At 36.4% G+C, this 72089-nt stretch overlaps 1 protein-coding gene and 3 long non-coding RNA genes across 5 annotated transcripts; 1 reads left to right on the top strand and 3 right to left on the bottom strand.

Annotated features, from left to right (window-relative positions):
• Positions 1-7968: 7968 nt before the first annotated feature.
• LOC116423710 lies at positions 7969-10068 on the bottom strand. The gene is made up of 3 exons (XR_004234215.1): positions 9953-10068; positions 8974-9120; positions 7969-7999 (listed from the first exon to the last, which is right to left on the bottom strand). It is a non-coding gene; the product is annotated as an uncharacterized LOC116423710 (long non-coding RNA).
• A 20612-nt stretch (positions 10069-30680) lies between these two features.
• On the bottom strand, positions 30681-31109 carry LOC116419012 (cornifin alpha-like). Its single transcript, XM_031968673.1, has one exon. The coding sequence runs from the start codon at positions 31107-31109 to the stop codon at positions 30681-30683; it is 429 nt and encodes a 142-aa protein (XP_031824533.1).
• An 8-nt stretch (positions 31110-31117) lies between these two features.
• LOC105750367 lies at positions 31118-54447 on the bottom strand. 2 transcript variants are annotated; one of them, XR_004233901.1, is made up of 6 exons: positions 53441-54447; positions 48264-49362; positions 46462-46599; positions 34330-34500; positions 34143-34227; positions 31118-31130 (listed from the first exon to the last, which is right to left on the bottom strand). It is a non-coding gene; the product is annotated as an uncharacterized LOC105750367 (long non-coding RNA). The 2 variants fall into 2 exon arrangements; XR_004233900.1 differs by having other exon boundaries at positions 34143-34500.
• A 1652-nt stretch (positions 54448-56099) lies between these two features.
• On the top strand, positions 56100-58597 carry LOC116423332. The gene is made up of 2 exons (XR_004233902.1): positions 56100-56249; positions 58361-58597. It is a non-coding gene; the product is annotated as an uncharacterized LOC116423332 (long non-coding RNA).
• The last annotated feature ends 13492 nt before the right edge of the window (positions 58598-72089 follow it).

Below are 72089 nucleotides of genomic sequence, written 5' to 3' on the forward strand. Positions count from 1 at the left end.
CTGAATATTAGGCCTCCTGAAAGCTTGGAGAAGAGGCAACCCTGAGAGATCCTTCCAGGAGACTAGGGATCTCCTATTTCTACATTAGCTTTCTTCTGGGGTCTGTTTTGTCTGGTAATTTCTATCCCTTGCATCCTTGTAACTCCCCTTCCATTGTCCCAAATAAAGGATATGTTGCATGGTGAGACTGGAACTGTTGTTTTTCTCCTACTTCCCCAACAGCAAGGCTTATTTTTCAGGTGGTGCCAGCTTTTCATATATCAGTATTTTTCTTCCATGTATAATTATTTTCCAGAAGTGGATGAAACTTTTTTCACTGTGATGGGAAGTTTGGATCTGTTTATCTCTGACTAGCTGTGAAGAATAGATAGACAGATTGACAGGTGTATATATATGTGTGTGTGCATGTATACACATGTAAGCACATATACATATATACATATAAAGAGAAAGAGAGAGAGAAAGAAGAGACAGAGAAAGAGAGATAGAGAAGAGAGAGAGAGAAAGAGAGAAAAGAAGAAGAAGGAGGAGGAGGAGGAAGAGGAGGAGGGGAGGAGGAGGGGAAGGGAGGGGAAGAGAGGGGAGAGGAGAGGGAGAGAAAGGGAGCAGAGAGGGAGGAAGATCTATATTTCTATATAGATATATAGGCCCTTTTCTCTACTTAAAAGGTGGTAGAGAGCTATCATTCCACAAAGTGCCTGTGTGCTAGATTCACATCTCCTTTCTGGTATGGGACCTTTCTTATCTATAGGGGACCTAGAGATGACTACTAATCAATCCTACTCCATATTTCTATCTACTGACCAGATCTATCTACAGTACAGGGAGAGAAATCTCATTCTATTATCTCTCCCCTACTTGTTCTTTCATCTAAACTATGAAACAGTCTGAAAAGACTTGACCCTGATACTGAACCCCTTGTGATGTTAATAATACAAAACATTTCCACATTATCCATGTTATAAAAGAAGAAACAGAACAAAAGAAAACACACAAACATGTAAACACATACACAAAACAAAGAAACTGAAAATATACGCTTTGTTCTGAATTTAGACTCTACTAGTTCTTTCTCTGAATTTTTTTCAATTTTAATAGTTCGTTATTTTTCCAGTTACACGTTAAGATGGTTTTCGACATTCATTTTTTTAAGATTTTTTCACATTCTGGGTGATCTCACTCTCTGGTAAAGTATATTGCTTTGATTAGCACCAGGGTTCACTGAGAGACCTCCCCATATTTCCCAGATAGTCAGAAGTAGGTGATCTATCACATCTCTTGAAATGCTCACAATCCCTGTTTCTTGTAACAAATAAGTGAACTATGCTAACTCTGGTTCTGCATCCTGCTGTGAAACAATCAACTTGAAAATTGTTCCCATAGAATCCAGGAATGTCTGCATTATCCATGCATGAGCCTGCTATGGGAAATGCTACTCAAAAGTTTAGAAAGATTATATCATAGTCCAGCCCACTTATGCTTATAAAGCACTGCCTTTCCCAACATGTTAAGGCTTCCTTTGTAGGAGAGGTGGCTTCTGCTTGCAAACGCTTTTCTCATTTTTAAATTAATTAAACTTCTGTATGGACCCTGATTTTCCTGTCTCTACCCTGCACTGTTAGGTTCTGGCCACTCACAGTTTAGAGGGCAGTCTGGTTGACATATTGTTGGACAACTTTATGCACAATTTGATTACTCTTTGGGCATAGTTTAAAATTGCTCTTCAAATTGGTTGGATCAGTTCACAAACCCACCAACAATCCATTAATGTTCCAGTTTCCCCATATCTTCTCCAACATTCATCATTTTCTTTTTCTATCATATTAGCTAATTTTAAAAATTGTTTTAATTTGCATTTCTAATTAAAAGTGACTTAAAGCATTTTGTCCCATATGAATATAGATAGCTTTAATTTTTCTTTGTCTAAAAAATGCCTTACATATCTCTTGACTATCAATTGGGGAATTACTTATATTTTTACAACTTTAACTCCATTCTCTATATATTCCAGAAATGAGTCTTTTTTTATTATAATAATTTTTTATTGACAGAACTCATGCCAGGGTAATTTTTTTACAACATTATCCCTTGCACTCACTTCTGTTCCGATTTTTCCCTCCCATCCTCCATCCCCTCCCCTAGATGGCAAGCAGTCCTATATATGTTGAATATGTCATAGTATATCCTAGATATAATATATGTGTGCAGAACCAAACAGTTTTCTTGTTGCACAGGGAGAATTGGATTCAGAAGGTAAAAATAACCCGGGAAGAAAAACAAAAAGGCAAACAGTTTACATTCATTTCCCAGGGTTTTTTTTTCTTTGGGTGTAGCTGTTTCTGTCCATCACTGATCAACTGAAACTGAATTAGGTCTCTTTGTCAAAGAAATCCACTTCCATCAGAGTACATCTTCATACACTATCGTTGTTGACATATATAATGATCTCTTGGTTCTGCTCATTTCACTTAGCATCAGTTCATGTAAGTCTCTCCAAGCTTCTCTGTATTCATCCTGCTGGTAAGAAATGAGTCTTTCATCAGAGACAATTCTTGTAAAATTTGTTTCTTAGCTTTCTGCTTTCCTTCTAATCTTGGCCGCATTAATTTTGACTGTGCAAAATGTTCTTAATTCAATATAACCAGACTGATCCATTTTACATTTTGTAATGTTCTATCTCTTATTTGGTCACAAATTCTTCCCTTCTCCATGGATCTTATAAGTAAATTATTTCTAGTTCTCCTAATTTGCTTATGATATCACCATTTATGTATACAATATGTGCCCATTTTGACCTTATTTTGACATATGGTATGTAGGTCTATACTTACTTTCTAACATACATACTTTGCAATTTTTTTCAATAGCTTTTGTTAAATAATGAGTTTTTTATCTCAAAAGTTGTTTACTCAAAAATACTTAATGTGTTTATTTCAATGGATTTATTATTCATATTGAGTACAAGCATGGTTCTTTGCTAGGTATGAAAAATATAAAGACAAAAAAGGAATTATTTTTATTTTACAATCAGTTGCATCAGTTGCTAAGTCCTTCCCACTCTTCCTCTTCAAGGGTAGTTTTTGCTATTGGAGAGTTCTCCAAACCAACTCACTAGAGACCCAACTTGAAGGGAGCCAAGTCTCCTGGCTAAGTACTCCTTGAAATCAAATACCATTCCTGACACTGCCCAATTATTCCCCACTCCCTGATTTCTATGTTATCCTGAGAATTAAAATCAAGTCAACACTACTTCTGCTTCTGTAAAGGGAATGCAAAGAACTGTTCTTTACTTCATTTTTGTGGTTTTTCACATCTCTTTTCTCTGACTACCACTCCTCTAAATGTCTTGAGTCCCTTGACAGAATGCAAACTTCTGGAGGGTATGGAATGCTTTGGTTTTGTAATGATATCTCTAAGTCTTAACATATTACTTGACATTTAGAAAATTTCTTCGATCTCCTTCATTCTTTTGTTACTGTCACTATCCTAGTTCATGGTTTCACCCTCTTTTTTTTGGATCATAGCATCACTTCTAAATGGCATTCCTATTCTTCAGCTTCACTATATAAAAAGCTTTAATCCAAACTTAGGTCACCTCAGGTAGGGGTACATGATGAGAGATTTCTGATCCTGGGAGAAAACATTATATGTTCCCTTACCTTGAGAATGGGAATGGCCATTTTCTATTGTGTCCTAAGCTGGAACTAGGATGCTTTCAGGATTACCAGATGAGATTAGTCTTGCTCTCTTTCTGGCAGTGTCCAGGGGATGAAATTCCCATTCATCCTTGTAATCAGTGAGGTGTGAGGGACAGGACACCCCCTTTTATGAGGTGTGGATCTTTCATTCATTTATCCTAGGTCATTGAGACATAAAACCAATTTTCTATATGAAACCATTCACAGATTAAAAGTCAGGTGTTATGCTCTTCCTCTCTATTCCAGGATAAATACTCTCAAATTTTTAAACCATTCCTCATGATCCCCAAGTCAAATCTTCATAGGACAGGATTTGAAGTCTTGTATCATTTCATTTGAATGTGTTTCAACTTCACAATGCCCTACCCTGTTGTTTGTCCTTTGTTCTTAAAGAGGACTGTGACATCAGAGAGGTGATACCATGACATGCAAGCAAATTGGATTTAAGTAAGGGAGAGTTGTGCAAGGTCATATAGATAATAACTTTGTTATTTTAAAAAATGATAATTTTTGTTTTTGAAAAGTGGAGGAAATAACCGGGATATTCCTGTCTTATTGACAGGGAGAATCCAGTTGTTGAAGTCGAAATGAAGGCCACCATGGAAGTGACTTCTCCATTCCTGAGTCCTTTTAAAAGAAAGGATCTATGTATAACAAGCATCCTTGATTTTGGAAAAGAACATTTTAACAATTTTCATTTGATTGATATGTCCTAGCGGAAAATCCTGTTAGATGTGGATTGGTCTAAAAGGTCTGTGAAGTCCTTTTTCCTCCAAATCCTCCAAATCAGGACTGTTTCCATGTCAAAGTCAAATTTTTCTTACCACTTCTTATTATCTTTAATAAAAACTTGGATAAACTATGTACTTACTTCAAAACATTAGGTACTCCAATGCCTCCAGATAGGAGGGAAAATGGATTAGATTTAATCAATTCTGCTAACAGGGACTGTGACTTTATGTCATAGCAGAGATTTCTGGATGATTGAATCACTCACAGACAAGAAGCTGCCCCAATGAGGTTTTCAAAACAGGGGCATTATGATCATGAGGCTGAGTGTGGCAAGTCATTTTCAGAATTATAGGTGAATTGCACTTTGTGGAGGAGATAATTGGGATGGCAGGGTTTGGGAATGTCCCTGTTTTTTCTGAGCTAGGCTAACTAGCCCTAAAAAGGGGCTTATGCTGAACTCTTAGGTATCCACTGGCCACCTGGTTCCCAATTGGTGCTGGAGCAACTATTAGGTTTAGGATTCTTCAGGTCTAATACTGGGGCTGAGATTTCTCTTGGAAGCTGGAAGACAGAGGAGGTAGTTTGGAAGAGTGGACAGAGCCCTAGCCTGAGAATTAGAAGTCCTATTTTTGGGTTCCACTCCCTCCACTGTCTCTAAGTAGTTGAATTTTAAAGATGCCATTTCCACTCATTTGATATCGGTTTTCTCTTCTATAAAAGGTCATTCTGGGCCTATTGGTGATCTTCAGGAGAACTCTGTCTTTACATTGTATGAAATATTATATATTGATTATTTCTTGTTATATATCTGAGATATCCTTATGGTCACTTTGACCTTTCCTAATTTTCACCTTGAAGAGCAACATTGATTCTCTTAAAGTTAAGTTAAATCTGTTACTAAACAGCTATGTGGTATGGTAAAGTCATTTTTTTCTCTGAGCCTCAACTTTTCATGAGTAAAAGGAAGACAGCACTAGATGATTTCTAAAGTCTTTTCTAACTTTGACTTTATATTTCATGTTTCCCAAACACTTCATTTTCTTAAAACCCAAAGATGTATTCTAAAACTAAAATTCTCTGATGGATGTTATGATAGCAGCAAATGTGGAATGGTACAACTAAACCAAAAATGAGAAGACCTGGATTTTACATCCTGGTTCTGTCAATTCCATCTACCTGTATGATCTTTGGCAACTTATTGGGCTTTAGTTTCCTCATTCATTGAAAGAGGGAATTAGATTAAATGATCTCTAAGATGCCTTTTCTCTCTCAATCCAAATCTTATGATCAAGCGATTTTAATGCGTTTGATTAACTTTTGGGGAGGAATTGGGGCACAATTCTTGAAGGATGTTGGTCAAAGAATTTTGTTGACTTTCCTCTGTGTGGGGTTGAGCTTTACTTTGTACGGGAAAATAAAAAGACTCAGGAGAATTCTAGAAAGGCTATAAACCGTGGAAGATGTTAGAGTCTTCCCTTACTTACCTTCCTTTAAAGGACTCTGATGATCAAAGTAGAATCTCCTCCCTGGTCTATCAGAGATCTGGGATGTTGAGCTCCTGGGGAAGAATTGGGCCATCTCTCACTTTTTCTATCCATCTCTTGACATAGCTCACTCTAAGATTTAATCAGGGTATCATGCTTGTGATATTCAAAGGGATGTGGATTTAGTGGGATTAGCCAGAATTTCACTGACTTTGGTCTTTTTTTCCTTAAACTTTTATTTATTCACACTGACTATTTGTAGAACTATAGAACCATGGGACATTCATTCAGCAATGATTTATTTGTAATATCAGAGTTGAGAGGGACTTTCCAAATCATGCTGTAAAAAGCCCTCATTTTTCAGATGAGCATAATGAGACACTGAAATACCTTCCCATTGAAAATTAAATTTCACTGACAAAATTTTTTTCACATGTTCTCTGAATGTGAACTCCTTGATATCACAGATACTTATTTTGCCTTTCTTTCTATCCCTATAGCTTAGAGAAGTGATTGGTACTTACTAAGTGCTTCCTGAAGGATATTGATTGATTAACTCAGGTTTATATGTTCTACCAATCAGATCAGTGTTTCCTTCTTTATACCAAAACTCTCATTTAATATATGGTGAAACAGAAATTCCAAGAAATAACAGGCGTTGTTGAAGGGTCTCATAACATGTCTGTGGTGATTGTTTCCATTATGGACTGAGGCTTTTTTTTTAAAGAACTGAAAACAGAAATTTTAACTGGGGGAACCAATGAATAGATGAGTACTAAAGGTAGAAGATAGAGTGAACTCAATTGAATCAATGCAATAATAATAAAAATTCATCAAAGATCCATAGTTTCATTGGTCTAAGATATCTGTTTAATCTGTCCATGCCTTAGTCCATGGTCTTTATGAGTTCTTCTCTCTTCCACAATTTATCCCTTGATAATAAAGTAGAGATGATAAAAACATTATCTATTGATTATTCTGTATTAGAAGTCATTCCAACTAGCAAGGATTTGGTAGTGCTTATATTTCTCATTCTTGGGCTTTGAGGCCTAAGGAACTCTTTTCTGCTTTGATGAGATATTTGAGGAGGATGCAAATAGAGGAATTGTAGCCATCGGTTCACATTGATATAGCACTTGACAGATTGTATAAGGCTTTCCTCATACATTAGAACTATGAATTCAATAGATAAACAGGATGATCTTATTTTGCCTGTTTTAGGAATGGCAAAATCAAGTCTCGGATATATTAAGTGATTTACTCTAAGTAATATAGCTAGTCCCTATCATACTCATTTTTTAAAGACAGAACTTCAACTTTCCATCCATTGTACATTTTACTATCCCCAAAGGAAGCCAAATGAAATTATGTCAAAAATTACTTAATAGTTTGTGTAGCTTAACCCAAAGCAAAGCACTGGCTTAGATGGGCTTTAATCAGTGTCCACAGGCACAAAAGTTTGGTTCTAGCCTTACTCTTAATTTTTATTAGAATGTTCTAAGCTCATGACCTATTTCAATATGAGGGCTTAGATTTTCTTACCCATGGAAGTACCTGCCTAACTGTCAACACTGTCTTTCTTTCTTTCAGATTTGCAGAGATCTAGGAAAGATGTCTTGCCAGTATAATCAGCAATGCAAATTGCCTCATCAACCAATTCCCAAGTGCCCACAAACCTGGCAACCTAAGTGCCCTGAACCATGTATTCCTAAATTCCCAGAACCATGCCCTCCCAACTGCCCACAGCCCTTTCAAACCAAGTGCCCAGAGTCATGTCTTCCCCAATGCATAAGGCCACACCCTCCAAAGTGCCACAAACCATGTCTACCACCAGAGTATCAGCTGAAATACTCCCAGCATTTTGCCATAACTACAAAACAGGAAGTTTAAGCATCTTTGTGAGAACCTACCCTGGATGAAAATCTTGGGAGAAGAGCTTTTATTCTTGAAGCACGCTGACAACATGTCCCTCATTTGTGGCAGCCCTCTTTGTAGTGGCCAGAAATTGGAAACTGAGTAGATGCTCATCAATTGGAGAATGGCTGAATAAGTTATGGTATATGAATATTATGGAATATTATTGTTCTGTAAGAAATGACCAACAGGATGATTTCAGAAAGGCCTGGAGAGACTTACATGAACTGATGGTGAGTGAAATGAGCAGGACCAGGAGATCATTATACACTTCCACAACAATACTATAGGATGATCAATTCTGATGGACGTGGCCCTCTTCAGCAATGAGATGAACCAAATCAGTTCCATTTGTTCAATAATGAATAAAACCAGCTACACCCAGAGAAAGAACTCTGGGAAATGAGTGTGAACTACTACATAGCATTTCCAATCCCTCTATTTTTGTCCGCCTGCATTTTTTATTTCCTTCACAGGTTAAGTATACATTATTTCAAAGCCCAATTCTTTTTGTACAGCAAAATAACTGTATGGACATGTATACATTTAATGTATTTAACATATACTTTAACATATTTAATATATATTGGTCAACTTGCCATCGGGGGGAGGGGGTGAGGAAAAGGAGGGGAAAAACTAGAACAAAAGGTTTTACAATTGTCAATGCTGAAAAATTACTCATGCATATAACTTGTAAGTACAAAGCTATAATAATAATAAAAAAGAAAATGTCATCTGTACCCAGAAAAAGAACTAAGGAAACTGAATGTAAATCAACACGTGCTATGTTTGCTTCTTTTTTCTGTGTTTTTTTTTAACTCTTTCCCATGGTTTTTCCCTTTTGTTCTGATTTTTCTTTCTCAACAAAATTCATAAACCAAAGTATATTAAAAATAAATAAATTTACTAGGAAAAAAACTCAAAACTCAAAATAATAATGATGAAAATTATGCTTCTATAGATATTTTGGCATCTATGTGACTGATCTTTAACTTTCAGAAATTCTGATTACCATTATTTCAAAATCTAATGGAAAAAGTGGTTACCTTCAAGGCTGTCTATAAGAGTCAATGATTATAAAGTGGATAAACTGCCACTAGGAGGACGATGGGCCCCCTAATCTGGGATTTCCTCTTAATCATTACCTTTCAATGCCTTCTCATCCTGTGTAATTCTTGCTCAGAAGGTTATATTGCCAAGCACAGACCATAAGAACAATTCATTTCAGGTTTTCCTTTCTTCCTTCCCTTTTACATGCCCTTTCACATCTTAAAATAACATTCTATTTCATTCTAATTAAAGAATAAAAGTTCAAAATAGACAGAAAAGGAAGAGAATTAGTCAAAAGAATGAGGCAAAGAAATACTTATTTTTAAAAGGCAGAAAAAAGGAAAGTATTTCATAAACTTTCAATTTCAGTTATCCAGTCTTGAGAAAGCCTAGCTAGTTAAAACACATGATCATAATCAACACAAGCAAAAATAAAAATAAATATTTGTTGAATCAATAAATCAAATTCTAGAATTTCCCTCAGATTATCTCTCAAAACTCTCTGGATAGAAGTGTTTAAACACTTTCCTACCCAAATATCCATCCCAACCTAGTTGCCAGATTTTGTCCTTATCCCAATATTCAGTTTCCAAGACAAATCATCTTAAACAGGTAAATCTCTGAAACCTGATAAAGCTCTTTCTTTGATTTCATGCAATTTCTAAATGAAAAGAGGTTAGATTTTCACCGCCAAGTCTTCTAGTGTCAGGGAAAATAATATATTCCAGAAATAGCCCAAACAAAAATAAGTAGAATATGAACACTTACCAATTAGGTCAGGGTTTCTTAAACTTTTTCCACTTATGACTCCGTTTTGCCCAGGGAATGTTTACTATAACTCCAAATATTTAGATATATATAAAATAGGTATACAAATCAAACATTTATGATAATAAATCATCATCTTGTGACCCCTACATTAAGTTATGAGAGCCCATATGGGGTTGTGACCCACAGTTTAAGAAACTTTGAATTAGGAAATAGATAGACAAACTACAGTACATGAATGTAGTGTATCAGTGTACTATAGGAAATAACAAATATGAGGATTTCAGATAAGATGGGAAAACTCACATGAGTAGATGTGTAGTCTTGGATCATTTCCTTGATCAGAGTAGCCAGGTCTTCCACAGTCAGTCATCATTACAGTATTGCTATTACTATGTACAATGATCTCCTGGTATGCTCAGTTCACTCTGCATAAATTCATATAGATCTTGTCAGTTTTTTTCTGAAACCCTCTCTCTCACCATTTCTACAGCACAAAATAGTATTCCATCACAATTATATGCCATATTTGGACATGTATACTTATTTTGTATTTAATTTATACTCTAATATATTTAACATGTATTGGTCATCCTGCCATCTAGGGGAGGGGTTGGGGGAAGGAGGGAAAAAATTGGAACAAAAAGTTTGGCAAATGTCAATGCTGTAAAATTACCCATACATATAACTTGCGAATAAAAAAATAAAGTATATCAACATTAAAAAAAAATTATATGCCATACATTTTTCAAACTTCCCAATTGGTGGGCATCCCTTCAATTTCCAATTCTTTGTTACAACAAAAAGCTGCTATAAATGTTTTATACATATATTTTCTTTTCCTTTGATCTCTTTGAGATACAGACTCAGAAATGGTATTGAAGAGGTAAAGGGTATGCCGAGTTTTATGGTCCATTATTTACATATCCTTAATATCCAAAACATTTTTTAAGAGCTGAATATATGCAAAGTTCTTTGCTAGATATGAGAAATACAAAGACAACAAAGGATGATAATTTTCCTCATTGAGTTAGCATTTTATAATCACTTCAGTCAGTTGTCAAGTCCTGTCCATTAAGTTTCTTTAACAGCATTAAGTTTCTTCCAACAGCTGTTGGAAAAGCTTCCAAATTAGATCACTAGAGCAAGGTTGGGAGGAATCAAGGCTCTTGATTGAGCACTCCTTGGGACCATGTACTATTTCTGCCACTGACTAAGTATTTCTCCTCTTCTTGATTTGTCTTATTCTGACAACCAAAACCAAGTCAAAATAACTACTTTCTATAAAAGTTATATTGTGTATTGATTGGATAACTGAGGAAATAAAGGTTTGAACTCCTGAGCATATTAATTTATTGGCAGGGCATGTGATTATACAACAAATCAAGACCAAGTCCCTTCAGCTAGACACTGAATCCTGAATACAGAAGGAGGCAGATTTTTAATGCATTAAAAGAAAACAAGAGAATATAAACAGGACACAAGATTAGGTAATTTGATTTCTAATTGGAGGAAAGATAAAAGAGATTTTCCAAGTTGGGAGAGGAAGAGCAAAGGAGTGCAATTCCCTGAAATAAGAAAAAGAGGTGTACCACACTCTCTCAAGTGTCTATCTGTATTCAATCAAAGGAACAAAGAAATATACCTTATTGACCACATGAGACTAATTTTCAGATAAGACTTAGGTGTTGCTTAAGTGATATAATTGTGAGAAAATTCCTTGCTTCCATCTTTGGATCTGACTGGATTTCTGGTTAGTATAACCTAGGTCCTGAGTCAAATATTAAACAAATATGGTCTTTAAAGAACAAGTAGAAGTGGTCCAGCTTCAAGACCATGCAGGGTTAAGTTCAAGCAGATCAATGTAATTTTTTTTCACAATTCTTATAATTGAATAAAGTTTTCTCATATGACAAAAACTAGTTAAGACCCATTATTGAATAGAAAGGGAACTGAGCTAGATTCAGAATTAAGTCATAAGATGGAGTCTATGTGGTTTACTCAATTCCCACAAATGGATTATATTTTGTTTTTCCTCTTTATAACTTACTGTACCATAACTCTTCTTTCTGATCATTAATAAATATCTTGTTTCAGCCATTAGAAAGCAAGCTCCTTGAAGGTGGACATTTTTGTTTTTATTTGTTTCTTTAGAGCTTAGTATATTACTTGGAATTTAGTAAGAGGTTAATAAATGTTATATATTTATTCTTTTTATTCTTACTGCTCAAGCCTTAACCATGTCTTTTCTAGATCATGGCAATACTTTATAAGTGATATTTCCATTTCTATTTCCTAAACTCATTTATGTAACTGAGCTTGGACCCATACTCAGATTATCTAAGATGAAGATGCACATGTAGGAAATTATTGCTTTTGAGAGCAACATTCTCTATTCCTCATATGCTTGGGGTAGCCTCTTTCTATTGGCTGTTTACCTGGAACAGAGGTGACTTTCTTGATCCCTGGCAGAATCCAGGGGATAAAATTCTTGATTACCTCAAATTTGGACACTGAGCAGAGTGTGGTGTAAGAGTCACTCCTTTTATGAGCTGTGGCCCTGGGGGGAAAAAAAGGTTCAGTTTTGGTCTATTTTGTTTGTCACCTTTAAGTTCTAAATGCATTTCCAAATAGCCTGAGGTAGTATAAAAGAGGGAAAAGGTTATGTCCCCTTCCTGATGTTGAGAAATTTTATTTTTTGCTTTATCTTTGAGATACACACACATATATTAAAGTGCTAATCTGGCTATTAAATGATTAAGTGGAACTGGGATTCAGGTGTCATTTAGTCTAAGCACTTAATGTAGCACTTTTCTACGGTCTCCAAACGCTCAAAGAATCTTTATTTGAACAACTCTCGTGAAAAAAACATAATATATCACCCTGAATGTCAGTGTTATCTTTTTCTTGATTATCTCTAATTTATTTTGTATATATCTTGTTTTACATAGTGTTCTTATATTGTTTTCCCAATTAGATTGTAAACTCCTTAAGAACTGTCTTTTATCTTTATCTTTATCTGAATCCCCAGGACTTATCACACAGTGCCTAGTGTATAATCAGCACTTAATAAATGCTTGATGACTGACATATGGACTGCTCTATCGGAATTTTGTATGTATGTGCATGCATGTGTGTGTGTGAGCATTGAGTCAAAATCTGTCTTTCTATATTTCACTCAGTGGCGTAGTCTAGTCCTCTGGAAATCCAATGGCTCATAGAATAACTTTTCTATGTTATTTCCCCTCAGATCAGAAATCAAGTTATTCTGCCCTCTCTTTTCTTTTACAAGGTAAACGATTTAATTTTAAAATGATTCCTCTTGATTCGTGAGTCATATCTTCATAGGATATGATTTAGAGTCTTATTTTTCTTCACATGAATAATTTTCAATTAACAATAGTTTCCCTAAAATATGGGGCCAAGAACTGGACAAAATACTTCAGATATTGTCTGAACAAGGTGGTGTAGAGAGGGGTTATTTTCTTCTTCACCATGGACAATATATTCCTATTAAAGGGGTCCAGGACTCAATTACAATCAAGTCAGAAAACAGCAAACATTCATTAAGCATGTCCTCTGTACCATGTGTCCAATATTTGGGATACAATGACAAAAGCCAATTTGTTTCAGCAAGCCTAGCGCATCCAGATGGAATCAAGGAAATTCTAGGATAGGATCACATAGAATGGTTTCCCACCCAAAGGATAAAATGAGTTGTCCTTATATACAGAGAACTTTAATGAATCCTGAAGAAGAAGGTGGAGGGAAAGGAGAGACCCCTGGGAAGTAGATTACTCATAGAATACTTAAGGAACCTAATTGGCTAGGTAGAACTCATACATACAGGATTAACCACAAGGAAGAAAATTAGTATTAAAGACAACATGTTTGTTTTAATACTACAACAATGAGACTGAAGTATAGTGGGAAGACCTTAGATTTGAAAGGAGATGATCTATTCCAATTCTGACTGTATCAGAATTCTAACTTAACTTTGTGCAATTTTGAATGAGCTATTTAATTTTTGGTGGCCTTCATTATTTAATCTATACAATTCTGGTGCTGAACTATATAATCTCTTCAATCCTTTCTAGTTCCAAAGCTATGACCCTTTGTTCATAGAATCACAGCTTTTAAGAGTTGAAGGGGATCTCAGTCTCCATCAAGGTCAACTTATTATAAATGAGTAACTCCCACAATAAAAAATCTGACAAATGATTATCCTTCTCTTCTTGAAATTGTCCAGTGAGGGAGAGCAAATACAGCCTGAGGCAATACATTTGACTCTTAGGGATAGTACTAATTGTTAGAAATTTTTTCTTAACACTCCATTTCAATTTGCCTCCACGCCCCTTCCCTACATTCTTCATTTTTCTTTCCTTCTGAGCTAAACTAAACAAATATGATTCTTTTTTCATGTGATATTCTAGCATATCCTTGAAGACCGCGGTTAAAAAAGACGCCTGTTTTCTCCAGAATAAGCACCTACAGAGCTTTTCCCTGATTATCATATATCATGATCGCAATGCCTTGAAGAACCTTGATGGACTTCCTTTGGATGCTCTCTGTATTACCAACATCTTTCCCTAATTGTAGAACTCTACATTGAACTCACTTGTTCTGTTCTAATTTGAGCAGGATTGATTATCTTATTCCTTGATGTTTTCCTTTCTTAATGACATCATTAGTCTTTGGGGCCACCAAATCCCACTATAGATATAACTGGAACTCTATAGAAGACCAGCAAAACTTCAGATCCCTTTCAAATAGTTATTCAGACTGCCCTCCTTAATCCCATGGCTCAGGTCCTAGAAATCATAGTGAAACTTTTTTGAGGTATGATATAAAACTGTGGTGGTCTATGTTCGTTGCTCTAATGAGCATATTTTATTTCTCTTTCATAAGACCCTATCACCTGATCTCCTAGAGAGGTGACATGTCTTTTTTTTCTCAATGGTATTTTATTTTCTAAATACATGTAAAGATAGTTTTCAACATTCATTTTTGTAATATTTTGGGTTCCAAATTTTTTCTCCTTCCCTCTGCTAAGTCTTTCATTCCCAAGACAGCAAGCAATGAGATATAGGCTAAACATGTATAATGCTTTTAAACATATTTCCATATTTGTCATGTTGTGCAAGAAAAAGAAAACCAAATGGAGAATACACAAGAAAGGACAAACAAACAACAGCAACAAAAAAGGTGAAAATACTATACTTTGTTCCACATTCAGGCTCCATAACTCTCTCTGTGGATGTGGATGGCATTTTGTATCCCAAGTCTATTGGAATTGTCCTTCACTCAGGAACTTTCTCTCATTCACAAAGGATTATCACATCCAAATGTCTATAAGTTTTCACCTAACTCCTAAAGATGAGAAATTTATAAGGCTCTGAGGGAATCAGAAAAGATTTTAATAATCCTAGGCTTAGGATCATTGGGGCAGTAAGGTGGTACAGAGGATAAAGTGCTGGATCTAGAAGATTTGAGTTCATATTTGTCTTTAGATACTAGCTGTGTGAATCTGGACAACTCACTAAACTGTTTGCCTCAGTTTCCTTATCAGTAAAATGAACTGGAGAAGGAAATGGCAAACTGCTCCAATATTTTTGCCAAAAAAACCCCCAAAAACCCAAATGGAATCATGAAGAGTTGGAATTATTGTCCATGCTGACTTGTCCTTTACAACTCTCAGATTATGATTCTGTAAATACCAAGTTTTGATAAAGCATTGCTTTTCTTCACATTTTTAAATATCTTTTTATTCTATGTTTTCCATTGCAAAACCTTAGGTACCCCAATTCCTTAAGCAATGATAAAGAATGGGTATATATTCAATCAATTCTTTTATCAGGGGCTTTGCCTTCAACCATGACAGGGACCCTAGGATGAAACATTCATAGGCAGACAACAAAAGAGGGGGGTTCTATGAGTAGAATATGTTTTATTTGGGAGATAATTGGGATGGCAGAATCTAGAGCAGTCCCTGCTTCCTCTGAGTAGGACTCTCCAGGCCTATAAATTGGCTCTTGCTAAAACTATAACCATCCCCTCATTGGCCATCTGGTTCTTCATCTGTGCTGGAGCATCTGGTGAGTCTGAGATTCTTTAGGGATAATCTTGTAGCTGGGATTTCTCCTGGAGGCTGAAAAGCGGAGGAGGCAGTTTGATGGAGTGGACAGAGCACTAGCCTGAGAATCAGAAATCCTGTGTTTTGGCTTCTAGTCCTTGCGCTGCCTTTAACAAATTCTGGGATCTTAAAGAGATCATTTAACTTCCTTTAGAACAATTTTCTCTCCTATAAAAGGTCATTAATGATGATTTTGAAGGTCCCTTTCTGCTTATATACTGTATGATTCTATGATATATTATAAATGGATAATTTTATATTAAATATTTGAAGTGTCACTGTAGTCACTTTTGATCTGTCCTAATTGAAGGCTATCATATAAAGAGTTGTGGTCAGAAATGAGGATACCTGAAAATAAGTTTCAGAACTTTTACTAATAGCTATATCAGTTTGTAAATAAATATGCATGTACATATACATATATATATATATATATATATATATATTAGAGCATCTATTGAATGCCATATTCTATGCAAAAATTATGATCTTTCCCAGGGCTCATTTTTTCAACTGTAAAATGAAATGTTTTTACTAGATAATCTCTACACTCCCTTCTAGAGTTCATGCTGGACAAACCTTTTCATTTTCTTTTATTTCCAAAGTAAGTAATCAAACTGAAATTCTATAAGTGACATGGAAACAATTGGGTTGCAAGGGATTAAGTGGATATGGAGTTAGAAGACCTGTCACAACTGTAATCGCATGTGTGATCTTTGACAATTTATTGAACCTCAGTTTCCTCATTTGTAAAAATAGATAAGATTAGATGATCTCCAAAACTGTAATCGCATGTGTGATCTTTGACAATTTATTGAACCTCAGTTTCCTCATTTGTAAAAATAGATAAGATTAGATGATCTCCAAAATCACTTTCCTTTCTGAATCTTCAACTTATGCTCAAGTTTCATGAGTTTAGTTATCTAGTTGGGATAATTAGAGCAAGGATGTTGAAAGGAGCTGTTGAAAAGATTGTTTTTGCTGGTTTGCTTGTGAGTGGTCCTGAAGCACCCTTTTAATGAGAAGTAAGGAGGTCCAGAAGAAATCTAGGAAGTCTTGAATTCAGGAATGTCGTGGAAAAGTCCAATGGTGAGAACAGAATCTGCCTTCAGAGTCATCTGCCTGAGAGTGAGCTCCTAGGGTATTATGGAAATCTCTGGTATTATCTCTGTACAGTGCCTGATATATCTATCTTCCCCCAGCCTTTAATCAAGGTCCTGTGGTTTGAGTGATGATGTTGTTTATAGATTTTTTGAACATTCATTCAGCAAGCATTTTTTTGGTAATATTAGAGGTAGAAGGGATCTTTCAGATAACTTATTCCAGCCCACTCCCTTTTTTTCAGATGGGAATACTAAGACCAAATTAAACTTTCCCCTCAAAGATTTTTTCCTTATAACATATATATATATATATATATATATATATATATATATATACATCCTGTAGATAACATTTTATGTACATAATTTCTGCCACATTGTAATATGAACTCTTTGGGGGCAAGTGAGATGTTTCTGTCTTTCTTTGTATTTCCAGTGCTTAGCAAAGTGCCTGGTACCCAAGAAAAACTTCGATGACTCTTGATTGATAGATTCCGACATGTTTTCTGTCTTCCAGACCACTGTTTCTTCCTCTTTCCTTACTTGTCTAACTTTCTCGTTAGGGAAGGGAAAACAGATCCCAAAAAAAAAAAAGAAAGAAAAAAGAAATCGCTGTTTCCACAGGATATTTCAGGTATTTGTTACCATCATGAGTTCCTTCTTTATATCTTCTCCCCTAAAACTTAAATCTATACATACTATTTAAAAGTCCCTTTTCCACCCTCTCCCCCATTTTCTCATCTTTCTACAGGTTCAGAAGATTTCTACACCTTTCCAGATTTACATGTTAGGGCCTTTTCAACCCAGATTATGTTTTGGTTATGGTTGTAGAGGGCTGAAGCTATTGGGTTGATGCATTAAGGTTGAGAGTGCTGAGCGCTTGAGGCTAACTTCTGATTGGATAATACTCTATGGGTATATGCTTGGAAAATTGTTCTTTCCACTATCCTCACTGACTCAATGATTGGTGTATAGAGGATTGTAGGAGGGACTAGGGGGTGGAGTAAGACTAGCCAGGGACACATGCTTAGCAGGAGATGAGGGAGAAGGGCTTCCATCTCCTTCACTTCTACCCCTAAAGACCAAGAATAAAGACGGACTTTTGCTTATCTTGACTCCAGCTGATTCTGGGGTGTCCTGGGTGCTAGTGGGGTCATTACATATGGTTAATTTGGAGATTGAATGTAATACTGTATTATAAGAAATGAAGGCTGAAAAATGTAGAGAGAAGAATTTAAAGACTTCAATGAATTGATGCAAAGTTAGCTGTCCCAGAAAAAATAAAAACAATGATTGTGTCACTGTAGATGGGAATAAGAACAAGCCATATAATCGCATGAAGTCTTAGTTTTCTCATCACACAAGTCAAGATGACAATCCTAGCTTGTTCAGCTCTGAAAGTGGTTGCCAGAAATAAATGAGATAAGAAGAACTATAAAGTACTTGGGAAACCAAGAAGTACTATGCAAAAGAAAATCAATTCAGTAATTTCTGTTGATCGGGGAAACCTAAAAGTCCCCACTAAACATGGATGGAAAACATTAATATGAAAAGAATTGACACGATTTGATAAATGAGGTGTGGGGTTAGAAAGAGAAAACATGCCCAGTCACACCATGAAACAGATGGTTTTTCAGGAGAAGATGTACAAAGACCCAAACCACTTTCCAAGTTGTAGCACTCAGTACAGAGGAGAGTCAGTATAGTATCAGGGGACCATAAAATTTGATTTTTAAAAGATGCCTTTCCTCCAAAGTTTCAGGAAGCTTGATAGTGAGTTGTGAGTTGTCTCTTTCTCTGCTTTCTCTATGTTGAATCCCTGTTGGATATTTTCCCCATTTCTCTTCATATTTCTCCCCTCTCCCTTCTTCCTTCTTTTTCTCTCCCTTTTTTACTTCTTCCCTACCTCCATCTCCCTTCCTTCCTCCCTCCCTCTCTCTGTCTCTGTCTTTCTGTCTCTCTGTTTCTCCTTTCCTCCCTCCTCTCTTCTCCTCTCCTCTCCTCTGCTCCCTTCTCTTCTCCTGTCCTCTGCTCCCCTCTCCTCTCCTCCCCTCTCCTCTCCTTTCCTCTGCTCTCCTCTCCTCTTCTCCCTTCTCTTCTCCTCTCCTTTGCTCTCCTCTCCTCCTTCTTATCCTCTCTCTCTCTCTCTCTTTCTCTCTCTCTCTCACACACACACAAACCATTGATAGTGTCCTTAATTCTTCAGTGTATCACCTAGCACCCTATGCTGCTCTCTAGTTTTGACATCACCTACATATTCAACCCAGAAAGCTGTTTTATCTTTCTCCTCAAGGTGCCAATTCTGAGCAAAGTTCCACAATTAGCATGGGATTTCTCAATTAGCTCTAAGTTCTGTCCTAAAATCAAATTAGTATTTTAGTTTGTGCCAATGCTGTTTGTAAAGGTCATTCACTGCAAAATGAACTTTCTCTTCAAGGACCAGTTGGGCCACATCCACCATCATTACATTCAGTTTTTTCTTACTGCCTCCCTGTGGTAGGGCCTTGCAAGTGCATTTTGGTCTAATCAGCCACCTTCAGACATACTGTACCTTGACCCCGATTTAATGAAGTCATTTGCATTCACTTTGAGAATGAAGAACAGCAGTGGTCTCCTTAAATCACAGGCAAATTAACTTCCAAAGTTCTTATCCAATTGGGTCTTGGTTTTTCTCCAATTGTTCCCTCTATAAGAGATCTGATCTTCTAGAATTCTGTACCTTTACCATAGGATGTAAAGACTATGGGGACCTTAAAAATCATCCAGTGAAATCTCCATTTTTTTTTTTTAAACAGACCCAAAGAGTTTAAGCAGTTTGTCCACAAAAATTCTGGTAGCAAATATTAGCACAGAAATTCACAACTAGGTGGCCCAATCCTTGTTAAGAACTTATTTTGACATTATTTATTGAATTGAATTAAAAGAAGATGACCCTCAAATGAAATAAATTGAAGAAGGTGTAAGTTAAATAAAGAATTACATTACATTTAGACCTGAGATCTAATCTAATTTGCCATTTATTGTCTATATTTGTTCAGTCATTTTTTCTGTTGTGTCTGACTATTTGAGACTCTGGGATTTTCTTGGCAAACACACTAAAGTGGTTTCCTAATTCCTTTTTTATTTTATAGATGAAGAAACTGAGACAAACAGGATTAAACTATTTGCCCAGGGTCATAAAGCTTCTAAGTGTCTGAGGCCAGATTTGAACTCAGGAAGAGGAATCTTCCTGACTCCAGGTGCAGCATTCTAGCTATTTTATCATCTTGCTACCCATAGCAATTTTCTATATGATTTTGATAGAAATAATTTCCTCTCTCATGTTCTCAATTTCTTAATTTCTCAGGACAATTTTCACTAGAAAACTCCTAAGTCAAATGGAGAGATAGTAAAAGGACAAATAGCTAGCCTTGATGAATACAAATCACCTGATTCAATTGACTTACATCTTCAGATACAGAAAGACCTGTGTGTGTGTGTGTGTGTGTGTGTGTGTGTATATATATATATATATGCATGTATGTATAATTTTCAGATACAGAAAGACCTGTGTGTGTATATATCTATATATATATATATATATATATATATGTATATAGAGACATATATATACACACACACACACACACACACATATATATATGTAAAGACCTGTATATATATATATATATATACAGAAAGACCTGCAATATATTTAAAAGATCATGGAAAACTGTGATTTCTGGGCATTCCTAATGAAGCATGTTACTTATAACTTCAGAACAGAGAAGTAAAAAGATGAACATTAAAAATCCAGGAAAAAGAAATGTCAATGAGTCAAAAGTCAGAAAACTTTGGTCAGTTGGTAAGTCATGACAACCTTATAGATAAAACTCAAATCGATTTGACAGAGTTTGATAAAGTATTTCATGCTACCCTTATGGATCAAATAAGACTTGAGGGTTAGATAATAATACATTTAGGTGAATTCAGAACTAGTGGAGTGGAAAACAAATTATTTGAATTCAAAAAACAATTGCCAGTGGTTCAATGTCATCTTGGAAAGATGAGTCCAATGGAGAACCCTAAAGATTTATGCTATTTAATATTTTTATCATTAATTCAATTAAATACTAGATCCCATATTTTATCAAATATACAAATGATACAAAGCTGGTAGAGAGAAATGCAATAATGGAAAGAAATCAAAATTGAGAAATAACTTGTCACACTAGGAAATTGGGTTGAATATAACACACATGAAATATAATAGGTATCAATGTAGAGTCTTGGTCTTAGGATCAAAAAACTACTTTGCAAATAAATAATGTATGAGACTTGATTCCAGAGAAATTTGTTTGAAAGAAATTTGCAGGATGTTGGGGGATTTAGGGCTTTATGTAATCCATAGTGTGATAGAGAAGTCCCAAATTGTTGCAATATTGTTACTGAAAGAAAAGCTTCAGAAAAAAACTTGGAAAGACTTAAATAAACTGATGCTAAATGAAGTGAGTAGAACCAAGAAAACATTGTACACAGTAATAACAATATTATGTGATACTCAACTGTGGTGGACTTGGATCCTTTCAACAATGAGGTGATTCAAGACAATTCCAATAGATCTGTGATGGAGAGAGCCATCTTCATCCAGAGAGAGAACTATGGAGACTGAGTGTGGACCAAAGCATATTATTTTCAATTTTTGTTTGTTTGCTTGGATTTTTTTTTCCTTTCTCATGTTTTTTTTCTCTTTTGATGTGATTTTTTTTGTGCAGAATGACAAATATATTTAGAAGAACTGCATATGTTTAACCTATTTCAGATTGCTTGCTATCTTAGGGAGGGAGAGGGTTTGAGAAAGGGAGAAAAATTTGGAACACAAGATTTTGCAAAGGTGAATGTTGAAAACTTTCTTTGCATGTGTTTGTAAAAATAAGATATTATTTTTAAAAAGAGAGACAGGAAATCTTTTAAGGTTGAGATGCTCATTCCATTGTATAGTGATCTAATTGAACTAAATCTGGAATATTGGGTTTAGTACAGCACTCTACAATTTTAGGAAAGATATCAACAATGTAAATATCATCCAGATAAAGGGCACCATGGTGGTAAAGGGTTTTGAGACTATGGGAAATGAATTAGGAAATTTGGTCTATAGAAAAGGAGTGTCCGAAGGTTTAGCTTATCTGTCTTCAAGGGGAACTATATGGAAAGGAACCAGATTTATTATTTGGACCAGAAGAAAAGAACAAAGAGGAATGGGTGCAGCAATCAAAGAAACAAATTAAAGTGGGATACAAGAAAAGTTTCCTAATAATTAGAGTGGAATGGATTGCCTCAGGAAGTCTTGGATTCCTCCTCATTCAAGATCTTCGAGACTGGATTACTACTTGTCAGCTATGATGTTTATGGTGGGGATTCCTTTTCACTTGTGGATTAAATTTTATGGTATTTGAGGTCCCTTTTGTAAGAAATGCTGAAAAGTTGGGTTTCCACAGAGTTGCAAGCTTTGAGATAATGTGGGATAATGGGTACCATTGACCAAGAGGTTTTCAGAATGTGGGAGGTTAAGAAAGGTTAAGATTCACAGAATTAAGTGATCAATAGAAGCCTCGAGCAAACAAGGAATCTGGGAGAGGGGGTAGGAAAGCACAGGTGGATTTAACCAACCAGAAAGAATCTTGTGGTTTTGAGAAAACCACAAACAAGATAATAGCCCATCCAGCCCAAACTAGTTGGGTTCTATGACAGAACTTGACTAAATCACTACTGGGCCTGCTTAATAGGTTAATTGAATAATATACCTGTAGGAGGAGTTTTCCTACCATTTTTGAACATGGTATGTATGATGAGGGAGCTGGGACATGTTTTGTACATATTAAGGGAAAACAGTAGTGAGTATATCAGAAAGATTGAGTGTCAGAAGAAATGGACCAATCTGTTCTCTGAAGGGAGGAATTACACCACACCAGCAAGTATAAAGCTTCTCCTGCTTTTATGGTCAGTGTTCCCTATGAATCAGTCGTTTTCCAGAGGGTAAGACAAAGAAAGATGGATAAAGATATAAAAAGACAGATTTCAACTTCATTGCAGAAATAACCCAATAATGATAACAATTCAACAATACTATTGGTTGCCCTCTTTGAGTCTATCAAAAGAGTTTGCAACTTGTCTAGCACTGTGATCAATTTAAGAATTTAAAGAAAAATTTAAAAATAGCTCCCCACCCTGCTTAGGGAGCTTACAATCTAATGAGAAAACTTGCAAACAACATACAAAAACAAGATATTTAGAAAGCAACCTGGAAATGATCAATAGAAGGAAGGCACAAGCATTAAGAAAACTTAATGAGTTTCCTCTCACTGGAAGTGTTTAAGTACATATTGTATGGCCATTAATTGGTGGATTCTTTAGAAAAGATTCTGCATTGGGTATTTTGACTATATGACCTCTAAAAGCCCTTCCAACTCCAATGTGGTAAGTTTTAGTTAAAGCTATAAATATCTTCTGTATGCAGTATATGCTGATCATCAGCTTTGCAGATAGGTAATGAATACTTCTGCCATGTCAGCTCTTAAAGTCTATCAACTAAGGTACAAATGGGTTACAATCTGTATGAAATAAAGGAGTGTTCAAAATAACAAAATTAAATATTGTTGAAGTCGAATATTGAAGCTTATGTCAGTAACTGTATTAGACAATGTTACAAAGAAACACTCTATCCTCATGCATCTGACAGCATATAGGAAACAAGATGTGTATACCAATAAGACTGATGAAAAACATAACATATCAAAGGACAATAGGAAAGTGGTTAAGAACAAATTGCTCTGAGAAATCTGAGGCAAGGAATGCCACTATCAACTAGGGGATCAGTGAAGAAAGGAGGAGGGGAAGTGGAGGTACCATCTGAGCTTGGTCCTGAAGCAGAATAAGATTTTAATAATAGTATGGAACCATTCCATGCATTATAGATGATGTGAGCAAATATGTAAAGATGAAAAATGACAAATACGGGGAAACATATTTAGTCTAGTTTGGCAATTCGATGAAGTACTTAGAGTGAAGATTAAGAGATAAGATTTAAAAAAGTGATGAGGTTAGTGGCAGTCAGAGAAATGCCCTTTTGGTTGACGCACAGGTTCAACGTGAAAGAATTCATGAATCCAGAGTTTTAAGTGGCAAAAATGGACATTTATTGTTGGATAGGAAGCCAGTTTTGCTAAAAGACTGACTTCTTTAGTGGCAAAGTCCTATTAGGGAAATGGAGGCTGTCACTGAGAAGAGAACGCCTTCTCAGCAGGCAGGGTCCTAGTAGCTATACCAAAGAAGCAGAGCAAGCTGCTTTGGACCTTCTGCAAAGAGTGATTTCAGAAATTGCCCTTTAAAAAGGAATCTTGAGGCTCAGATTTCAGGTTGAAAAGAAAGCCATTAGATGCTTATCAATATCTGGCCCAGATCTCCATTTGGAATTTAAAAGGGTCTGGTATCCCTAAAAGATCAATGGAGTGCTTTTTGACCAAGATTTCTAATTGAATAACAATTGAATATCTAGGGAGATATGCTTTCCCAGGAGGACCTGAGAGTCCATGATCAAAAGGGAATACAGTTTTTGAGTGATAATTTTAAAGGGAACACAGTTTCACTGCCCCTTCAGAAGGAGGTTAAAGCCTGATGATACTTTGAGTGGTAGGCTAATAAACTTTTACTGAATTTAGTAGGAAATAGAACATTATATTCTGAAGAGCAAAGAAACTGGGCTTGCAACCAAAAATAATTCAACCAGAAAAGCTGTATATAATTCTGAAAGGGAAAAATGGATATTTAATAAGTTAAAGGGCTTTTAGGTATTACTGAAGGAAAAATGAGAACTAAATGGAAATTTTGATCAACTAGATTTGAGAAAAATATGAAAAGACAAATGGTGAAGCATAATTAAAAAAAGAATAATTATAAAGAATTTAACAAAGTCAAAATGTTTACTTCTTACATAATAAAACATCTATAACTTTTAAGAATATTTGAAAGGTATTTTAAACATTGAAATGTTTAAAGCAGTTTTAAAAAGCATTCATAGATAGCAGGCTTAGGATTGAGTTAAGTGTAATGGGATGATCATAGAAAATAAAATTGGCCATGAAAAGGTAAAGTAATTTTCTCTCACAAAAGATGTGTGAATGTAATTTCTACAGTGAAAGCAGAAAAGGATGAAGAGTTGGTAGTACTAGAACATTATTCCCATCAAAATGGGATTAAAGAGAGAATAACATACATCTATAAGAGTATAAAAGTTTTCTTAAAGTACACAGAAACAGGAAGGTGAGAATAGAATAAGAGAGAGAATTCTAAAAAGATGTATAGATCAAAAAATAGGAGGGTAAGGGGAAAAGATTAGGGAGAGATTCTTAAAAAGAGATGATAAGAAATGGACTATTAAAAGGGTAGGTGGATTAAGGAATAGCAGAGTAAGAGAAGAGGAGATAAGGGAGTCTTAGAAGGGGTGCAGATTAGGGAGGCAATGGTTAGAAGTTAATTAGACATTTGAGAAAGGATAACATAAAAAGAAAGGGAGAAAGATAAACAGTAATAAAATAGATTGAAGGGAAATACATAACTTGTAATTATAATTTTGAATTTGAATGAATGAACTCAATCATACATTGGAAATCACTGATTAATAGGAGAAAAGAGAGGAGCAAAAGGAAGAAGAGGAGGAGAAAAAGGAGGAGGAGATCAAATTAGTAGAATCAAAATGAAAAGACAAATATATCACCAATAATGATGAAATCAAAACGATTATTAGGAATTATTTTGCCCAATCATGTGTGAATAAATTTAACAGTTTAAGTGAAATGAAAGAATATTTACAAAAATATTATCTGCCTAAACAGAAGAGGAAATAGTATATCTAAATAAACTTATTTTAGAAAAAGAAATTATTTGTCAAGCAAAGGAGTTCTATCAAACTCCTTTTATGAAACAAATATGATGCTGATATTTAAATCAGGAAGAGCAAAAAACAGAGAAAGAGAATTATAGACCAACTTATTAATGAATATAGATGAAAAAAGTCTAAATAAAATATGAGCAGGAATTTACAATAATACATCACAAAGATTATACATGATGACTAAGTGAGATTTATATCATGAATGCAGGAATGGTTTAACATAAGGAGAACTATCAACATAATTGATTATATTAATAATAAGAATAACAAAAATGATACAATTATGTCAATAGATGCAGAAAAGGTTTTGACAAAATACACCATTCCTTCCTATAAAAATAATCAAAAGCATAGGCATACATAGTTTTGTCCTTAAAATGATAAGAAATACCTACCCCAAACAATCAGCAAGTATTATTTGTAATGAAGATAAGTTAAAAGCCTTCCCAATAAAATCAGGAATGAAACAATGAATATACATAGATCATTGGCATTTCTACATATCGTCAACAAAATCCTGCTCCCCCAAAAGATATTAAAAGATACCCCATTTAAAATAACTTATAGGTTACATAAAATGCCTGTGAGTATATGACTGCAATATGATGACAAATCTGGGAACTGCATGAGTAAAATTAACACTTTTTATACAAATTAAGTTAGATTTAAATAACTCAAAAAATAAATATTAATTGTTCATGGGTGAGCAGAGCCAATATAATAAAAATGAAAATTCTACTTAATCTACTTATTCAATATCATCCCAATTACCAAAAAATCATTTTATTGAGCTAGAAGAAAAATAATAAAATTCATTTGAAAGAACAAAAGATCAAGAATATCAGAGTAATTATTGAAAAAAGAAAGGAAGGAGATTTAGCACTATCAGATCTTAAACAATGTTATAAGGCAGTAATTATAAAAACTAGAACTGCTCTGTCATTATTGATTAAAGAAATATAAGTTAAAATAACTTTGAGATATCATCTTACACATTTCAAATTGGCAAAAATGATAGGTTATCAAAGAAAAAAAAGAGCATATATTCTAAAATACAGAAGCTTTCTTTGTGGCAGAAAAGAATTGGAAATTGACAGGATATGGGATATCCATGAATTTGGGAATAGCTATACAAATTGTAGCATATGATTATTATAGAATACTACTGTGCTGTAAGAAATAGTAAGCCGGTTGGTTTAGAAAAACATAGAAAGACTTGCATGCAATAATGAAGAGTAAAATAAGCAGACCAAAGAGAGAACATGATATACAGCAACAGTAATATTGTTTGAAAAATAATTATGAACAATCAAGTTACTCTGAATATTAAAAATATTCAAATCAACCAAGAAGGATCTATGAAGGAAGATGCTATCCATTTTCACAGAAAGAACTGATAAACAGAAGTATTCATAGTATTGTTTTAAATATATTTATAAATCTGTTTTAAATGATGACTAACACAATGGGAAGAGGGAAGGAGTAAGGGAGATTTATTTTTTAAATAAGCATAATACATAAGAAGACTCATGTGGCCATAAAGTCAACAAGGAGATTGGATTGGAACAAGACCAGAAATTTATTGAGTATTGAATATTAAGACCAGTAAATAAGTACTGTTATGACCCAAAAATGAAGAGGTCAATGACAAAATTTGGGTGATTGAGACAGGAATGGATAGAAAAGAGGGGATTCAGGAATTATGAATGTGTAAATAGAATTTTATAACTCTTAATAAATGTCAAGTATTACACTTGGCTCTAAAAGTGCACATATAAAATAATACAGTCTCTGCTTTCAAGGAATTTACTTTCCAACAGGAGAAACAATACATTGTGGGGAATGGTCATGGGTAGGGGCTTTGTGATCTGAGAAATCACAAAATTGAAAAATGGAACAAGCCTTTTACATGTTTTTTTCCAGAAATGTTGATAGTATCCATTTGATTTTGGTTCTCAAATCAAAATAGAAATGGGATAGGGGGAGCACTTAGGAAGTGGATTTAGGGGTATTCTATCAAATTCTTTAACATGCATGATCTGTAGAGGTCTAGTTTGGAAGAGCTCACCATGGTAACAGTCACTGGTGCTATTAGAAAGGTATAATGAACAAGATTTGGCAATCAATCTAACTGATTATACCATGCAATCTCTTTGAGGACCATTTTATTTTTGTCTTTTTTTTTCCCATATAGTTTTGTGAATACTTAGATCTTGAGAAAAGAATATTGAAAATTAGGAATATGAGAGAAAAAGTAGTTTGGGGGCTTGGGTGATAGTATCTCATGACAGAGAAATTCAATTTTCCTAGGAAAGCACTTTACACAGACCATTCCAGCTTTATATCATTCCCTAAACATGATTCCATAAAGCCATTCCCTCTGATTTCTGGATCCTGTGATGCAGAAATAAGGATTCCAGACAGGATGTCCACATCACCCACCAATGTTGGTTGCAAAGAGTATTGTTTTTGGTAATGTCTCTTTTCAACAGAGATTCTTTTCTATGTCACTCCTTTACTCAAATAGCAATGTCACTGCTAAGATTACATTGTCCAGTTACATACTATGAAAGAGTTCACTCCAGGTTTTTCTTACCCATCTGCTTTATATCATGTTGTTTCACATGCTTAAAGTTTCCCTATTTCCCCCTCTTTACTCCAATATCTGACCTTTAAAATGCTTCTCATAAGTCAAAGCCCAGGAAAAAAATGGTACCATAATGCCTTCTTTGGTGACCTTTCCCAAACCAAAGAAAGGTGATTTCTATATTGTTGGACTCAGTATTCCCTCCTGTTCTTGTAAAGTTTGGAGGCAGGGGGGTGAGACAGGAGAGACCATTGTCATGGCTGCAGTAATGAAGGGCTAGAGTCTTCAGTTCTAGTCTCTCTCCCCAAAACAGTGTGGCAAAATCTTCTTGAAACTTATCAAAAGTTCTGTAAAGAACTGCTTGCCATCTGGGGGAGGGGGTAGAGGGAGGGAAGGGAAAAGTCGGAACAGAAGTGAGTGCAAGGGATAATGTTGTAAAAAATTACCCAGGCATGGATTCTGTCAATAAAAAGTTATAAAAAAAAAAAAAGAAAAGAAACTTATCAAATGTTCAAGATAATTTAACTGGCACCACTGAAGGTAAAACCCATAAAAAGGAACATGTGTTTATTTCTAGATTCAAGAAGATTCAGCAAAAGATTTTGACCATAACCCTGAAGAAAGAAAGAGTTCAATGAATTGACTAGCCATAAGTGAGGGCTAGGGAACTTTTTCTGATGGGAGAGAGTAATATTGAGAGCTTCCTGAGTGACACCTTTTATGTAATGTTTTCTCTAATAAATGAATATGGTTCAAATCTGTCTGATAAGAGAATTGAAAATGTGTTAATATATCACCAGCTTGTTTCACAATCAAATGAACTCAAATAATCTCCTTTAGGACAGGGACTATGTTTTATTTTTCATCGTACTTCTTCTCAACTCCTGGCATATTCTCCCTTGCTACTATAGATTATCCGGAGAATTTTCTAGTAAACCATTCCATAGGAACTGCTTTCTCTGACAGAGTGTCCTTTTACCACATTTTTGTGTTGCCTTTGTTTCTGCCAGATGGGACCAAAGAGATTCTTCATACTGAGCACACTCATATCCTTAATTCAATCTTCATAGATCATAAACTCAAGGATCTTCACCCTCTTGGTGGTCCTCTTCAAGAGCAATTAGGTGCTTCTCAAATTACTTCCTTCTTTACCTTAAGCATCAACTTCCTATTAGCCACAACATGCTTTGTCATTTCTGTGGAAAAGGCCATTTTCTTTAGCAGGAATAAAGAAATGAAATAAGAATTGAGTGATTCAATTGTCAGTTATCATTATTCCATCTATCCCCTATTTTTTTTCTTCCAGTGTCACCAAAACAAAAACTCTTTTTTTGTTGCCCTTACATTTCCTTCACCATCTTCAATTCCATTATTCTTAGAGGATTGTGCCTCCTTCAGATATAGATAGATAGAATGTGTATGTATATATGTATGTGTATATGAAACTAAGAAAGGTGGGAGGAAAACAAAGTCAATTTGTAGTAGGGAAGAATAGTGTCATAAAAGACCACTGGACAACAATAAAAAAGACTGAGATTTGCATTCGATATAAAATCTTTGCATGCTATATGATTTTGAGCAAGTTGTGCAAGCTCATAGCACCTCAGTTTTATCAGTAAGAAAATGAAGATAATATTTTTGCCAGCCATACTCTGCTCAGTCTTTGCCAGAAATAAATGATCATAAGGAATATAAACCAAGAAGCTCTACACACAAAAAATAGATCCTGTTATTCCCAGCTGAAAGAGCCTACATCAAGTCATGAAACAAGAATGGAAAACACCCTCAGGACAGATCTGACACCACTTGAAAAATTGGGAGTGAGGACTGGGAAGACAGGAGAAAAGCAATTCATGTCACCATGAAACATATTATTTTATTTGAGTCAATAGAAGAGTTACACAAGGGCTCAAGAAATGAAAATCACCATCCACATTACAACACAAAGAGCTCATGCAGTGGCAAGAGGCCAGTGAGTCTGTTCTTTTAAGGTCATCCTTCCACTGAGGTTCCAGGAAGGAAGTCCAGTGTAAAGTAGGTTAGTCCTTTTTCTGAAGCCTCTCGTCTCAGGAGGTATGGAGATGGGAGTGAGTCAGGAGTGTTATTTCTGAACAGACTGCAGTTTTAAGAACAAGCACTCTTCTCTTTGACTTTTCTTTCAAGGAAGAACAAAGGCAGAGAAACTTGGGAGATTCATAGATGGGGAAGGGGGAGTAGGAGCCCAGATATGCACAGGATTATTCATGTTCCCTATTTCATGGTGTTGCCAGCATTAGGCACTGTTACTTCCTCTTAGGTGGGCACTGCTGTGGACAAGGTGGAGGGCATGCGGGGCATTTCTGCTGGCACTGCTGTGGTGGACCTGGCTGAGGGCACTTAGGAAGACATGGCTCTGGGCATTTAGGAGGACAAGGCTCAGGGCACTTGGGAGCACATGGCTCTGGGCACTTAGGCTGGCAAGGCGGTGGGCACTTGGGCTGGCAAGGCTCTGGGCACTTGGGAGCACATGGCTCTGGGCACTTGGGCTGGCAAGGCTCTGGGCACTTGGGCTGGCAAGGCTCTGGGCACTTGGGAGCACATGGCTCTGGGCACTTGGGCTGGCAAGGCTCTGGGCACTTGGGCTGGCAAGGCGGTGGGCACTTGGGCTGGCAAGGCTGTGGGCACTTGGGAGGAGGTTGGCAAGGCTGTTTGCATTGATACTGGTAAGACATCTTTCCTGTATCTCAGTGAATCTGAAAGAAATAGAAGGCAGTGTTCAGTCAGGAACTTTTAAGGGTAGGATGGTTTGAACCCTTTTATTGAACTAAGTATTAGCTCAGAAATCTCAAACTGTATGTTAGGGTTTTAAATGCCATTTGAGTGGGAGTCAGAAATCTTAAATATAAATCCTGGATCTGATACTCTCTAGCTATATGATTTGTGAAAGTCACTTAATTTTTCTTAGACTTAGTTTTTCAATCTTCAAAGTAGGCATAATAATATCACCTTATTTATTTACTTACTTCATGGTCCTGTCATATGAAGAAATGTCCATATAAACTAAAGTGCTTTAAAGTTAGCTAATGTCATAATTTCTCCCCTCACATCCTTCCCCCAACATATGTCATCACAGAAAATTTGCCCTGGGGTCACAATATCTAAAATGTGTAGTACATGCTCTAACAGGTCCTTCTTAGTTAGAAGGAATTCTTATTCTAATTCAGGACAAGCAATTCATGATTTGTATATGACCTATAAGATTAAGTTCAATCTTATCAGTGGAAACCCATAAAGATCATGGATCTTTAAGGCATGAAGAGGTAGGAGAAAAATCTCTTCTAACTGATGAAATTGAAGTGTTAATTATTAGCCCAATTTCAATGGAGTTCCTCTGTCTTGCCCTTTCAATACTCCTTGCACTCTCTAGCCAATTTCTCTCTATTCTATGTTGATTTTCTAAATATTTTAGGAACCCCAGCTAATGATGGTAACAAACACCACAAGTATCCTTTGGAAACAGTGAGCAATTTCTTCCACTTCTCTGGATCTGTTTTCCCTTCTTTAAAATTATAAGGTTTGACATGTAGGACAGAGGAAGAAACATTGATCTAGAAGATTGAACACACCTGTTTGAGTCTATCAATCAAGAGGCATTGAGGATGTTTTTATTGTGCACCAGGCACTTTGCTAACTAAGCACTGGAAATCCAAAGACAGACAAATATTTTTCATACTCTCAAAGAGCTTATAATGGAGAGAAAACAGATGTATAAATGGGCATATACAGGATACAAACATAGTCTAAGAAAAGTAACCACAAAGGGAAAAGATTTTCTGAGCTTATCATTTGAAAAATGAAGGAGTTGGTAGTGAACCAGATGATATGGAAGGTCCTTAATACGTTTAAAAGAATTACAAAAAATACTTCCCAAATGAATATTTAATGACTCTATGATTTTATAAATGGTTTGTGGGTATCAATAAAATCTTAAGGACAAAAGACCAAAGTCACTGAAATTTTGGTGAATTCAGGATGAATCCACAACATCATTATAACCATAACCACAGTTTATTAAAGCCTGGGGAAAGATAGGCACAAAAACAGTGCCAGAGGCTCTCAGGCTGTTCCAGGAACTGGCGCTCAGTTAGGGGTGACTCTGAAGGTCCAAAGGGAGCTTCTGCTCAAATCACTGGACAGGAGTCAGACTTCAAAACCTTCCAAGGTATCCTTTAGTCCAAGGCCCTTCTTAAATTTCCCCTGGGCCTCGTTACTTCTTATGTGATGCATGTTTCAAAACTTCCCATGGGGAAGTCTATAAAGACTCATCAGCAACCCTTTCCTGAATACCCCAAACCATACAACCGACTGCATGAGCCTCATTGAACAGAGGTTGAAGATTCAGAATAAAAAAAGAATCTTAGTTTAGATGTGGTCTATTCCACCTCCCTCTTTTTACAAATAAGGGAAATGAGACCCAGTAAATTGTCAAAGGTCACACAGATAGTCGTAAATGACAGATTCAGGATCTGAACCTAGGTTTCCTGGCTCTAAATTTAACCATATCCTTCCAAGCATGCTGCCTTCATAACACATATTATAAAATTGCAATTTAGACATGATCTTGGATTGCTTATTGTTTGGGGAGGGGTAGAGGGAGGAAGAGGGAGAAAAGTTTGGGGTACAAGGTTTTGCAAAGATTAACATTGAAAACTCTCTTTGCATGAATTTGGAAAAATAAAAATCTCAAAAAAATTTTAAAGAGTGAAGGACCACCAACAACAAATAAATGATCTTAGAATTAAAAAAAGAGGAGTTTGAAAAAGAGAATCTCTTATGTTAGAGCTAAGAGTGTTTAGAGATTATCTACTGCAAAACCTTAATTTTAAAAATGAAAAGGCTTTTTCACCTTTTGTTGCCATCATGCAGTTGTTTCAGTTGCATGCAACTCTTTGTGACCTCATTTGGGATTTTCTTGGAAAAGATACTGGAGTCGTTTGCCATTTCTTTCTCCAGCTTATTTTACAAATAAAGAAACTGAGCCAACCAGCAGTAAATAGCTTGCCCAGCATCACACAGTTAGTATCTGAGGCCAGATTTGAATTCATAAATTCATATAAGTCTTCCTGACTCTGAGTTCAGTACTATCTATTACACTCCCTAGCTGCCCTTTTCAATTTTAATCTTTTAAAAGATGCTAAGATCCAGAACAAAAACTAAGGTCACATCAGCTGATTTGTAACAATTTTAAGATTTAAATTCTTGTCTCCTCCTTTTTGATCAGGACTTTTTAATTAGTTTCACAAATTTCAGTGTCAGCTAGGACAAATCAAAAAGTGTTCCACAAGGACATCTTAAATATTTAATATGAAATTATCCAGTTGTGACATTTCACAGAAATATATAATGGACAGTCAATTGATAAGCATTTAAGTGCCTACTATGTGCCAGGTGATATGCTAAGCATTGTAGATATCCAAAGAGAAAAGCAATTTCCTGACCTCCCAGGACACAAAGCCACTTTTCAAGATTATCAGTAGGCCATAAAGACCATTGGCAGAGGAGGAAACACACACTAAAAGAGATTAAGTGACTTCCTTAAAGTTCCATAGCTTGTTAGCTGCAGAGTAGGGACTGGAAGCCATCAGCTCCCAGGATTTCTAATGTGTAAGCCAGGGCTCTGTCCATTCCACCAAATGGTCTTCTCTGCCTTAACCTTGGAGAGAAATCCCAACCTCAAAATTAGTCCTAAAGAAAGTCAGACTCACCAGATGCTCCAACACAGATGAGGTATCAGATGGCAGATGGATGGCTGTAGTGTCAGCAAGAGCCCCTTTATAGGGCTGGGGAGTCCTGCCCAGAGGAAGTAGGGTCAGTCCCATTTCTGCAATCCCAATTATCTCCAGAACAAAACATAATCTAGCAGCAATTCTGAAAATGACTTGCCACACTCACCCTCATTATCAGAACCTCCCTCTTTTGCAAGCCTCCCCGAGGCAGCTGCCTTCCTGTGAGTGATTCACCCAAGGAGTCCCTGCCTTGATTGGAGGACGTGGAATTGACCAAATGTATCCCATCCTTGCCACTGCTGAAAGCAGGAAGTATCTAAGCGTTGCAGTGGGTGACCTAGAAGTAAAAGTTACTCAAGAATAATAGGAAAATTCGCATCATGACATGGAAAGAGCATATATGTTTCAGGGTCGGAAAATCAGAGAATCTCAGAGTTGGAGGAAGAGACTTTAGTGCCCATGTAGTTCAATCCATAGTGATTTGTAACAATTGTAAGATTTAAATCATGTCTCCTCCTTTGTGATCAGGACTTTTTAATCATTCTTCACAAATTTTAGGATCAGCTAGGACAAATCAAAAGGTGTTCCCACAAGGACAACTTAGAAGGAAATCCCATTCTAACATTGTCATCAAGTAGTATCCAAACTCTTCCTAAAGACCTCCTTAGAAAAGGAATCCATAACCTCCCACTGCAACTCATTTCTATTTTGATTAGTTTTAATTGTTAGGAAATTTTTCCTTACATGAACCCTAAAGCTGCTTTTTTGCTGTTTTTATGTTATTTCTGTTTCTGCTCAATGGGGCCAAATAATGCTCAGATCTTTAATCCAATGCTCATATGTCATGAACTTATGAAACTCTTCATTTTCTTGGTGTTTCTTTTAAAGAACAATTAGGTATTCTCAAATGATTCCTTTCCTTATGTTAGGTATCCTACTAGTTGCTTTGCTTTGTCATTTCTGGTGCAAAAAATAATGAAATGAGCAAGTGATTCTTTTTATTATTGTCAGTTATGAGCCTCAAGGAAAATGTCCTATCTCTTCTTTGATCCCCTTTTATTCCTTCCGGTATCATTGAAAAAAAATCCTTTTTGTTGCCCTTATATTTCTTCACCATCTTCAACTCATTCTGAACTTTGGCATTCCTACACTATTTTATAGGACTGTGCTTCCCTCTTATATCTATCTTCTGTTACCCAGACTTACTTCCATTTTCTGTACCTTACTTTTTAAAATTTAAGTTGGCTGGTGAATTGCCTACATATTCACCAATCCCAGTTTTTTCCTAAATGAGATTTGTTTTGTTTATGCCTTCACAATGTTATTCTTTTGCATTTCTTTTGAGCTGATTTTCCCTGAAGCATGGTATTTCATGGGATACTATATCAATTTCCTCCCTGAACTTAATGACGTCTGCTTTCCCAACATAGTAGGTATATGTTAGACTAAGCCCAGATTTCCTAATCTATTCTATTACAAATTTCAAGATGGAGAAATCACTTCACTCCAAGCTTCCCTTAATTTCCACTTCAATGACCAGTTCCTTCATAGCAGTAAGAATCAAAAGCCGAACACCCCTGTTGGGTTCCTCTGCATTTTGAAAAATTAAATTATCATTAAACAAGTCAAGAAATCATTACCTGATCTGTTTTACGTAAGGTAAGGACTCAAGCAGATACCTCAATAATTAAATCATCACTTTATCATGCCTTTGAACAAGGTTTGTGATATATTTCTTAAACTCCATTTCCTCTTTCTGTCCATTTAGAATGTGTCCCAAATTTCTTAATATTTTTTCAATATAATAGTATTTAATTTCTCCCAAATACATTACAAAATTTTTTTAGCATTCAATATTATAATATTTTGAATTCAATTTTTTTCTCTCCCTCCCTTCTTCTAAATAAGGTAGGTAGTTTGATTTAGTTTGTACATGTGTTATGATATAAAACATTTCCACATCAGTTATAGTTATGAAAGAATAAACAAATCAAAAAAAATAAATAATAAAACATAAAATAAGTGAAAAAATATGCTTTGATCTTCAGTTTCTTAATATTTTTCATTATCTAGTTGGGTATTCATTTATTCATTTAACCATTCATTTGATTCAGCAAACTGTAATAATTGTCTTTCATATTCTTAAAGGCATCTAGGTGGCTTAGGAGATAGACTGCTAAATCTGGAGTCAGCATAGATCTGAGTTCAAATTCAATCTTAGACATTAGATCTGTGACTCTGAACAAGTCATTTGACCATAGTCTGCCTCAGTTTTCTCAACAGAAAAATGGAGATAATAATAACATATGCCTTCTAGGCTTCTTTTGAAAATTAAATGAAAAACTATTTGTAAAGAAAATGGGATATTCCTTATCTAGCACCCAAATACTGGGTGTTATCTAAATGCTTATTGTTTTCCCTTCCCTTCTTCTTCAGGGCTTAGTGTTGGACTTTGGTGGATACCTGGGAATGGATCATCATTGGTTTCCAATAGTTTAGTTGTTTCTTTAACTACATAATATATTTTTTGTTATACCTTAAAACATTGGCTTGCAGCTGCTGAACACCTGGGAAGGCAATGAAATAACCCAAGATAGTACTTGGCAGTTGAGAAAACCTCCCAAAATATTAAATCTAAAATTAAATTTAAATAATTAATCATTTCATTATTTCTTTATTAAATCATTTATGATTTATTATTAATAATTTACTTATTTATTAAAGCTAGGTAGCTGCCAAAGATTCTCAAGTTGAATAATTTCCACATGGGGAGTAGAATGGGCTTGCTATTGTCTTCTAAAACAGAGGGATTTAAATGGAGATTAAGAGTGAAAAGCTTTGTAGCTTGGTATAGGAATAAAAAGATTGAGTTCAAATCCTGCCTATGACTCTGTTTGAATGGCATCCATCAAATCATTGAATCTAACTGAGCCTAAATTTCCTAAATTATAAAATTAGGGGTCTAAATCAGACAGCTTCTGAATTCCTGCTAGCTACAAGTCTATATGCCTATTTAATAAAATGAGTTGCTATGGAAGTGAGTGAACTTCCTGACACTAATAATAGCTGACATTTAGATAGCTCTTCTAAGTTGGAAAAACATATTACATCCTTTCATTATCTCATTTGACCTGTAACCAAAAATTCTGTGAGGTAAGTAGTACAATTTTCATTATGCCCATATTGTAGACGAGCATTTAAGACTCAGAGAAATAAAGTGGCTTGTCCAAGGTCAAAGAATAAACAAATATAGGCAGTTGCATTTGAACTCAGGTCTGAACACCAAGTCCAGAATTTTCTACTATATACCTTATGGTGGTTCTCATTAAAAAGATTCTAGCAGAAAAGGTGAGGGGCAGCTAGATGGCACCATGGACAGAGCATTGACCCTGGAATCAGGAAAATCTGACCCAAGATTTGACCTCAGACACCTTCTAGCAGTGTAACCCTAGTCATCACTTAACCCCAATTGCTACTGATGGTGATAACGATGATAAATATTCAAGCAGGACCTTGGGAGGCTATTTGTTGGGAATGTTGGAGAGGGAGCCCTGGTCTAGGTACAGTCTAGACTTCTAAACATCATTCCAAAACTGTGATTTTGTGAAATAATAACTGCTGAGCAATTATTAACAGTCACAGAATTATAGACTCATAGAATCTCAAAACTGGAAGAAACTTGAAAGGTCATTTATCATCTTTATTTCTAATGTATAAATAAGAATAATAAATATCATCTATGTAGTGCTTTGAGTAGAAGTTCTTTGTAAAATGTCATCTCATTTTATCTTTTCAACAACTTGGAAGGTAGTTGCTGTTATAAACCTATGCCTGCCTCAGTTTTCTCATCAGTAAAATGAGGATAATAATAGAACCTACCTGTCAGGGTTGTGAAAAGGACAAAAATGAGATATTTACAAAGCCAATTTTGCCAACTGTGTGGAGCAATTTAAATTATAGCTGTTATTGTTTTACAGATGAAGAAGCTGGGGCGAGAAGAAATTACATGAGTTGCCTACAGTTGCATAGTGAAAAAGTGTCTGAGGCTAGATTTGTATTCAGGTCCTCCTGACTCCAGGAACATGGCATTCTATCCATCACTAGGCTGGTTATATCATTTCTTATAATATTCACCACTAGCTGGCTACATCATTTCTTTTTTTTTAAATTATAGCTTTTTATTTATAAGATATATATACATGGGTAATTTTTCAGCATTGACCCTTGCAAAACCTTCTGTTCCAACTTTTCCCCTCCTTCCCCCCACCCCTTCCCCCAGATGGCAGGTAGTCCAATACATGTTAAATATGTTAAAGTATGTGTTAAATACAATATATGTATACATGTCCATACAGTTATGTTGCTGCACAAGAAGAATCAAACTTTGAAATAATGTAAAATTAACCTGAGAAGGAAATAAAAAATGCAAATGAACAAAAACAGAAGGAGTGGAAATGCTATGTTGTTGTTCACACTCATTTCCCAGAGTTCTTACATCATTTCTTATATACAGTGAGCTGTCCAACTTTTGTTTGGGTATCTCCAGGGACACTACTTTAATCTGCACAACATTTTTAAAAGCATGATACAACTGGGAGTAAGATATACACACACACATATATATACAACACACACAAAACACATATTCTCTCTGTAGAAATCTTTCCCTTAAAGATACCCATATTCCTTGACTTTTCCCACCTCCACTCACATGCAAAAGTTTCTTCTAACACAGACTCAGAATCTCTATTTTAATCACTTCCCTTATATCTTCCTCTTCCAAACAAATACCCCTCTTCTTTACCCAAATATACACTTCCCCCTACATATTTCACAATAAGCATTTTTCCCCTGTGTATATATCTTCTTCCCCTCTGTCTTTCTGTCTCTGTTTCTGTATTTGTCTCAGTCTATCAGTCTGTCTGTGTCTGTCTGTGTCTCTCTCTTACACACACACACACACACACACACACACACACCCCACCACCACCACCACCACCTTGGGAAAAAAACAGTTATATAACCCCATTTATAAACCCAACCATCTTCCTAATCCAAAAACCCTTTTTCCAAACTGACTCGAAGGGGACTTCAAAATGTGGTCCGCTCTTCCTTGGGTATATTAGATTAGCAATTATAGTGAATCCAAATTGGGCTACATTGCAGGGGAAAATCAGGACATATCAGGTTTAGAAAGGAGGAGTGGGTGACTTGACCTGGTGCCTGAAGGGTTAATTATCTCTTTGGAAATCCCATATTCTGTATCTAGAAGGGACAGCATGGGCTTTAACCCTTCTGCCCTCCCAGTTGCAGATCTGGAGCAGATATAGGGTGGATTAAAGAAGCTAAACCCAGGCAGTGGTGTCAGAGGGAATTAGGATGGATTTTCAATCTACCTAAACAAGATGGTACTTTCTGTTGAAATGCCAGAGATTAAATGTGACATCAGTTCTGCCTTATGCATATAAATATGAATCATCTCCCTGCAATGAAAAGGCATTTGCGTTTGGTTGATTTCAAGTCATTCTGAAAATCTTCTGTCACAGTATAGGATTCATATGGTTTTGATTTCATTCTAAAGTTGGATTTTCTTCTAAAGTCAACTTTTGCTTCTATCAAAAATGGACTTGAACTCATTGGCTTCAATTTTAGGGACCGGGGAAAAGATACCATCCCCAAGAATCAGAAGGAATAAAAGCATTGTGGGCAAGGAGTACCTAGTCAATTCAAAGGTACAGAGATACAAAATCAAGGAGTCTTGTCAAGTTATAGAATGTGAGAGAGGTTTCATGTTGTCCAGAACATACACACAACCATGCAGTTGCGTGGACCTCCCATTGACTAAGTCCATCAATATGCATATCTAAGATAGATCCTACAGATAATACAGTGAACTGAGCTGAGCCTTGAGTCCATCTTCCAATCAACTGTCAAAGTGATTTTTCTAAAGCTTAGATCAAACTATATCAACCCCCTACTCAATAAACTCCTGTGGTTCCCTATTACCTCCAGGATCAAATACAAAATCCTCTGCTTGACATTCTAAGCCCTTCATAAGTTGGTACCTTCCTATCTTTCCAGTCTTCTTCCACTTTACTGTCTTTCATACCCTTGATGATCCACTGGCCTCCTTACTTTTGAATAAAACAACGTATTGCCAATGATGGCTTTGATGGCTTATAAAGAATAAAAGAAATAAATCATTTTTGTATGAGTATATGAGAAAACAACATTTGCTGGTTACATAGAGAGAAATTCAACAGAGTAGCCAGCCCCTAAGGATGTATTCTTACCCCTGAGATAGATAGAGCTACACATACATACATATGTACACATAATATGTGTGTATTGTGTGTATACATATATGTGTATATATATTATATCTATATATTTAAACTAAAAAACAAACAAGGAAAACCTTCAAGACATTGGATAAAACTTCTATGATAAATTTATGAAACAAAAATCTGCTTCTGAGAAGGAATGCTATTATAGAAGAAATCATTATCCACAAAAATACCTAAGTACCAAGTGGCTGGCAAAATCAACTGCCAAAATAAGAATGTTTATCTTGGAAATAAGAAGACTCAAGAGATAACATGATAACTGTCTTCAAATATTTATCAGAGAATGAAAGTTGCAAAGAGGTCTTTTAAGTTTAATTTCAGGAACAATTTCCTAACAATTAGAATTACTCCTAAATGGAATGAGCTGCCTGAAGTAAAGGGGTTCTTCTTTTCTGGACATCTACAAGCAAAATTTGAATGACCATTCCCATCCAATCATGGTTTAACTCAATGATCTATGTATTCTTTCCAATTCTGAAATTCTATGAAGATGTTATACAGATGATCCTTGCTTTATGCATCTGGTAATTCTTGAACCATTATGTGGAATCACATTTCTCTGCATATAGTATTTTAACTAAATAATATTTTAACTTTACCGAAGGAGCTAAATGTTTCAAAGATTCCCTGAGGTGAATCCTTCTATTGAGTTTTTTTTTTAAATAAATAGCTACCTCTAAACTTTTGTTACCAATTTTTTACATTTATTTTTGAGGTACTTGTTCAGTCATGTTGGTTATATCCAACTCTCCATGACCTCATTTGGGGTCTTCTGAGCAATGATCTTGGAATGGTCATTTCCTTCTACAACTCATTTTATAGATGAGGAAACTGAAGTAAACAGGGATAAGTGACTCACCCAGGATCATATAGCTAATAAGTATCTGAAGCTACATTTGAACTCAGGTTGACTCCAAGCCCAGTACTCTATTCACTGCAATGCCATTTTCTTTTTCTTTTTTATTTTTGGAAAGACAATTGGAATTAAGTGACTTGTCCTGGGTCACATTGCCAATAGGTATTAAGTATTTAAAGTGGAATTTGAACTCAGATCCTCCTGACTCCAGGGTTGGTTCTCTATTTACACCATTTTCTTAAAGTGAAATAAACCCATGTAAGACATTAGGGCAGAGAACAGACCTCCCCTTAGTTTTGCTTCTAAACTTTGAAATGAAGGATAATATCATGAACATGAGGGCAGAGTTAAATGAAGGGACTTAGAACAGCCACTGAGACAATATGAATATATTTTGTGAATTACAACTTGCTCTGCAAATATTTCACCAAAGAGATGTGGCTAAAATGCAGAAATATAGTATCCCCATGCATTCTAGTCAGCCCCAAACTTCCACATAATTGATCCTTGTGCCCTCCACATGTGCACTCTGGCCACATGGATTCTTGAAACACATCTTTGCACATATATTTCTTAGTCAACATGTTCCTTTGATGGGCTATAAAATTGTGCATACCCTTTGACCCAGCAGTACCACGTATTGGGTCTGTATCCCCAGGAAATCATAAAGGAAGGAAAAGGACCCACATGTGCAAAAATGTTTGTGGCAGTCCTTTTTGTGGTAGCAAAGAAGAGGAAAATGAATAAATGCTCATGAATTGGGGAATGGCTGAATAAGCTGTGGTATATGAAAGTAATGGAATATTACTGTTGTATAAAAAATGATGAACAAATGGACTTTAGAAAGACCTGGAAAGATTTACAAGAAATGATGCTGAGTGAAATGAGTAGAACCAGTAATGAATTGTACACAATAACAGCAAGAATGTGCAATGATCAACTATGACAGACTTGGTTCTTAGTGATTCAGTGATCCAAGGCAATCCCAATAAACTTTGGATTGCAAATGTATCTATATCTGGAAAAAGAACTATGGAGATTGAATGAAAATCAACACATGCTATTTTCACATCTTTTTTCTATTATTTTTCTCTCCCAAGGTTTTTCCCTCTTGTTCTGATTTTTCTCTCCCAATATGATTCTTAAGACAATGTGTATTAAAAATAAATTAATTTAATTTAATTTTTAAAAATGTTCTTTTGACGTAGGCCTTCAATGTGTATTCCTTGGTCAAATATGTTTTCAGTGTGTATACTCTTCCATACTGATTATGTGATGAGCTATAGGGTAGTACAATTCATGTGTGCATAAATGCATGAGATCTCCTTTTATTACTTATTGCTATTATTACTTTGTTACCCTGTTGACTAAACCTGGTTCAGTGGACAGATCAAAATAGACTGTAGATTAAATCTACAGTCAAGGGAACCATGTTAAAGTCTTGTTAATGGAATAGTGAGAGAACCTAGTTCAAATCCAAGATCTCTTTTTTATAACATATATGACTTTGGGTCTCTTAATTTCTCATCTTTAAAATGAGGGGGTTATACTATATGGTCTCAGAGTTCCTTTCCAGTTCTAAAATAAAACATCCTTTGTTTTGAACCCATGAATCCTAGTGCCAACTTATAAAGAAACACATCAGTGGGGTTTGATGAGCTCTAGTTTTGTGAGTGAATATTGAACCACAGAATATCTCAAAAATGGGACTTCTTTTCTGGGGCCCAGATAGGAGAGGGATGCTGCAGGGGCTCCGTCTTGATTGAAGAAAGTAGAAAGACAAGTAAAACTGCATTGCCTTCCAAAGAAACAAGTGGACAAGAGAAGCAAGTAAGGAAATCATAATGAAATCTGTCCTACATATGTATATATATATATATATATATATATATATCCCTTCTTCTTTGTCTTCTTTTCAACATTATTCATTATAAAGAGTAATCATTTATAAAATATCAGTTATGTAGGTGCAAGCAGTATGCTAAATGCTTTATTGATACCTCATTGATAATATGTAAGATGCATAGAAATTGGATGAAGTTTAAAGAATGGCATTCTTCCAACTCAAAATCTAGAGAATAAAGAGCTACAGTCTCTAAATGAAGGAATAATGCCTTTCCATCTCCCTGCATCAGTGTTCTTAGTTTTGTTGACATGAAAAGAACTTCTATGTTGGTGAAAGGACTTCTAAGTTTGCTTCCTGGAAGAAAGGATGCAAAATACAAAACCTAGATCCTGACAAACTAAAAAAGAGTCAATGAGTGCCAACCTTTGATTTGATGCTTTTTTGGTCAAATGATTTTGATAATTTTAAGGTGTACTTTTAAATTATGCAAATAAAAAATTACGTAACTTGTGGGAAACAAACAAAACCGTCTTGAAAAGCTTATAAGCCAAGGACACATTGAAAAATCATAGAATCATAGACTCAGGACTAGATGTAGGAACTTTTGGCTTATTTGTTCTATATGTTCTCATTTATAAATAAAACTGAGGCTCTGCAAGATTAGGTGACTTAAGCAAGATCACAAAATTTATTAGGAGCAAAACTATAATTTCACAGTAAAGATGCTAATGGTTGATTTCTCAGAATGATCCATTTCGTGAATATTATCAGCTTCTTAGAGCGGGGCAAGCATATTAAAATCTATCCTGTGGTTAAGAGAGACCTGTCAACATGCTCAAAGGCATGTAGGCAAGAGAGAACAGCAGATAACAGACTGAAAAACAATGAATAGACTGGTTAGACTGAAACCTAGATTATTTATTTTATGCAAAAAGGCTGGAAAGATAGCTGGAAGCCAGGTTATGGAGAGTGAGGTTATTCCCATTCTTGAAGACTTTTGAGAAGAAAATTAACCTTGTCTTCGACTCTGACAGTAATATGAAGGATGGATTGCAGAGAAGACAGAAAGAATCCAGGAAGTCCACTTAGTAACTGATTGTTACAATAGTCAAGAGCTTGAACAAAGGGTTTGAACAAAGATGGTAGCGATGATAGTGGGAAAAAAAGGGAAGATTTGAGACAGAATAGACTGGATTTAGCAATCGATTGGATACAAAGGAACAAGAAACTTGTGATGTTGTGCAAAGAACAATGAGTTTGTAATTAGAGGACCTGAGTTTGCATTCTAGCTCTGTCTGTCATTATTTGTATGACCCTGTGAGTAACTTCCTTTCTCTGGGCTTCAATTTCCAAACTAGATCAAGAGTGTTAAATTCAAATAGAGTTTGCCACTGAATTGCACATAAGGATCCCTGCTGGACACACAATGACTTAGAAAATCACAAATTAACATTCTCTATGTTTTATTGTATTTTTATTTATTTTGCTAAATATTTTCCAGTTGATTTATTCTGTTTTGGACTACACTAAGGCATATTGCTGTTCATATTGGACTCCTGACAACTCCTGTTTGAAAATATCTTGTCTAGATACTTCTTTCATATTCTTATACACTGCATTATATGATTAGGTATCTTTGTTTATGGTAATTTTGAATGTTTCCATTTAGATTGTATCTTCTCCAGGGCATTTACTAACAATACGTGATATTTCTTTGTATTGACCACAGTTATTCACAAAAGAATAGATATATAGGACAGGGGCTTAGCAAATCCATACTTTTTGAGTAATAGACTGCATAAGATCTTTGAGGGCTTACATTGTTTTGTTTTCATCATTGTCATTTCAGTTCTTAGCAATGAGGAACCTTTGTTAAATGGAATGGAATTCAAATGAATAAGCTTCACAATACTTTCCTAAGGAGGTTCATTATACCCAACATGAATCATGTCTCCCACCTCCAACACTGAGATTGCACCACCACTGATATCTCTTTAGGAATGTTACATCAAGAATTTTCAAGTTAGTATTCCTTCTACAATATGGGTTGATACATAGAGAATTCATCTCGGAGCCAAAAAGATCTGTGTTCAATCTCTGACACTTACTAGTAATGTATATGTAAAACACTTAAAACTCTCAGTATTCTAGGCAGCTCTGTTGCAGACATGTGACCTGCATTAGCAGAAGGAGTTACTTGTTACCTCATAATCCCTATCTCTACATAGAACCAACCACACATGACTCTCTTCAGAACACTTCATTGGTTTGCTATAACTTCCTGAGTAAAATCCCAACTTTACAGCTATTTTTAGCTTAGCTTGGCAACAAAGGCTTTCTTCACAATGATATCACTGATCATCACTGTAAACTTACTGGCTCCTGACTTACATCCTCACTCCCAACATTTTCTATGCCAATTCTCCTTCAAATCATTCCATCTATTGAATTCTTAGCCTTCATTAATTACTTGAACCTGTTCAACATCAGAAAATTCATACTGGAATGAATGTATATAAAATTTTTAAAGTATTGGAAAGCCCTCAGCAAAGTTGACACAATATCACTGAGTATGAGAGAAAACCTAGTTACAACTAAGTCCAGCTAGCTCTAGCTATTTGGTTTACAGATATTTCTATTAAAAAATATAAAGAGATTGGGGCAGCTAGGTTGCGCAGTGGATAGAGCACCAGCCCTAAAGTCAGGAGGACCTGAGTTCAAATCTGACCTTCAGACACTTAACACTTCCTGGCTGTGTGGGGAAGTCACTGAACTCCAATTAACTTCAAAAATGAGGTTTATTTATGAATCCCTTCTGTATTTTTCACTTACTCATAGAATTCAGACTATTATTTATTAAGAACACATTTATTGCAACAAACTTGATTTGTCTTTTAGAGGAAAAAAAACTCTACCCATCTTTTAAGATCCAGCTCAAATGCCAACTCCTCTAGAAACACTTTTCACAAGTCAGCATAGCATTACTATGCAACAGATAGGGAATAGGTACATTTCTGTGCCAGTAACTGGGGGGTGAAAGTGGAAGTGAAGGGAACATGACAAGGGAGTGTTCAAAGAAGTATCAGAAGCAACCCTTGCCTTTAATAGTTCATAGTCATTTGGGGAAGACTTAATACACACATATAAAATGTAATCAATCAATCAACAAACTTTTACTAAGAGCCTACTATGTCTTAGGCTCTCTGTTAGGCACTCAGGATATAAAGACAAAAGTTAGGCAGTTCTTACCCTCAAGGAGATGGCTGTCTTCTAAGGCAAAGACTTGGTCTTACTACGTGCCAGTCCTGTGCTTCAGTGTTGGTGAGATGGAGGTTTCAAAGTGAACAAGCCCAAGACACAGAGAGAAGATCCAAGGTGAGACATCAACTAAAGAATGATGGCAAAATTCAGAAATTCAGAAGCAGAACTGGGAGGAGAATGAAGGTTGACCTGCCTGGACTCCCCAAAATTGAAGGGACAACATATACACACACAAAATATATGCACACATACACATATACATGCATATGCAACATTTATATGCATATACTTATATATGTACATATATCTATTTTATATGTGTATATATATATACATACACATACATATATGCTTTAAGAGGATGAACTTGAAAAAATAGATGCTTGCATTTTCTACTTGACAAATGGTCAAGGGATATGAAGAGACAATTTTCAAATGAAAAAATTAAAATCTTTCTCACGTTTTTCTTTTTTGATTTGATTTTTTGTATGTAGCATGATAAATGTGGAAATATGTATAGAAGAATTGCACATGTTTAACATTACTTGCTGTCTAGGGAAGGGGATGAAGGGAATGGTGGGAGAAAAATCTGGAACACACAAGGTTTTGCTAGGGTGAGCATTGAAAACTATTTTTGTACATATTTTGAAAATAAAAAGCTATTATTTTTTTGAAAAATTTAAATAGGTGCTTGAATGTGTGTGCATTGGTGTGGAATGGTGGGTAGGAAGGAAAAGTGGAAATGATCCCTTATCAAAATATGATTAGAGAGGAGAGAGAGATTTTGCACGGTTTAGGCTGGGCTCAAGACAGAATGAGGAGAGAGAGAAGATCTGAATCAAAACTGGCCTTGGCAGGGAAACAGTGATAGAGATAAAGTGAGGTCTGAAATGATTATGAACCTCCCCTTGCAGCTTCTCTGTCTCTTCTTCACATCTAGATTCTAACCTATTTCTATAGGGACAATGTCTCAACTAGCTGTCAGCTAATCCCTAGAAAAATGTTGGTTAATAAGTGGAGTGGGCAGCTAGATGGCACAATGGATAAAACATTGGTTCTGGAGAGGGGGCGCCATTTGTTTCTGGCCTCAGACGCTTACTGGTTGTGTGACCCTGGGAAAGTCACTTAACTCTGTTTGCCTCAGTTTCCTCATATGTAAATTGATCCAGGGAAAGAAATGGAAAACACTGTAATATCTTTGCCAAGAAAACCCCCATAAGAGTCAAGGAGAAATGGACATGACTGAAAATAATTATATAATCACAACAGCAGCAGGCAGTGTAATGGTTAGAGTACCAGTGGGAGTTGGGAAGATCTGAGTTCCAGTTCAGCCTCAGACATGTACTAGCTGCATGATCCTGGACAAGTTCACTTAACCTCATTTGACTCAACTCCTCATCTGCAAAATGGGGACAGACTGGAGATGGAACTGGCAAAACCCTATAAACAATTCTATGCGGTGTCAAAGAGTAGGGCATGACCAAACAAAAACAAATATCAACTATTACTTTTCCCAAAGGGGAAACTTTTTGAAAACCAAAAGTCTTCAAGATACTGAGATAGACAAAATCTTATGGGTCTGGTAGATATTTTAGAGGACAAGATGACCTTCTAAACCATATTACATAAATAATTATTTCTTCTGTTCAATCACACGATCAGACTAAGAAAAACAATAGATGAAAGGAAGAAGAGTAGAAAAGGAGGGAAAAACAAAAGAAAAATAAAGGGGAAAAGAAAATGGAATAGGTGAGAGGATGATGAGAAAAGAAGAGTGAGTTTTTGTTCACCTTGAGGAATCAATTTTTAAAAACTGGAAGTTGCTTCCTTCCTTGGTATTTTTTTTCTTTTTTTCTTTGTGCATGATTTAGGTCAAGGTCATAGGCATTTGTGTTGGTGGCTCAGTCCTGGAGCTGACTCTTGTAGGGACAATATTAACAGCTGATGCTGAATTCAAGAGACTTGGAAGCATCACACTGGAGAGAGAAGAGTTCTGGACTTGGTTCTGGAATGCCCTTACCCAAGGCTGAGGTCTTGATCTGTGGGACTTCAGATAAGTCACTTCTCTAAACTTTAGTTTCTCCTCCCATGTAAAATGAATACCATCTCCTTATCTCACAGAACTAACTGTTATGGGGCTCAAATAGAGGAGGAAATATAAAAGTCCTTTTTGAACTTTCAAGTATTACATATCCATAATGAAGGAGAAGGAAGTATAAGATGAGTTATGGTCTGGAAAACTCATGAATTGGTTGGAGATTGTCTTTTCAGCAATCAGCTCTACACCAAGCAGGTGCATAAACATATCTATGAGATATGTCTCAAAAGATGCTAATAGACTTGGAATTGTCTACTTACGGTTAATAAAAAGGAATGAGAAAAACAAGAGATCACCTAATAGGCAATGACTAAAAGTGAATATATGTTGACTTAAAAATTGCCTAAGCGTAGATGCTAAACTCCATAAGAAATCATTACCAGTAAATCACATGCAAATATATGTGTCCCTCCTAATCTAGATTCTTGTTCCAGTTCTGCTGCTGTGTAACATGATAGCTATCTTCAAATATTCAAAGGGCTGTGACATAAAAGAGGGAGTAGACATATTCTGTTTTAGCCCTAGAGGGCAGAAATAGGAGTCAATTAGTGAAAACTGGAGAGACGATGATTTAAACTTGATAGAAGAAAAAACTTCCCAACAGCTGGAGAACTGTCCAAAAAACTCAATGGGCTGCCTATGGGATCCCACTTTTTGGACATCATCAAACAGAGGCTGGATGTAAGCTTGTTGGCTAAGTTGTAGATGTCCTATTAGATCCTTTCCAGTTCTGAATTTCTATGTGTGACCTTAGACAAAGCAATTCTCTCACTAGGCCTTGGTTTCTCCATCTGTAATAGAACAAAGTTGGGATAGTTAACTTGTATGATGTTTTTCAACTCTTGCTTATTTTATTTTCCATGAGTGTAACCCAGACCCTCTCTTTAAATATCCCTGAAAAAGGGTGGGGAAAGTCTGGATGTAGAGAAGGCATTAATAAGCATAGTAACTTTAAACAGCCCCCCCCCGCAACACACATTTCAACACTTCCCTCCCAAGCAAAACTATTAGATCATCAGCAAAAATTACCTTTCAGTTCTCTTTCCCAAATCACTCTCAGCCAAAAAAAAAAAAAAGGCTCCTGTGCTATGAGTTAAGACCAAATAAATAATTTTGTCACCCAAAGAATCAATCATGTTTGTAGAATCATGGGAAAGATAACGAATCCATTAGATAACAGAATCATGTTACAAAATGATTTCCCAAACCTAGAAAGATGGAGCAAAACTGATACAATTAAATTGAGTGAGAATAAACACAAAATTTCATATCTGTATTTTTTTTAAACGTCCAAGTATAGATGGGGACTGTGGTCAGACAACAGTAACTGCAAATTCAACAAGTTAACACTGGATCATGAGCGGCTAACAAAGCTAATAGATGAAGGTAGGTCCAGTGTCCAGAGTGATGGAAGTGATAACCCTGTTGTACTGGACACCTGGGTAGTGCTGTGAATAGATTACCCAAAACTGGTGTCAGGTAGACTTAAATTCAAAATTTTCAGATAGTTACTAGCTGTATATGATCCTAGGCAAGTCATTTAATTTCCTTATTTATAAAATGAGCCAGAGAAGGAAATGGTAAAGCACTCCAGTATTTTTGCCAAGAAAATTCAAAACAAGGGGGGTATTCATAAGGAATCAGACAAAATTGAAAAACACTGACTGACAACTGTACCCTGATCAGGTCATATCTAATCCATTCAGTTCTAGAAGCCACATCCAGGAAGAAAATTGACTTTTGTATAATGTTCAGATGAAATCAATTAGGGAAACTTGGAAACAATGTTCTTTTAAAGGGAGTGGGACTGTGTAGTCTGAAGAAGAGAAGACTTCAGGGGAAATATGATACATATGTCAGTTTTATGGCACAGTGGATACAGCACTAGATCAGGAAGAGATGAGTTCAAATTTGTGAGATTCTAGGCAAGTCATTAAGTCTGTCTCAATTTCCTCATTTATAAAGTGGAAATGATAATCCTTACCTCACATGTTTGTGGTAAAATGATCTATTTGTAAGGCACTTTGGAAACTTTAAAACACTATACAAATGCTAAGTATCGTTATTATTATATCTTGAAATAGTTGGAGAACTGTCACAGAGAGGATAAAATAGATTCATTCTGACTGACCCATTGAAGAGAAATATATGAACACTGAAAGGAAGTTACAAAGAACCAAATCTAGGTACCAGGTAAAGAAAACTATGCCAATAGTTGGAGCTGACCAAAAGTGACCAGGCTACCTAAGAAGGCAGTTAAGTTCCTCATCACTAGAATGGTCAAGTGGAGTTTGGACTACCACTTGCGAGAGATGTTTTTGTTGAAGACGTGGTTACTGTAGATATAGTTTGGTCTCATTGATCTCTACTGTCTGTTTCATCATTGAGACCCTGCAGTTACACTTTGGCCATGGGAGCATTGTTGAAATATATAGTAGTTGTCATTTTTAGTGTTTTGAGGGAGCCAGGATATCTTGAGTGCCATTCTGTAAAACTAATATCTAATGATACATCATAATCTCCAGTCAAAAGAATTCTAGATTTAGAGGAAGAGGAGCTGAACCCAATTATGTGACCTTCACCATATATCATTTCAGCCCTCTAGATTTCAGTATTTTCACTTGTAAAATGATTGTTATTGGACAGAATGATTTAGGAACCCTTTCAACTCTTAATTCTATAGTAAAAATTATCTAGGTGGTCAGCACAAATATATAACAGAATACTTAATATATAATATGTCCAAATATATAAAATTACCAAAACCATGGGCCCCATTTCTAAAGAACTCATGTTTTTCATTAAAAGTTAATTTTCTTAAGATTAGATTACTTAGCTTGGGTTTTTTGTATTTTTATTTATTTTATTTTTAATTTTTGGAATAAAGTAAACATTTCCACAATATGATATAATGAAAAGATTACTGCACATGAAATTGCCAATCTATCATATACAATTTGCTATTTCTCTTAAATATATAATAAAATTATTCTGTAAATTTCTCTTTTTTCCTTTTTTCTTCTTTCCTCTCCCCCCTGCCCTACCCTAAAGATAGCTACCATTACACACAGGTATATATATATCTGTGTTTGTATGTATGTTAAATCACTCTATACCTATACTCTATTTATCAATTCGGAACATATGAAAAGTTATTTAGCTTACTGAGACATGAAGAGAATGAACAAATATTAAATAAAAAAGGAGGCATTACCAACCCCAATCTGTCCTCTTTTTCTCTCTTCACATATCTAAATCTTAAGATTCCTCTTGTGTTTGCAAGAGGGCTAGAGGTATGTAATGAAAGGAATGCCTCTCATAAAATTGTGGGGATGAAATAACTATCAGAATTCATTGGCCTTTATTCCAGGAGAGGGTAGTAATTGTATTATTATTTTTATTACAACTTCTCCCATGATACTTCTTCCCCTTCCCTTTTGGGAAAAGGAAGAAGATATTATTTAGTCATTACATAAGACTGTGGCCAGCTCATCAAAAACTCATCAGAAAATGCATTTATGAACTCTGGAACATATGGCAGAAGGAGGGTAAGAAAGAGATAATTAACATTGGCAAAAATGGTAGCAGAAGAGCAGGAAATAACTGAATTAGCTTTGAGTACCACAACCCTCTGAATCTAGGAATGTAAACTAGTTCATTGGATAGAGGAAGATTGAAACAGCTAGATTCTAAAGGTTAGACATCAATGAGGTTTAGAAAAATGTAAAAGGAGAAAGTCTTAGGCCATGGGCTAGAGCCCCTTGGCTTAGATCTGAGGAGGCACCTGATGTCTGGAGAAACTACAATGGTTTACAAGGCCTTGGGTCTAGATTAGATTCTTCACAAGGATACTAAACTAAGTTTCTGTGAAACACAAATATATATTTATTATGCCCGTAGATTGAACCAAACTGTCATTTCAAAGGAATTAAGAAATGTTTTAATTAGCTAATAATTAACATTTGGTCCACTGAATTATATTTGGGGGAAGCAAGTTGATACATTTGGCAAAAAAGTATCAAGTGAGGGGGAAGAGCAAAACATTTGAAAAAATCCAATCTCAATCAATCAAAAATAATTATTTGTTAAGCATTTACTCTATGACAGGCACTGTGCCAAGTGCTAGGGATTCAAAAAGAAGCAAAAGACAGCCCTTGTCCCCAAGGGGCTTACAATCTATTGGGAGAGAAAACATATAAACAAATACATACAAAACAAGTTATATACAAGATAACTAGAAATAAGAGAAGGAATTTGGGGAGAAAAAACCCTCCTCCCTTCCCTTCCTAGCAGTTTAGGAGCACTTTCTGGAAGAAGAAAAGGAGTGGATTTCAGAAGGGGGGGAAAGATGGAAAATGGGAAGGATTATGGATCAGCTGGAGAGAGGTAGGCAAGCTTATACAAGGCCTCTGATTCAGAGGCAGGAAGGAGATTATCAAACAAAGGGGAGCAAAAAAATATTTGAGGAGCAAGACTATGATGCAATCCAATAGAAAAGCTCAAGGCCAATTACAGAAACCAACCAGGAGGAGGCTTTCTAGGTCTCAGTGAATGAATCCACCCATGTCCATCCCCATTCCCATAAAGAAGGAATGCTGCTGGACTTCATCCAGGGACTCAGGATGAAGGAAAGGATGTCATATTTAAGCGGCAGGTGCTAAAAATGGGCTAGAAGCTCATTCATATGCATCAAAAGCCCTTAAGCTCTCCCAACCCACCCACTTTCATTTCCTGAGCCTCAAAAAGTCCACTATCTTGTCAGTATTTTCATGTTGCCCCCCAATAACACAAAGGTCATGCCAGTTTCAGACATTTCAGAAAGACAAGGCTTCTATGAAACAAATCTGCATATATATATATGTAGCTTACCAGGCGATCACCTTGAGAGGAAGACAGATATCATCAGTCACTGGATAATTGCCAGACTATAATTTTCTATATAAAGAGTGACTCTGACAAGTCATTTCAGGAACCAGAGATGGAACTCCCTTGGTGGGAAGATGACTGGGACTTCTTCTTGTTTCTGCCATCCCAGGAGCTGGATTAAAAGCCCCCAACAAAGGCCATCTTCTTGGGCACAGTTCTCTCTGAGTCTGTAAGAGACAGATAAGTGTGTCTTCTCTGCATAAGTCCCAAGGGATTCCTCCACAGTCCTAATAAGTTCCTGTTTAGGCCAAGAGGGACTGATAAAATGTGATGGCCACAACTGAATACAGTACTCCAAGTGTATCTGGTCAAGGCACAGTATAGTGTACTCCATTTTCCCTGTAAATGGTACATTCCAAACACAATAGCCTTGGGGTGCTTCTATCACAATATGGTTTAAGATTCTACTGCATTTTAAACTGTTTAGGTACCAAATGTTGTCTTTGGTTTCTTACTGGTTGTTTAAAGTCAAAGAAGATGCCCTACCACTTGTGGTACATTACACATCTCCCTGCCACCCTCCTCCAAAGCTCTCACAATAGCATCCATTCATGCTCTCAGAGTAGTGACCAGCCAGCCTCCCAGAGAGAGCAGTGCCCACCACCACTTAGCCCACAGAAGTGCCCATCTGGGCAGCTCTTCCCATTTGAACAGAAATATCTACCCTAAAGGAGGTCACATCTTCTGAAACGATGCACTCCACCCCAAACCACAAAATGAAGCTACCCCACCCTAGGAAATGCCATATTCCGGAATAAAAGCAAATAGCAACTCCTGAAGAGGCAACCACCAGATCCAACAAGGAATTTTCTGCCCATCTGGCTTTGTTTCACTTAATCAGTTTGTTCACTCTAACCATGTCTATGGTTTTCCCCAATTCCAGCCTGTTTGGGAGATAAGTCTGTGATTGGACAGACATATATAACATCCCTGTTTGTATTACCCCTAGCTAGAAGATGCTCCTTTCCTTCTCCTTCTATTATGTAGTCCTATTGTGACCAACATGAGGCCAGTTCTACAAATTATTAACTCCATGGTCTCTAACCCCCTTCCCCAAATTCCTGATTCATCCCTCTCTCCTAGTGCAAGAAGGCTAAAAGGGACTTTTCCATTGTCTCTTCTATGCTTCCCTTAAAAAGGATCAAATTGGGAAGGGAGAAAATGTAGTTTAGAAAGTCTAACAAGAGAACTATCCTAAAAAAAAGTTTCATTCTCCCCTAAACTACTTCCCTGACATTTCTTGGTATTCTGTTCCTTTGATTCCCCCTTCTCATCTAGAGACTGTTCCTCTGCATGATTAGGGGGCTGTTACATGCACATAGAAATACTCACATACGCCCACAAACACAAACACACACATTCATATACCACACTATGGTGGCATATGTAACACTTATAGAGCAAAGTTTCAAAGTATAAAAACTGGCAGGACTCTTAAAGGCTATCTACAATCTAATCCTTTTATTTTTACAGATGAGGAAATTGAGACTGAGTCTAAGTTCTCCCAACTAGTAAATGTCTTGAGTCAGATTTACAATCCATTTTCTCAAAATTCAAATAAAAATTGTCTTATGAACTGATTCCTGCTCATTTGATTTTCTTGATGCTGTTAACTAGAGGGTGAGGGTGGGTGGGATGGGGCCCATCCCCTAAACCAGGAGACAGGGATGCCAAAGGCAAGAACATAGAAAATTAGCATTCCAAAAAGATAAGAATGTATGAAAGGGCAATGGGGGAGGGGCAGCCCCAGAATTAGGTCCATAGGAGAATAAAGAGAATTAACTCCATAAAAGGATAACCAAAAGTAGCATGTTTAGCACTATAAAAATTGCGAAAAACAAAAACAAAAAAAATGTGTTTTCTTTGAGCCTCACAACAACCCTAGGAGAGAGGAACTATAGAAAATATTTTTACAAATAAAATTAAAAACAGGTCAGCTGACTTGTTCACAGCCCCATAGTCAATGTGTATTTTAGACAGCATTTGAACATAGATCTTCCTGATTCCAAATCTAGCACTCTACTAGTAGCTATTCTGTATCTCCAGAAGAAGAGACTCCCAGTTTGTAAACTTGGACTTCTTCATCCCACTCTCCCAGCCCCAAATTACCTTTTTTTCAAATCTTCTTCAAAGGAGATTATGTGAAAAGATCAGACTTAGAATAGATTTCTAACTCTACTATCTCTAATCCCTGCAATCTTGGGCTGATTACTTTTCTGGGTCCCTTTTTCCACCTTTGTAAAATGAGGGGGTTGGATTTATTTGACCTCCAAAGTACTTTTAATTATGAAAATGTTGTCATCATAAATCCCCTTTTCTTTCCCCTCCTTTCCTGATCGAGAAGGAATAGGAAATAGGAGTGACCAAGGAATTAATACATTATCATCAGAACTTTCCTCAAAGTTGCTGATAAGATGCTAACCTGAATTGGTAAGAGTTTTCCCATGTATGAGTTGCTACTATCAATGTGCACATGCCCCATAGGTACATACACACATACACAAATATGCTGAACAGCTTGCCTTGTGACATCAACACCAGCTGGGCCAAGGGCCTGACCTGCCAGGTAACTCTGAGTTCATCCATTAGTTACCCATTGATGATGCCAGTGATGAGATCATAATCGAGAGTTAATTTCTTTCCGTAGATCCCAGTACAGCAAGCAGAGGGTAACTCCATCAGCCCCGGCACAGCCAGGTTTTCCATCTTTCCCACTCGGCGACTTGTCAAGTTCAATTAACATCAAGCCACAGTAAGTTGAAGTTTGACAACTGGAAATAATCATCCCTATTAGACTTCTCTTCTATATTTGGGCTCCAATATTCTAGAAAAAATGGAAATTTGGCACTAAATTATATATTTCAGATCACTGAAACTTTGAAGTGCTTTTGACTTTTTCTTTTTTCATTAACAGGTTATATTGCCCCACTGACTAAAACTTGGATTCTCAGTCATTTTAAGAATTTGGATATTTTATCATTGTTCAGTTTGGGGTCCTATGGGACTGAATACTTAGAGTACTTTTTTTTGTATTTCTTTTTTTTTTCTTCACACTCTTCCCTTTTTTTCCCTTCCTTGTTCCTTCTTGAATATGAGTTAGAAGTGGAAGAAATTTAATTCAAAGATACATTTTAGATACAGGATAGATTAGAAATTACTATCACTGATAAAGAAACTGAACTTGGCCATCTAAAATGACTTGGAACCACAGAAGAGGGTCACAAGTGGGGAAAGAAAATTTTTTTCTTTTTTTCTTTTCTTTTTTTTTTTTTTTTTGGTGAGGCAAGCCCAGAGTCACATAACTAGGAAGTATTAAATGTCTGGTCACACTACTAGTATTAAGTACCTGAGGCCAGATTTTTTTTTATTTCTAATTTTTTTTTTTTTTTTTTTTTTTTTTTTTTTTTTTTTTTTTTTTTTTTTTTTTTTTTTGGTGAGGCAAGCCCAGGGTCACAAAGGTAATAAGTATTAAATGTCTGGTCACATTGCTAGTAAGTATTAAGTATCTGAGGCCAGATTTTTTTTTTATTTTTAATTTTTATTTATTTTGGTGAGGCAAGCCCAGGGTCACACAGCTGGTAAAATATTAAGTGTCTGGTCACATAGCTAGTAAAGTATGAAGTGTCTGAGACCAGATTTGAATTCAGGTCTTCCTGACTTCAGAGCCAATTTTCTATTCACTGAGTCAACTAGTTGCCCCTAGGAATTTCTTTTGTAAAAACTGAACTCCTTGTAGCTCTGACAAGTAAAATTTTCTAACACCAAAAAATGGAAATAACTAGAATTCCCCAAATAATTTTTTCCTGTCCTGATTTTCTCACATGGTCAGTGTCAACTGAAGTAAAGGAGGAATCACTGTATCATAGAATATTAGAGCTAGAAAAGAACTTAAGAGGCTATATCAATAGTTTAATAAGAATCATTTCAACAATATCTTCATGTGATCTTTTAATTTCCACCAAAGACTTTAACTAGGATTGGGTCAACTGGTACTTTCACCCTGATCCCAGTCTTAGAGGAAGAATAATCTCAAATCATTTCTGCTAGATGCCTGCTTTCCACTGATGGTAGAAGTTACCTAGTTGATATTTCAGGACCAGATTCCTGTTGACTAGTAACTGATATCTCTACCTTTACCCTCTACTACTACATCAAATTTCTAGACATTTGGAGATAGGTGGAAAAGAGGATCCAGATAGGTGATAAGAATGAGAAGAATGAGCTAAAAACAGATTCAAGTTAAGGTAGAATAGTGGACAGATTTTTGAACCCAATTGGAATCAGGAAGAGTTAAATTCAAAACCTTCCTCAGACAATTAGCTGAGTGCTCCAACTCAGTAAGTCACAAGTGCTACATGCCTCAGTTTCCTTGTCTGTAAAAGAGGGAAAATAATGCACAATTTTTCATAAAGTTGTGAAGATCAAATTAGTTAAAATGTAAAGTACTTTGCAAATCTTAATTATAGATGAGTGCTGCCATTATTATCATTATGATTATGTTATCATTACAAATAGACTAGTGACAAAAATTGACTATCATTATTCAAGTTAAATTGCCCAAGAATTAAGCTGAGATGATCAAATGTTCTAATGTACGGAAGTTAGAATAGGGATTTAGCACCCCACTGAAGCATGGGACTATTATAGAAAATGTAGATTAAGATGTGGGGAGTGTCTAAATTTTTTTTTCCTATAGAGATCTTTTTGGTCTCTGATTCCCCTCTTAGATCAGAAGAAAAACTCAACAAGGCACTAAAGGGGAAAGGGGATCAATATGTGAGAGAAGAGAAAAGATAGGACTATAAAACTCAATCTCCTCAATTTGTCCTCACATGTATTTGTCTGATGTTTCTTCATTTCTAGGGTGTATGGAAAAAGAAAATCAAATGTCGAGTGAAGAGGACAAAAACAAACCCTGTGAGCCCAAGTGCTGTGAGCCCAAGTGCTGTGAGCCCAAGTGCTGTGAGCCCAGATGTTGTGAGCCCAGATGCCAACCAAGCTGCCTGAGAAAACTTCTGCAGCGGTGCTCTGAGAAATGCGCTCCAACCTGCCCAGTCAAGTGTTTCCCGTGCCCTCCTCCGTGCCCCAAGCCTTGTCCACCCAAATGTTGCCCACCCCCATGTTGCCCTCCCCCATGTTGCCCACCAAAATGCTGTCCTGCCCCATGTTGTCCACCTAAATGTTGTCCTCCATGTCCTTGCCCACCTAAATGTTGTCCACCACCATGCCCCTGTCCTCCCAAGTGTATCCCTACGTGTATCCCTCCCTGTGCTCCCTGTGCTCCCTGTGCTCCCTGTACTCCCTGTACTCCCTGTGTGCCTCCCTGTGTGCCTCCCTGTGTGCCTCCTTGTGTACCACCTTGTGTACCACCTTGTGTACCTCCATGTATACCTACATGCATACCTCCCTGCCCACCTGCCTGCACACCTACCTGCCCTCCAGCATGCCCTCCCCCGGAATGAGGAGCCTTGGACATTGATCTCCAAGCAACACCAGCAACAATAAGCAACAAGAAACACATGCAACATCAACATCAAGAATAGCAACATCAACATCACCACCCTAAAGCATCTCTGTCCACCTTGGGAAACTGTAACTCTGAAGCCATGAACTGACAAGTAAATTGTTCTCTGCTGTGCAACAAAAATTTGCCTTTATTTGCCTTTTTTCTTGGGAGGGGAGGAGGGAATTCATGAAACAAAGTGGGCAAGCCAAATTACTTGGACCCAACTTCTCTTTTCCATAGTCAACTCCCTCTTTCAGAGTTTGCCCTAGATTACCAATAGGCAGGCAAGTAATTCTGAGGTATATTCCCAACCCCCCCCTCCCATGCAGTGGATTATCCACTGGAAAACTTACACTTTGGCTTCCTTTCATACTTGCTACCTCCCTGAGTCCCAAATAACTCTTCCAGATAATTGAAGTATATTCTGAGAATGGCTTGGCATGTGTGAAAGAGCACAGGACTTGGAGTAGAAAGGTCTGGGACTTGAATCCTGGGTCAGGGACTTAAGTATAATGCCCTGAACAGATTTAATTTCTCTCTGGATCTGTTTCTTCACTTGCAAAGTGAGATTTCTAAGATCTCTTTTCTAGTTTTAAATTGTCTAATTCTATTAATCCCGATTAAAATCAGTCCAAGCTATTTAAATTTAGGATGTTCATTACTGGGGGTGGGGAATAATAATTCACCAAATCAAATACCAAAGTTTCAGAATCAAAACGAATCTTGAAAAATGTCAAGTTCAATCTATAACTGAAAAGGAATCTTTGCTATATAGCAACACCTAAAACATCAATGAAAACCGGAGTGAGAACACACTGCCCTCCAAAGTAGCCCATTCCATTTATGGAGGGATCTTATCCTTGGAAAGTGTTTCCTAACTTCAAATCTAAATGGGTCCCTTTGTGGTCACTGTTCCCTCTAGGGCCAAATAGAAAGGTGAGCTCTTCCACAGCATTTATGTCTCACCCACCCCAAGTATTTGTCTCACCAACCCCATCCCACCATTACTCCAGGCTATCTTTCTAAACCAAATACTTCAGTTCAGTACTTTGATGGCATGGGTTCAAGATCCTGGATCCATTCCTCTGGACATTCATAAGCTTATCAATATCTTTAAAACAAAAAAACCACTGGTCCCCAGAACTGAACACAATAATCTAGAAGTGTGACCAGAGCAAAGTATAGGAGTAACACTTTATTTCTGGAAGCTATGACTCTAATGGCAGCTCTATACTTACATTAGCTTTCTTGGTTGTACATATCTCCTCTGTTTATTCATATAGAGAATTAGTCTGTTAACCCTTCAGCACATCAATAACTTTTTCAAACAAATATAATCATCTTTGCTCTTCTTTTGAATTTGTGAAGTATTTTTCTTGAACCCAAGTATAAGGGTTAACATATGTCCCTATTCAGTTTTTATTAGATTCAGTCTGATTCATTTCATAGTCAAGTAAGAAAAGAGGTAATCTTTGTGGTGGTAAGGTTATCTGGGCTTGATCAATGAGCCAAGATGATGGGTTGGGGCTACCAGCTGAATTCTCCCAACATTCTCTAAACTGTAAAATACCTCAAGTCTAGTTTTGCAAGGCCAACAACAAAGTCAGGGTGAGATTTTTTTTGGCCTAAGAGAACTTGAAGTGGATCAACAGAAATATGAAGCGCCAGGGTCAAAGCTTGTTCCCAGCCCATACAAGCAGCAGCTGCTGCTCTGGAAATATTCAGCTCAAAGACAGTAAATGGATAATTAATTGCTAAGAAAGAGATTACACGGGACTCTTTATTGGCACTGGTACAGCTGGTCCTGATTGGAAACTATTGCCCATGCACAGTCCTGTGCATGTAGTTCCAGGGTGGGGAGGAGTACTTGTCACTCACAAAGGAACAGGAACCTTGGTCATAGCACCAAAACAAAAAGGTGCACTAACATGTGCAGCTGTAAAGGATAAAGGTTCCAAACTCAGTAAGAATTGGTGGGAGATTTAAGAAAAGAAATAAGAATAGTAGAGGAAAACTGAAAAAACAAGAGTGATACAAGAAATGTATGAAAAGATAATTAACAGCTTGATAAAAGAGGCATAAAATATTTTTTAAAAATCACCTAAAAAACCAGAATTGGTCAGTTGATAAAAAGAGTTGATAAAAATCCAAGAGAAGAATGCCTTAAAAATTAAATAGAAATGTACAAAATTTCATTGAAAAAAATCCTTAAAAAACAGAACTGGCCAAATGGAAAAGGAAGCTAAAACAAATCTCAATGAAGAAAATAATTACTTAAAAATTAGAACTGAGTGAGTAGAAGCTAATCACTCCATCAGATATCAAGAAACAATAAAATAGAGTTAAAAATTTAAAATAGACGAAAACATGAGATATTTCACTGCAAAAACAACTGACATGGAAAACATAGATTGAGGAGAGATAAGAATTATTTGATCAAAAAGTTTAGACATATTTCAAGAAATTACCATGAAAAACTACCCTGATAGCTTAGATCCAGAGATTAAAATAAAAACTGAAAGAATCTACCAATCACTTTCAGAAAGAGATCCCCAAATGAAAACTCCTAGGAATGTTATTGGACAAATTTCAGAGTTCCCATATCAAAGAGAAAATACTTAAAAATACTCCAAATATCCAGAAAGAAACAGTTCAGCTATCATGAGATCATAGTCAGAATCATAGTAGGTTTAACAGTTTCCACATTAAAGATGCAGAGGACTAATTCAGGATATTTGATATTCCCAAAAACCAAGAATAATCTACCCAGAAAAACCAAGTATAATCCTCAAGGCAAAATGGATATTTAGACTTTTAGAAATTTTCTGATGAAAAGACCAGAGCTGCATAAGAAAGTCAAACAGAAAACTCAAGAGAAGCATAAAAAGGTAAACATGAAAGAAGAGTAATCATAAGGGACTCAAAGTTAAATTGTTTACATTCCTATATGAGAAGATGATACATTTAACTCCTGAGAACTTGATCATTATTAGGCAGTTAAAAGGATTTTATGTAAACAGAGGGCATGGGTGTGAGTCGATTATGTTGGAATGATATCAAAAAAAGGAGGAGAGATGAGAAGGAGGTAGGGAAGGGAGGGTAGAAGAAGAAGGAAGGGAGAGGTAGAATGGGGGAAATTATCTCACATAAAAGAGGCATTCAAGGAAGAGCTTTATAGCTCAAGGAAGTGGACATGGGGGAGGAAGGCAGTGCTTGAACTTCTTATTGGAATTGGTTCAAAGAGGGAAAAATACACACTCTACACACACACATATACATATATAGATATATGTATACACACATGTATACACACATATACATTTTATATAGAAATGTTAACTTATTCAATAGGGAAATAAAAGGTGATTGAAACAGAGGGTGGATTCAAGGAGGCAGTGTTTAGAAGCAAAACAAACTATTGAGAAAAAAAAGAGGAAGAAAAGATGAATATGGGATGGAGGACTCATAACTCTGAATGTGAATAGGATGGATATAAACAGAATCAGATCCAGAATGAATTAGATACCAGAATCCAACAATATGTTGTTAACAAAAGACACACTTGAAACAGAAAGACACACCCAGAGTTAACAAACGAGAACAGAAACTAACATGCTTCAATTGAAATAAAAAAAACAAAAAACCCAAAAACCCAGAGGTAGCAATCATGATCTCAGACAAAAGGAAAGCAAAATTCACCTAATTAAAGGAGATAATGAGGGAAAATACATTCTCCTAAAAGATAGCATTAAAAATGAAATAATATCAAAAAAATTATAGTGAATTTTTCTAATTAAAACTTCTTTGTTCAAATATATACTGAGTATGTATAGATATGTGTCAAACTGATAAAAATAAAAGCCATTCCCCAACTGGGAAATGGCCAAATGGATATAAACAGGAAGATTTTTAGAAGAAGAAATCAAGCTATCTATAATCATATGAAAAAAAGTGTTCTAAATCACTACTGCTTAAAGCAGGGGTTATTAAATTTTTTCACTCATGACTCCTTTTCATTCAATAAATTTTATGTGACCTCAGGTATATAAAATAGTTATACAAGTCACACGTTTACTGATAATAAATCATAATTTCATGACCCCCATGTTCAGTTACAAGACCCCACATGTGAACACAAAACACAGTTTGGGGATGAAAATTAAAACAACTCTTAGGAACCAAAAAGGTAACAAATGCTCCAAGAGATGAGAGGAAAATAAGTATACTAATGACCTACTGATAAAGAGTAGTGACAGGGCCAGCCATTCTGGAGAACAATTTGGAATGAATTTCAAACCGTGCATACCCTTTGATCCACCAATACCACTACAAGGCCTGTCTCCCAAAGAAATTAAAGAAAAAGTAAAAGTTCTTATATGTATGAAAAGGAGCTCTTTTTGTGGAAGCAAAAATGTGAAAATCAAGGGAATGCTCATCAGAGAAAATCTCTGGGTAGATGTTTGAGGTAGCCATCTCCTTAACTCACAGATGGATTTGAGACCTGTCAGTTACCTTTACCCTGCTTTAGCCCACCTGATGATATGGTTAAAAGGTGTGGCCCGAGGGTGAGCACTGGGGGTGGCCACAGGTGAGTACTGGATGACAGGTGGTCTCCAAAGGTGGATGAGCAGCCCTAAAAAAGAGTTCGGCAAGCCCTTATCAGTGATGCTGGTTCTCTCCAAACACCCAGTTTATCCTGAGCTCTTATTAGCCAAATAAAGGACATTAGGGAAGCTTATTTCAGCCTCTTTTGTGAGATTGTTTGATTAAACTACTCCCCAAGGGTGTCACCTAACTGCACTATCTCTGGATCATAGGGTCTGAGAGGATATCCTTTCAAGGGTAATAAAATGTCCAAGCTGCGTGAATCACCCAATATCTTTGAAGGGCTTGCAAATCATTTCTCCATTTCACTTCCCTAACAAGAGGCACTTTAGGCCAAACTTGGCTTAGATCTAAGTATTTGTTTCTGTGGTAGCAATTGACCCCAGTCCCTGCTCAAGGCAGAGTTACTGAGGCTTGCTTGACCTCAGTCAGTGTTCGTTCTTGCCTTGTTAGTTCTAAGAGACAATGAGATAAAGTAGGAACTTGATCTTGGAAAAGTCCCCATCCCCCTAGGTCTGAATCCACTTATCTGTAAAAAGAAGCCACTGGGTCTGTTTCAACTGTATATCTTTTATCCTTACAGGAGAAAGGGAGACACTGAAGAAGACTAGCAGCAATTTGAGTTTGAGGACATCTAGGAGCAATGCTCTATTCTCCCAGGTAGATGGAGCCCAAGATAGATATCACCTAATTTCTACTTTCCCAGCAAAGAGTCAGATCAAAGGGAATGCAGGGAAAGAAACACCCTTTGTTTATCATCTCCCTCCTGTGCACAGTAATTATACCTGGACATTAATAACCTCTTACTCAGCCCATAGGGGAAGAGTGTTTTATAAATAAACAGCAGAGCAGAAGAATGCCGTCAAAAGAATTTGTGATTGCAAGGTCAGATGGCTCCCAGATAATGGGGACTCCTTTGAAGAGGCAATCCTATCAAACCCTAAGGAGGGCAGAAGAGGGGCAATCTCCTTTGTAAATGGCATGAATTGCCCTGCCCTGAAAAAGAAAATATAGAGGAATGGGAAACAGTTTAGAGTTGGGGTGAGGATACCATTGGGTTTGAATCCTGGCTCATTCATTACGTGTATGACCACCTTAAGTAAATCATTCATTTCACTGAATCTCAATTTCCTCAGTTGTAAAATAAGGAAACTGGTCAATAAGGTCTCTTTCAACTCTAAAATGACAATCCTATGACTTAACAGTCAAGCAGGATTACTAGCCCAGTTTTCCAGGACAGGTTGAAGCCATGATGCTGCTAACTGAACATAAACAATATTAGTAACATGGATCCAGAGAATCATAAAACTCACAACATGTCAGAGCAAGAAGAGACTTAAGTGAATGTTTGTTAAATTCTGAGGATGATTCCTTATATAGTAACCAAGGAAGCATATTCCTTTCCACTATACCAGCAGAAAGAGCACTAGATCAGTATTAGAGAGTCTAAGTGCAAATTATAGCTATCACTTACTCTAATTGTAGGCAAAATTTTCACTTCAAGATCTCTGTGGGCCTTAGTATCCTCATCTGAAAAATGAGGAGATTTGATACAAGTTCTTTCCAGTTATAAATATATATGATTCTGAGGCCCAGAAAGGATTAATAGAGCTTGAACTAAGAACTAAGAACTAAGAACAGCATGACAAGTGATGAACTCAGCATTCAGAATTTATTTTGCAAAACATTTTATAGACATGTCCAATGAGTCTTCATTGGATTTGTTTTGCTTGACAATACATATTTGTTATAAGAGGTTTTCCTTCTACAGAATGGGTAGGGGTGTGGGGCAGAAATTTTTATTCACTGAAAAAATAAAATTTAATTTTAAAAACTGGTACTCTGAAACTAGCTCTAGATTCTTTGGCAATTCATGTGACCTCAGCTTCCTCATCTAAAATGAGTGGTTGAACTACTGATCTCTGTGAAGTGCCTTTTAGCTTCTTTTTGATATGTTCCTATAGGGACTTGGTCCACAGTTCTTTCTATGATACCATAACACTTTGGGAGCAGGAATGAGGTTGAACACCATAGATGAGTCTGGGAAAGATAGTACTTTATGATAAAGCAATGGGTAAGGAACAAAAAGGTTGCCCAAAAATCCTCCCAAAATTTCCCGATATGCTATTGACAATGGGTCCCAACTATGGTGCTTGTTCCCACTTCTCTTGCTGCTTAATGTCAATAGGTTCTCAGCTGTAAACGTACCCAAAGTCCTTCATTACTCCCATTGTTGTCCCTTATCTTTGAGACCTAGCGTACCATTGCAGAGGGGATTAGCTAGACCAGTCCAAGGCCCCAGGGAAACTGACTGAGGTACTGACATGCACATACTTGGAGGTTTTATTGATGAAAACATGTCTTAACTACTCAGATGTCACAACTGTTGATGCTCATCAAATAAATAGATGTATAAACACAGGAAAGCTATTTGAAAAACACATTAAGATGCTGAGATAGAAACTAATTGTTAAAGTGCATACCAGAACACTTTCAGCTCCGTATTTTTAAGGGTGTATGAAACTTTAGGTGCTGGGTATTTGAACTCAGTCACTTATTTTGTCTTTATATTTGTGGGTTTGTGGACTTTTTTATCAGATGACACACATCTCAAATTCTCTCTACCCCTAACTTTCAATGTTTCTCTTAACCTATGGCACCCCAAATTGAATACAGCACCCCAGGTGAGGTCTGAGGAGGGCAGAATACAAAGGGACCTAGATATGACCTTCCTGTTTCTAGAGGTTCTAGTCTTTTTATAGCAACCCATTACCATTTTTGGCCATCTCATCATCATAGTAGCTGCCCAAACTATCACAATCCTGACACGTAACAGGTTCTTATAAACATTTACTGTTTGTTTGATATGAACAAGGATCTCTTCTACCTGAAAAAATGATCATCCATCAAAGTCTTGAGGATCTCCAATGGGAAGAAGAGAGAGGTTTCCCAAAGCTACTGAGCATTTCATTGAATGGCTCTAATTGTTAAAGAAAAGTTGTTGTGGTTTTTTTTTTTGCTGGGGGGGGAGGGAAGGAAGGGGGGGAGACTCTGACATCAAACCCAATACAGTTCCTTGATTCTTCTTAATTTAAATTGTTTTGTCTCTCCCTAAAAGACAATACCTGGAGATAAATGGGTAAAAACATTTCAGCTCAAGTAAAGATTCTAATAAGTAAAGTTGTCCAGTGTTGTCCGGTATAGAGGTAAGAACAAACAATCTTGTTACTGGTTGGGTTTAAGAAAAGGCTGAATGACCATGGGCAAGCTAGGAGGCACAATGGGTAGAATGCTAAGACTGGAGTCAAGAATGCTCATCTTTCTAAATTCATATCCAACCTCACATATTTACTAGCTGTGGGACCTTCAGCAAGTTATTTAACTCTATTTGCCACAGTTTCTTTATCTCTAAAATGAGTTGGAGAAGGAAATGGCAAACACTCCAGTGTCTTTGCCAATAAAATACCCCAAAAAAAGTGGTCAAAAAGAGTTAGAAATGATTGAAAAATGACTAAAAAATCCTGGAATGATTGTCACCTGTTAGAGATGCTATAGAGGAAATTAGGAAATTGAATTAGATTAGAAGTTTTTAATCTTTTTTATTCCCTTTGATAGTCTTGGTGAAGATTGTGGATTGTGTCTCAGAATAATAAAAATATTTTAACACATTTTATATTTTAAATGAATAAGATAAAATATATTTCAATATTACAGAAAAAAAAACATTATGCCAAAATAAAGGTATAATTTTTTCCTCATGTAAGGTCATAAGCCTGACTTCCTAAAATCCATATATAGATTCTTTGGTGGGGTCCATGCCCAGAATTAGATGACATCTGAAATCCAAACTTATCTCTGAGATTCTATAGTGTCTTTTGTTAAATTATAAAATCCTCAATGAAGGAATACTCTTTTCTGTCTATATCATTCTCTTAGTCTAAAACACCAAGTTTTATTAGGGAAGGCAACTTCTGAAGCTCCCCATGAAATGAAATGAAGTCAAAATAGCATGTTATCAAAAAAGTGATCTTTTTTTCCTCAAATTTTCCTGGGGCAGAGATCCTTTGCCCCTACTATAGTATTCTTAAATAGTATTATATTTATTTGTTACATGTCATAAGCCCATTATGGAATCTTCTAGGGCAACAACAGCCTTAGCATAGTGTATAGCATGCACTTAATGTTGATTGACTGACTGGCAAGGACTATGTAATTTCTCACCTTTGAAGTATAAGTTTGATTTCTTCTACTCTAGATACTTTAAAATATTGAATTGAATTGATTATTGTATTTCTCCCTTTCCTGTCTCCCCTCACCATGTATTGGACTGAACTGCTCTAAAACAGACTGGACACCCTCCCAGAAAACCAGGCCATCTATTGATGGTCAAAGCCATTTCTGGCTTCAATTTCTCTCTCTCTTTTTTCCCAGGAAAGAAGTATGGGAAAGTTCGTTATAGAAGGAAAAGGAAAGGAGTGGGGGAGAGATGAGAAGCTAGGGAAAGACTTTTGAATGCAAATGGAATTTCCATTTGTTGCATTAAAATTTTGAACATCCAGATCCTCTCTCTCACCAAACAAAGCCTGACAAGCCCCCTGAGAATAAGATTGAGTGAGTCTAGAGAAGCCCAAGGTGAAGATGAACACAAAGTAATTGTGTGAGAATGAGTCTCTGACTTCAGACCAAAAATCTTTTATGGATTACCAGTAGAGAAAATCCTGGATTCAAATCCCACTTTAGACCCACGCTGTGTAATAGAAGGCAAGTCGTTCAAACTCTCTGTGCTTCTGTGTTATGTAAAAAGAGGGGACTAGATTTGATGGCATCTCCCTTCTCTAAGAATTCTATTACGTTCACTTTGAAGTCCTTTCTCTGACTTACTGTTGACTAGTATAATGCTAAGCAAACTACTTTCCTGCACTTTAGTTCCTTCATCATGGATTCATTCATTCATTTAACAAGCATTTATTGAGTATGGACTATTTGCAAGATGTTAAAATGAAGTGGTTTAGACTAAGATAAAGTGAGATCCTTCCTAGCTCTAACTATGATTCCTACTGATTTCTCCTCAAGCTCTTCTGATTCAAAAATGGTACTCTAAATGACACAAAGAGAAGAGAATTACAGAAAATGATGGAATCTCCCTCCAGGGAATTCATAAATGCTGCAGTCACATGAGGCACCCTGCAATACGCCTGGCATCTCATCCCATAGTGAAACGGGAATGACTACATTCTCACCCTTCGGTTTTATCAGAATCACGGCTCTGTCATATGCAGACAGGGCAAGGCAGAGAGTGATTCAGAGGAGTCTGGGAACCATTATGATCTGAGCAAAGGCTATATTTAGTTAATGGGGATGAGAATAGCGATGTCATGAACACACCTGACTCTCCTCTACAGGTCTTGGGCTAATGACACCTTGACTCCCAATAATGACAGCTACAGAAATCTGGAATCTTGCATCTTGGACATTATTAAATCAGATTAACCCCAGTCTTGCTGGAAGGTTGGGAACAGAGGAAACTAATTGGGATCATAGGATATAGAGGTAGAAAGAGAGACCATCTATTCCAAACTCCTCATTTTACAGATGAAGAAACTTGGACCTAGTAAGAGTATAAGAAGCAAGTTTCAGTCACAATAAGTAGTAAAATCTGGATTTGAAAACAGGTCTCTTGACTCTCAATCTTTCCCCCCTATATCGCTTAGTTGTAGAACAACTTCTCCAGAGCGTACTGGGTAAATTTTCAAGATGCCAAGCCACTGGGCAGATTTTCCAATCATCAAGCATTATCAATCATCTATGCTTAGGGTATCAGAATTGTAAAATTAAAAATGAAACCGTCTTGGCTCTTAAAGAATTTAAATTCTCTCTGTTCACACCACTACTGAACACTATCACCACTGATGATTTCCTTTGTCCCAAGCAAATTACACATCATCCTCTCACTCTCTTACCAGGGCTCAGAGATTGGTGATAGTTTGAGGTATGTAGATCTGAAGATTTCTCCCTTTGAGTATCCTATACTCCACATAAGGAGACAGAACACCACAGACATGTACATGCTCACACTTTCACACAATATAAAAACCAAAGAAAACTAGGGAAGGATAAAATAAATGATGCAGATAAATTGTAAGGGATGGTATATGGTTTAGCAAGGAAAGATTTGCATAGGCTTTAGTGGGTTGGTCTGGAAGCACAAATTTATTCAATCCTTTTAGAAATACTAATGTCTGAGTATAGAAGAAAATCTGAATATGTGACAAACTCTGACCTATTTCTTTCCTTTTTTGTTTCATTATTAGAGCAGTCAGGCTTAAGTGGCTTGCCCACAGTCACACAGTAAGTGTCTGAGGCTGGATTTGAACTCAGATCTTCCTAATTCCAAGGCCTGTGCTCATCCACGACACCATGACCTATTTCATAAGGGCAGATAATGTATGATTTCCATTCCTTTCTCCCTCAGAAATCATTCCAATGGCATTCTAGCTCTTGGAAAGATTTTGAAATTGACTCGTAGCATGATCTTGGGAAAACCATGTGGCTGGGTTTCAGTTTTTCCATATACAAAAGATTGTGATTCTCCAAAATAAACAAGCATTTGTTAAGATCTTATTATATATCAGGCACTGGGTTAAATACTGAGAATATAAATGGAGATGAAAACATTCTCTGTATTCAGGGAGCTCACATTCTAATGAGGGAAAAGGTATGTAAATAACACATAGAGTAATTAATATATAGAATAACTAAGTACATAGAAGAAATAGTAGATGAAAGGTAATCTCTATGAAAAAAGAACCTATAGCTTGGGGTAACAAGAAAAGCTCTGTAGAAGTGAAGGGATTTAAGTTAAAGGCTCATGGAAGCCAGAAAGAGAGTCAAGCCTGAATGACTAGGAGGATTGGTGGTGCCCTTAATGTTTATGGCAATTATTTAAATATGCAAATTAAGTTCAATGTTGTTTCAATGGAGTTGTGATCTCACAAATGTAATATTACCTTCAGCACTAAAAATGACAAATCCAGTTACATCATTTTATTTAGGTAAATTTTTCTTGCCAATGTCCACCATAAATTTTTCGTATGGCATCCAATCAAATCTTGTGTGGATATCAATGAAGGACCTTGGCTATCCACTGGTTATTTCTTGTTCTTGTTCATGTGCAACAAGCCCGCTTCCTTTTTCTGGTCATGCAGGCACTGAAAAATACTGGAAACAATGTGGGATTTGGAGATGGGAGACCTGAGTTGAAATCCTAATTCTGCTACCTAAATGACTTTGGGCAAGTCACAACTTTTTGGACCCTCGTTTTCTCCTCTGTAAAATGAAGGCATTGAAATAAATGTCCTCTAGGGCCCTATTATCTCTGAAGTTATGATCTCCTCAATTTTATCTTTGACACCACTTTTAGTGCCCAATTCTTTGTTGATAATATTTTGCAACCCACTCACATCTACCAAGTGCTTCTCCATTGCCTTTTGGGTGACCCATCATATTATTCTGTGTGTGTGTGTTCCACTATGCACAACATCACTGAAGGAATGTTGCAAATATAATACAGAGTACTGCAAAGGATGCAAATAGGGTATGCACCAGAATTTAGCACAGTGCCAGGAACGTAGTAAAACTTAACAAATGCTTGTTGCCTTGGCTTGTTGCCTTTTAAGTTTCTGTAATCCTCTTTCAGTTTAGACTATTTGTATGCCTAGCACACCCTCCCTTCTTATCTCTACTTCTCACTCTTTCTCTTCCTCTGAACTCACAGGTAACACCATCTCCATGAATATTTTCTGACCTGGGCATGGTGGTACATGCCTATAATCCCAGTCACCTGGAAGACTGAGATTGGAGTACCTATCTTTTGAGCCAGGAACAGGGAGAAACATATTTCCTAAGTAGGGGTAAAGCAAGATGGATTTGAAATGGAAAGTCAAAGTTGGAAGGAAGGAAGGAAGGAAGGAAGGAAGGAAGGAAGGAAGGAAGGAAGGAAGGAAGGAAGGAAGGAAGGAAGGAAGAGAGGGAGGGAGGGAGGGAAAAAGGGAAGGAGGGAAGGAGGGAGAAGAAAAGAAGGGGTGGAAGGAGGGAAGGAAGGAGGGAAAGAAGGAAGGAAAGAGGGAAGGGAAGGAGGGAAGGAAAGAAAGAAGGATGGAAGGAAGGAGGAAAGGAAGGAGGGAAGGAGGGAAGGAAGGAGGGACAGAAGGAAGGAAGGAAGGAAGGAAGGAAGGAAGGAAGGAAGGAAGGAAGGAAGGAGGAAGGGAGGGAAGAAAACAAAGCCCTCTAAATTCTTCAGCTAGAAATACTATCTTCTTCCTCAGGTTTTCCCAAAGCACTTTTTCTGGATTTTCCTTTCATCACTCTATACCCTGTATCATACTATAAAATGAGAGCAGTTAGAATTGATGACCTCTGGAGTCTTTAAATTTGTGATCCCATGAATTTGTCTAAAGCCTAGATAACCTTTCAGGATAATGA

This window comes from Sarcophilus harrisii, chromosome 4, assembly GCF_902635505.1.
Source record: "Sarcophilus harrisii chromosome 4, mSarHar1.11, whole genome shotgun sequence".
NCBI lineage: Eukaryota > Metazoa > Chordata > Mammalia > Dasyuromorphia > Dasyuridae > Sarcophilus > Sarcophilus harrisii.

What these genes read in the sequence shown, in the direction of transcription:
- LOC116419012 (XM_031968673.1), bottom strand. Translation starts at nt 31,109, where the DNA reads ATGTCTTACCAGTATCAATGCAAACAGCCTTGCCAACCTCCTCCCAAG.